This window comes from Bos indicus x Bos taurus, chromosome 24 (genome assembly GCF_003369695.1).
Source record: "Bos indicus x Bos taurus breed Angus x Brahman F1 hybrid chromosome 24, Bos_hybrid_MaternalHap_v2.0, whole genome shotgun sequence".
In the NCBI taxonomy this organism is placed as follows: Eukaryota; Metazoa; Chordata; class Mammalia; order Artiodactyla; family Bovidae; genus Bos; species Bos indicus x Bos taurus.
The window spans coordinates 25885995-25951790 of record NC_040099.1 but is presented as its reverse complement, the minus strand read 5'-3'; the positions used below and the strand labels follow the sequence as shown (position 1 = coordinate 25951790).

Genomic DNA, 65796 nt, shown 5'->3' with positions numbered 1-65796 from the left:
TATGTTTGTGAAAGTTGATGCCAGCCAGCAATTTTTTCATGAGAAAACTATACCTATTCTAAACCCAGACAAACAAAGGAGAAGAAAGAAATGAAAAAGAGAAAATGATTTTCAGAAATAACCAGATGTCGCTCTGCTCTTTTCCCCTTCAATTCTTAGATTTCCAATTTCGGCTTCTTCCCGATACATCTTTATGAGGACTTAACAGGCGTTCCTCAGCCACGTTATACACTTTTTTTATCAGCAGAAATGCCATGAGGAATAAACACACTCTCTACTGTGGTTACCTTAGAACACTTTAATTAATGTTATACCACACTGGTTTGACTGTATACTAAGAAGATGCTAAAATGTGCAAACAAATATTCTAGTGAACTCAAGAGTTTCTTTGTCTTTATTTTTAGAAGATATTTAAAATTGAAGAATGCAACTCAACAACAGGACTTCTTTAGGAGTGAGGGAAGAATCACTAGAATTAAGACATGAGAATTCCATTATTCTGTCTGTCTCCCTACTTAGGCCTGGTACCTTTTCACAATGTCCTGTGCTCAGAGTGTCAGTCCTTGAAGTTGGCTCTGTAGTGAACATGTGCGTGTGTATATGTGTGTGTGTGACTATATGTAATTTTGCTTTTACAATGTTGGCAGTAAGAAGAAGCCTACTAATTTCATTCACCATGATGACAGGCCCTAGCATTTTAATTATTTTTCATGTTGTGAGTAATTTATTATTCATTGGGTATCTTCCCTGTAAATCTTGTCCGCACTCTGTAGGATTTTTCTTTGGTGCCCAACAAAGGGTTTCATTGCAATAAGAATCAAGGTGTGTCTCTGCTGTTACCCAGAACCCAGGCAATGCCAGTCCTTCAGGCCAGCCCAGGAGTTCGGGGTGGGGAAATAGAGTCATTATAGAATATCTTCATCCCTTGGCCCAGAGAGCAGCAGAGTCATCACCAGGCCCTCCTCGAAGGGCATTTCAAAGCACATTTTCCAGAGCCGAATTCAGGACGAGGACCAGACTCAAATCAAATCTCACGGCCCGTGCAAGAGAGACCCAGAGGAATGGACTGGCTCCTTTTCAGGAACTTTTGCCTTTTGATCATTTTAATGGTAAGTAGAATCTAAAGGCCTGGAAAAGAAGTGCAGACCCTCGGCCTTGCCTCCTGTGTCAGCTGTTGGACTTTCTACCTGGGATTTGCTCCATTTTTAAACCTTTTCCTGCCAAGGGAGTTCTATGAGTCCAGCCTCTGGGACTTCAAAGGACTCTCCGTGCTGGACAAATGTCATAGAGAAGCAGGATGAGAATCTGGTTGAATTAGACCTAAATGACATCAGAGACAGACTCTAATTCAGATAAACTGCTGGAATATTTATATAATTTATAATCAGAAATGCAATTATTTTTCTATTTTCTTTTACTTAGACTTAAATCAGATCGATTGCTGTCAAAATTCTCAATGCAAATGGGTTCTAGGGAAGTAAAGTCGATCAACCCCATTTCTTTTAAACAGTTATTTCCCTGCGAGTTTCTTTCAATGTAGAGGAATGTTAACTATGTCAGGATTGCCCTACAGTTACTTATAAAATATTTAAGTCATAGGAATTTTTTCCTCAGAAGTGACTAAAGAAAAATGAATGCCATGAAGAGAAACCCTTTCTGGAATTATTAAGGCATTCCTACAGTCCAGGAAGGGAACAATTACATGATCTATTTCTTCAATGTAAACATGGCATTTTGGATATTATATTACTTTCCTCCAATCCTAATAATGCATAGCAAGTACTCTAGCCTTCAAAGAGATTGTTGCTGTTGTTGTTTAGTCGCTAAGTCATGTCTGACTCTTCTGCAACCCTATGGATTGTAGCCCACCAGGCTCCTCTGTCCATGGGATTTCCCAGGCAAGCATACTGCAGTTTGTTGCCATTTCCTTCTCCAGGGGATCTTCCCAACCCAGGGATCGAACCCAAATCTCCTGCATTGGCAGGTGTATTCTTTATCACTGAACCACTAGGGAGGCCCATTTGAAAGAGATTAGGCAGCTCTTAATGCCAGATCCTTAGAGAAACAAAGATCAGGTTAGTTAATTCACCAAACAACTGTCAATTCAACTAGAAAAGTCTATTTGAGAATAAAGTAAGATAAGTTAGATTAGACTAGACTTAAATCTATTAATGGTCAAGTGACAGAGCAATTCGGTCAAAACAGTTAAAAAATAAGTGGAAAGATAGAAGAGAATTGTTGGAAATTGTAGAGGTTTTTTTCCCAAGCAAATAAAGCCAAATACCTATAGTTGGCTGCACCTCAGTCTCCCAGGACTGTCAGCAGTGGTGCTGCAACGTAAGCTTGGTACATGACTTCCACCCTATTCTCAGGCAGTGGTGTTATATGAGACTCATGTGAATGTCAGCTCAAAAGGGCAGAAGGCAGCCATGCGGGGAAGATAAGGAATCGTGTACCGTTGGTCTGGCAGGCACTGTGCTTCTGCAGTTCATGTTTCTATGAACTTCAAAAGTGGTGCAGGAGCCTGACGCTGCCAAAGGGCACACACTCCAAGCTTGGAAGGGAACAGCAGTAGAACATTCCATTCTCTGAGCTTGGAAGACAGAGTACGAAATGACAATTTTTGAAAAATACGTGTAAACTGAAAAACTCCAAATAGAATTGCAATGCCCTGCTGTAATGATCACTGTTCATTTATTCCACTAAAGGAAGAGGGAACCTTCTGACTTTATCTTTAACAGAAATCAAGAATCATCAGTATGACCTCTTGTTACACTTCTGTGGGTTATCTGCATATTTTGACTCAGAAAAACCTTCTGTTTCTGTAAGAAAAGCTGATTGCATGTTATCAAGGTTTTAAAGGTGACTTTTGAGCACTAAAATTTGCCTCCTATTCCTCTATGCACAGCATGTTTTATGACAATATTATTATAATTAAATAATATTATCAATGTTATTTTATGACAATGATATTAATTATTAAGAGTTCATTTTTCTTCTCTTGATCTTGAAAGAATATTATATTCCAGATTCTCAGGATCTCTTTTTGGTAGTATTGATTTATTTTCCTTAGAAATTTTGGAGTTTTTGATACTAAATTTCTCCTGGCATGCCTGTGTGCTAAGTCACTTCAGTTATGTCCGACTCTTTGCAACCCTATGGACAGTAGCCCACCACACTCCTCTGTCCATGGGATTCTGCAGGCAAGAACACTGGAGTGGGTTTCCATGCCCTCCTCCAGGGGATCTTCCTGACCCAGGAATCAAACTCGCATCTTCTGTGGCTCCTGCACTACAGGTGGATTCTTTACTGTTGAGCCACCGGGGACACCCAAATTTCTCCCTACTCTCCACTAAAGTATTTGTGTTTTACATTTTTTAATAATGGTGATAGACTTAAAGACTTGCATTTCTAATAGATCCCTTAACGTTATCAATTAGTAATTTTTGGAATTGGGAAGTAGAAACTTCTAGCATGTTTCAACAGTGGAATAAATGCAAGAAATGTTTAAAGACAATCAATACAGTACTACAGATGCTGTGGGAAACAGGCATGCCTACTTGTCTTTTGGGCTTCCCAGTGGCTCAGTGGTAAGTAAAATGAAAGTGTTAGTTGCTCATTCATTTCCTACTCTTTGTAACCCCATGAATTGTGTTCAGATTCTTTACCATCTGAACCACCAGGGAAGCCCCAGTGGTAAAGAATACACTTGCAATGCAAGAGACTTGGGTTTGATCCCTGGGCCAGGAAGATTCCTTGGAGGAGGAAATGGTACCCCATTCCAGTATTCTTGCCTGGAAAATCCCATGGACAGAGGAGCCTGGCGGGTTACAGTCCATGGGGTCACAAAGAGCCGGACATGACTTAGTGACTAAACAACAAGAAATTATCTTTCATTTCCTGAACCTGAACTCTGACCTTTTTTCATGAACTAAATCAAAGGCTCTCTGGAGCATCACTGCAGCTTACACTAACGAGGGTGTGGCAGCCTCTCAGAGACGGTCCTCTGTGTCATCTATCTCTCAACCACAAGAAGTACTTTAAGCAAGATTTTGACTGACTTAACCTATAAAAGGTACCCCCAAACTCTACACTACAAGAGGGTGTTTCATTATACCACAGGAGTCCTTTGGCATTTTCTTTCTAAGGATGCTGCTCATCATGTACTTCTATAAAACAAACCAGGGTGGGAAGGTGCAGTCAACACTGAACTGAGACTCCGAAGCCCCAGGGTTGAGTCACAGCTTCCCCTCAAAGGGGCTGCGTGCCTTTGGCTAAGGCACCCAGCCTTGCAAGGCCTCACTGTGCCCCACATCTGGACACACAGTTAGACATGATGTCACCAAGTTTTTTCCAGTGCAGAAACTCTGCAAATTGTAACTGGCTCCTGAATATTATTTTCATAACTTTGGTTGTAGAATCTAAAGCTGTGTCATGCTATAAATTACATAAGTGTTGTTTTTTTTTAATTATATGTTTTATTGGACTTCTCTGTAGCTCAGATAGTAAAGAATCTGCCTGCAATGCAGGAGGCCTGGGTTCAATCCCTGGGTCAGGAAGACCCTCTGGACAAGGGAATGGCAACCCACTCCAGTATTCTTGCCTGGAGAATCCCATGGACAGAGGAGCCTGGTGGGTTACAGTCCCTGGGGTCACAGAGAGTCAGACACAACTGAGCGAGTAACACTACTACTACTATAGGTTTTATTAGGAAGGAATCACCTTAAGGCAGGGCAGTTATTAGCTGTGAGAGGATATATTTTATCAAGTTGATAAAATCATTAAAAACAGCCACATAGCTTTTATCAGATAAGAATTTTCATATACATATGGTGATCATTTGTGCTATATATAAGATGTAAACATTACAATAAAATATTCTGGTTCTTGGAAAGTAAATAAGGTTGGTGGCAAAGCATATAGATACTATCTCACTGTAAGCTGAAAACAAGCATCAAGATTTTAAAACATATTTAGAACTAACTTATCAATCTCTCACTTAAAACAATGGTATTCTGATATGTGGAACAGAATGTTGTTTTTATTTATATAATTGACAGGAAATTTTATAGAAGTATAGGCTAGAAGGGAAAAAATACCCTTATCTGATTTGGTTTTTTACTTGTATTAAACAGAATACCCTAGACGGCCTTAAATGACTGGTATCAGTGCTGCTTGTTATAGAGCATTAAAAAAGTCTTCATCACACCAAAGATTACATAGAAGTAAACCTCTTTATTATTTTTTGTTAATATAAATGGCTAAGAAATTATACATTTTAACCCCCCCCATGGGAAAAAATATATTTTTGCCTTCAAATACCTACAGACTTCATGATGAACTAAAAAAATAAATGTTCCATTCTATGATGTATCAGGGCTCCCCGGGTGGTTCAGTGGTAAAGAATCCGCCTGCAATGCAGGAAACGCAGGTTCTACCCCTGGGTTGGGAAGATTCCCTGTAGAAGGGAATGGTTACCCACTCCAGCATTCTTGCCTGGGAAATCCCATGAACAGAGGAGCCTAGCAGACTACAGTGCACAGGGTCGCAAAGAGTCGGATGTGACTGAGTGACTAAACAACAATATATATGTCTATTACCCCAGCATGACCTGCAATTTTAACAGCCTTCTAAATAATATCTCCCTGTACAGTTGTAGCATAAAAGTCCTGCTCTCAAAATATTTCATGGCTCTTGAGACTCTATGATGCTCTCCCTCTTTCAAAGATATTTCTCTTTTTTAGAGAACTTCTGGATCCTGAGTATACAGTTCTTATGACTCTTCTCTATATTTAAGCATCCAGGGAAGAATCCTTGTAAAGCAATAAACGGGCTGTTTGAGCTGCAGTGATGTTTCCTTTTCCTTCCCACTTGGGATAGAGGTTGGAATTCTTCACTCACAGAGAGCAGCTCTGATGACAGGGTTGTCAGAGGAGGGACTGGAGTAAAACCTTAAGATATTACCTGCCTGAGAAACGTTTGGCCTGCCTTTCTACACAGAAAATTATATGGCTTCCAAACGAAAATGCCACTACTTAATATACCTTCAATTACAAACAAAAGTGGTATAATTAGGCTTGAACTTGGCATCTCCCGCTGAGAACAGCAATTGCTTTCCTCAATTATTTTTACAAGTCTTATTCAGGGGAGAACTGCTTATTAATAAATTGGTCCTAGGTGTGCAAATGACTTCGAAAACTGACTTCAAAAAGATAATTTATGCAGGTGAAAAATAGCCTTGTTCTGTGGCTACTACTTGAAATACACTATGAAACAGAGTAATATGTATTTCAACACTGCAATCAGCACATGTAATGACTTAGCTTCTCCATATCATATATAAAATCATCATATTCCCTCTACTAGAAAGTATTTTAAAAGAAAACCAGACCCAGAAAAAACTCCAGCAATTTGCCAAAAATTAGACGGCTAGAGAATATTATATATCCTATTATTCTCCCTGGAATGTACACATCATAAAAGGTTGGAACTTGTACACAAAAGCTAGTGCCTATCACATAATATTTTGTCTATAAAAATGTGTGAATGAATGCCTGGGTTTGGTTTCTAATATATCTTTCTTACCAAGTCACTTTACCGTATTTCCCACCTATACGCAACAGGCAACTTCAATGGGGCTGTGAGTTTCAAAGTGAGTTTGAGGGTTAAAAATTGAGACAACCAAGGGGTTGGTCTCTGGTATTTGCTCTGTCACTGCCATCCCATTTCACCACCTTCCACTAGCAAAACATCTTACAGGTAACAAAGTTATTTCACACACATAACAAAAACCCTGAAAGATAAATACAGATATCCTCATTTTACAAATAAAATTGGGGGGCATAAATGATTCATAAATGTACCATAAGGGGTACAGTGGAATTTGAACCCAATATCACATGGCCCAAACTCAATCTACAGTTCCAAAATGGACCCCTTTCCTGAAATGAGCCAATGTTGTAACCTTCTTTTACAATGTGTATGATATTCCAGTATCTTTTCTCGTCTGTTTTCCTCCCTCTCTTAACCTGTGAGTTCTTTACCCCATCTGAGTCTTCATCATATTCTTGGAGATTAACATAGGCACATACATTTTAGTTTCCTTGGCACTTTTGAATTGTTAGAAAAGGTCCTATTCAGGTTACTAAAGTTAATACCATTTATTGTAAGGACCTCCAGAGAAAAAAAAGGAAGACAGGAAACTCATCAACTAGGGCACAGAGACTGGGAGTGGCATTTCTGGGTCATATGATAGTTCTATTTTTGGGTTTCTGAGAAAATTCCACATTATGTTCCACTGTGGCTGAACCAATTTACACTTCTATCAATACTGTACTAAGGTCCCCTTTCCTCCATATCCTCACCAACATTTGTTATTTGTGGTCTTTTTGATGATAGTCATTCTGACAGGTGTTACTTGATATCTCATTATGGTTTTAATTTGCATTTCTCATTTCATCATGATTAATGATACTGCACATCTTTTCAAGTACCTCTTGGCCATATGCATGTCCTTTGGATAAGTGTCTATTCAGGTCTTCTGCATTTTTCAATTGGGTTTTGGTTTTGATGTTGCCTTGTATGAGCTATTTACATACTTTGGATATTGACTCATCGGTCATATCATTTACAAATGTTTTCTCCCATTTAGTACTCGTCTTTTCATTTTGTTGATGGGTTCTTTGGCATCAAATAACTGCAGCTTTTGGATTCTACTGGCTACATTTAAAAAGTAGTGTAACAGTTTTATTTCAAAATATCAACATTTACAATACTCTTAAATTCCATCCTTTGCAGCTATTTAAACTCTTGATGAAATTTTTTAGATGTCTTAGGTTGTCTTCTACTGTATCCACCTTAGTTTCTGCCTACTTAAAAGTCTGCAAGGTTAATATTGGATGTGTGTGGTACGAAAATACCTGCTGGAGGATGGATCCAAAGCACTGATTCTTTTAGTTAAGTTAATTAAGTTAATTAATTATCTAATTAATTATTTATTTAATAAATTAAAACAAAAAATTAGGTTAAATTTTTCAGAAAATTTTGAAGAATTAGGGCCACATAAGCAAAAATATCTGAAGATTTCTATAAGACAGTATTAGGAATAGTTCAACACAAACATCAATATTCTCCCAGTCAGAAGAATAATTATGTGACAGCAAGGTTTAAGCAAAACCAGGGCAATTTGGCAAAATAATATCAGGTGATTCAAGAGAAGTTTTAGGCATTGAGTAAATGAATTGTTAAAAGATAAACTAAAACATATTAAAATTTTAGAATTTATTTGAACAAAAACTGATTGGAATCAGGTATAACCAAACTGTAAGCAGTTAGAAACACTCTGCCCACAGAGGCTGGGGGAAAGCTTTTGTAGAGAAAAAGCAAAAGCAAAGTTAGGAAATTATTGGTGCTGCAGTCTAAAGCTGGGGATTTCCCTGGTGGCTCAGTGAGTAAAGACCTGCAATGCAGGAGATGCAAGAGGCACAGGTTCGATCCCTGGGAAGATCCCCTGGTGGAGGGCGTGGCAACCCACTCCAGTAGTCTTGCCTGGAGAATCCCATGGGCAAAGGAGCCTGGGGGCTACACTCCATGGAGTTGCAAAGAGTTGGACACGACTGAAGCAACTGAGCACACACACAAGCACAACCTAAACCCTAGTGGACTATCTGTGCACAGCTATCCTTGGGGGCATTAACAGGCTTAGACTTTGGTTCACTTGCCTCAATACCAGAGCATCAGAGCCACCCCAGTTTAATAGCCTCCTGCTTAATTAATTTAACAAAAAGAGTCAGTAATTTGGGTCCATCCTCCAGCGGGTGTTTTCATACCACACACATCCAATATTAACCTGGCAGACTTTTAAGTAGGCAGAAACTTCGGGTTTTAGGGCTGAATACAGTGGGAAATTACTGCCACATCACTGACTGAGTTATGAGCAGAACCCCGCTAGGACGCACTCTCACTACCGTCCAGTTAAAATTAGGTTACTGGGTTGATTATAGCTCAGAGAGGAAGCAGGCTACTGAGGCTAGTATGATTCTCAGTCAAACCTAAGACAACATCAGGTAGGACGAGAGGAATAGGTGGAAGAGAATATCAAAGGAGAGAGAAAGAAGGAGGAGAAGCAGAGGAGAGAAGAGAGACAAGAGGGAATCTAAATCACAGAATCTATCAGTTCTCTGTTATCTTAGTATCCTGATGCCCTGAATGGAAGACATCTATTAAAGTGATACATAAGGCAACCTTCAAAATATACTATGTCTCTGTGTATTCACTGACATGGAATTTTACCCCAATAATCAATGCAAAAAACAAATTATTAAATGGCATGTTATAATATGATTTCTTTTTGTTTAAAAAAAATTACAACTTGTATATGTGTTAAAAAAAAAATCTTGAAAGAATTTCTCCAAATATTAACCATGGCGATTTCCAAGTAGTGGGATACTGTGTGATTTTTTTTTTACTTTCTTAGACCTTCCAGAATCACCTATCTTTCTAACAAAAAGAATGCCTAACTCCCAAAAGGCAATATTTAAAAAAAAAAAAAAAACTATTTATTCATTTATTTATTTGGCTATGTTGGGTCTGAATTGCGATACTTTGGATCTTCGTTGTGGCTCAGTGGCTTAGTTGCCCCGCAGCATGTGGGATCTTAGTTCCCTGACCAGGGATCGAACCTGCATCCTTTGCAATGGAAGGTGGATTCTTAACCACTGGACCACCAGGGAAGTCCCCAAAAGGCAATACTAATTATGAAATAAGACATCTTATGCAACCAATTAAAACCATCTTCTGTTCAATAATAAACTTTCTTCCCAGGTCTAGATACTTTACTATGTCTAATAAAAGTACACATGAGTGAGAAAGTAAGTTAAAAGGAAATACTGGGCCCTACTGCCAAATTTCTCATCAATATTTTACTCTCTCTGGACTCAGCTGTCATTCCAAATCCCCACCCTACACTGCCTCTTACACCCCCATTTCACACCTGCAAAATCTACTCTGCCCCACTCCACCAGTCCCAGGCTCTCTGGTCTCAGTTCCCTGACTCTCTGGAGTTCATAGTCGTGTCTGATCCCCTCCCTGCATCTCTGCTCTGTTCTTGACAACAATCCCCAAAGCCAGGACAGCCCTTGTATTCTTTGTCCACCCACTCCCAGACTGTCAAGTACTGCTAGAAAAGGCACAGAACAAATGCACAATGAGGGAATGATCATTTCAAGAATGCTAGGTGGGCCGACGGCTCCTCTCTGACTTGGGCTGTTGGGCTGGCTTCCTGTCACCTCCCCTCTGGCAGATTCCAGAGGTCTCTGACAGTCTCATGGAGCCCTCCCCACGCCTGCTCACTCCAACTGTTCAGAACTATGGAGTAGGTATGTGTGTAATTTTCCTCCAATTACATCTCCAAATGATTTTCTCTCTTCATTGTATTCTTTTGATCTTCTGTTTCAAAAGAAGAAACAGTCTTCCTCGTATCTGGTCTCTTTCACCCACAGCTCTGATTCAGCCATTCCTATTCTCTCAATCAAGGCTTCCCTGGTGGCTCAGTGGTAAACAGTCCAACTGCCAGAGCAGCAGACATGAGTTCTATCCCTGGGTTGGAAAGATCCTATGGAGAAGGGAATGGCAACTCACTCCAGTATTCTTGCCTCGGAAATCCCATGAACAGAGGAGCCTGGAAGGCTGCAGTCCATGGTGTCTCAAACAGCTGGACACAACTGAGTGACTACAGAACAACTAAATTTTCTCAATCACAGTCGTAACTACTCTTTGATTTCTTCCCTCTTCTCCTCCTCCATTTCCTTTCTCTTCCTATCACTCTTTCTCCACAATCCCATTTCCTCTCCCTGTAGACTATATATTTTATCATGGTGTCCCAAAATATGCCTTGATCTAGTTAAATCCCCACTGCATCTCACACTTTAAAAATCTCTGAACTTGAAAATGTAACCTATAATTGTTATTTCCATTTGTCTAAATAACTTATTTCTTGACTCCTGTAATTTGATTTATGCCCCTGGGAAAAGTTAGCAAAGCCTGACTACTTTAGATCCCCAATGTCCCCATCCCCATTTTCCTTGTCCTTGTTATGGCATGTAAACCACTAAAGATCCCCTCTTTGTCTAACTTGTCACTCCAGTCCACTCACTCTGCCTGCTCTTTGGCTACTTCTCCTTCACCTACTTACCCAACTTCTTTTCCTTTCTGAACTACACATCCTCTCCAACCCTCCACCGCAAGGACCATAACCCCTACCCCTTCTTAGCTTTCTCACACTAACAGAATCTGCTATACACCCACAGCCCTGATCCCTTGACCTCTCTTTTCTATTAGTCTCTGGGTGCCCTCTGTTTTCAGACGTCTTCCTTCTGACCTCTGCACAAGCAGTTCCCATTAGAATCCAATCCCTGCCTACTTCTTTTATCTTAAACTGTTTAAAGTCATAGCCTCATTTCCTTCAACTTTAAACAGCACTCCTGTTTGGATAAATTCTACTTGTACAGGTGGCATACTTGGTAAAGAATCTGCCTGCCAATTCAGGAGATTCAAGAGATGTGGGTTTGATCCCGGGGTTGGGAAGATTCCCTGGAGAAGGGAACAGCTACCCATTCCAGTACTTTTGCCTGGAGAATCCCACGGACAGAGGAATTTGGTGGGCTACAGTCCATGGGGCTGCAAAGAGTCGGACGCGACTGAGCACATACACATATATAGCTTTTATATCTATTCCAAGTTTCAGAAACCCATTGCAAACAAATAAAACAAACTTAGGTCACCATTTCCCTGCAGTGATAATCTGCTGAATTTTGTTTCTATAATAGTACCTCAATTCTCCAAGAAAGCCTCGCTCACGTCACCAGAATCACGTGACTCTTCCTCTCTCCTGCCCCACAGCCCACAAGCGTCCATCCTCTCCCCTTCCCAGTGCCACCTTAGCACTGATGTTCATTTTCTATGTCTTACCTAAGCAACTGCTATCTAAGGGTGTCAACTTCAAGTGCTTTCTCCTTGTAATCTCCTCTTTGTATCAATGACATGCTTTAAAAATCACGTTCTGGTCACTCCCAATCTCTTACCCAATAAAGTCTAGACTCTTGAGTCTGGAGTATAAAACTTCATGATCTGGCTCCAAGCTCACATCTAAGCCTTGTCACCCATCCCTCCTCATCATTTCCTCTAATTCCTCGAGTCCCTTGGACTGCAAGGAGATCCAACCAGTCCATCCTAAAGGAGATCAGTCCTGGGTGTACATTAGAAGGACTGATGTTGAAGCTGAAACTCCAATACTTTGGCCACCTGATGTGAAGAGCTGACTCATTTGAAAAGACCCTGATGCTGGGAAAGATTGAGGGCAGGAGGAGAAGGGGACGATAGAGGATGAGGGTCGGATGGCATCACTGACTCAATAGACATGGGTTTGGGTAGACTCCAGGAGTTGGTGATGGACAGGGAGGCCTGGCATGCTGCAGTTCATGGGGTCGCAAAGAGTCGGACATGACTGAGCTACTGCACTGAACTGACTGAATATTATTTACCATTTCCAGAACATCCTCTAAAACAGTGCCTTTACAACTGTACTTGTGTTTTCCTCTTGCGAAAGTGTTCTTCCCCATCAATTCCTCTTATCAAAGCAGGTTCATCCTGCAGACCCTTTCAATCGCCTCCTCTCCTATGAATCTTTCCCAGGATTCACCTTGATAACTTGAGTGGTCCACTCTGTCCTTTCACTGAGCCCATCATTATCTATGTTGAAGCATGTATCCTAACCTGCCTTGCTTTAAGTTAAAATTTTGTCTTCCCTAAAAGTTAAGCCTTTAGAGGGCAGAAGCCCGTATGTTGCATCACCCATGTTTATTCCATATTATTAACAAAATAGTATTTAACAAATGAGTTAATAAAAACACTGTCAATGCTTTTCTGGTACTGCTTCCTTTAAATTATGAAAATTTATGCTTATATTTTACCTTCTGTAACAGGTGGTGCTGGAAGTAAACAGTGAATTTGTTGTTGAGGTAATGTATAACAAAACTATTTTTCAATTTAAAAACAAAAGAAAACTGAATTTTGTAATGCATCATATATCAAAAATCAGAAACCATAATAGTTGAGATAAAAGATAAAAGAAAGAACTTCTTCCACATTGAAATAGCAATCGTAAAACCTATATTCCCCAATAGCCATGCATTTAGCCATGGTTTGTGACAGCTCAGTGTAGTAATTCCTATTTATCAAACTATATTATCTATACATTTTCCAACCTAAATCAAAGAAAAAGAAGCAAAACTACATATTAGAGTGGGAAGAGGATTTTTCGACAGTTACATCAGCAAGAGGACAACTGACAGTAAATTGATGAGTAAAAGGTACAAAAGTAAAAAATATGTAATCACAACTAAATAAAACAACAGAGAATCTGGTGCAGATTCTTAGAGCAGGACTCAGGATATAAAGCTACTGTCCTCCATCTCCAGCAGGACTTTATTTCAGTAGTTAAACTTCCATTATGATGATCTCAAACCTTTGAAAAAATAAAATTAGTTTTCAAATCTCTGTTGCAAACAGGGGAACATTTGTATCAAGTGGAAGTTGCATCAAAATGGGGGGAAAATGAAAAATTCTTTGATTCTTGAAAGGATAAATTCCATTCATTGAATTCTTTCCCCAAAGTGGGAATTAAATAAAGCTTTGATTAAAGCAAACACACTTATCCACATCTTTATAAATATATTAGGCGTTACTGCTAAAAATCTCCACACATAAGTACACATGTATACAAACATACAGGTAGTAATATTTCTAAATTCTTTTCTTCTTTATTTATTTTTAATTGAAGGATAATTGTTTTATGATATTGTGTTGGTTTCTGCCATACATCAACATGAACTGTTGGTACTATACATATGTCCCCTCCCTTTTGAGCCTCCCTTTGAGCCTCCCTTTTGAGGCTCAAAAATTCTTTAACTGTAAAATTCTTAAATATCCTCCGACAATAGCAACATAAGACTACAAAGAGAAAAACATATAGCAAGCAGAGATACAAACAGACAACTCTAAGAAGCCATCTAGACATCCATGGGATTACTGCAGGTACCATCAACTCAGCTAAAATATCCCTCTAATCCTGCACTAATCTATTTGGATGCTTAGCCAGGGCAGTGTCCTTATCAAGAGAGGAGAAAAAAAATCCCTTCCCACTCTTAGCTGAGCATACTCACCAGCACAAAGCTCTTTTCTCAGGGGATATACTCACATGGAACACTGCAGTTTTTACACTCCGGAGACCAGGAAACCTGGTCACAGCAGAGTGAAGGGTGAGGTGGGCAGGACTCCTAACCTGGTGAGGACAGGTTGAGGAAAGAAAAGCCACACCTGTTACCCATTAGAACATACTATACGCTCTATACACAGCTAAGAAAATTTGTTTCACTAGAATCCTATAGTTAGAAAGAGAGAATTCCAAGGGAAGTTGCTAAGTCAAGGTGACCAGGCTATGTCCATCCAGAGTTGTAAAATAGTTAATACTTTCTTTGTTTCTCAAATTCAATACTGTTGCTTCCTCTGGGTGCACCTTACAGTGTTGAATAAATGTCCTTACTGAGTAAAACTGCTCTAACACTGTGCAAAATGGGAATGTTTTTTGCTTAAGGTGAAGGAATTGGACGCGGAAAATGGCACCGCAAAATGGCAAACGGTCAGAAGACAGAAGCGGGAGTGGATCAAGTTTGCTGCAGCCTGTCGAGAAGGAGAAGATAACTCCAAGAGGAATCCGATTGCCAGAGTAAGTGATGAAACAAACAGGAGGAGGCTGTGCTGATAACAAAGGCTTCTGCAGGGCAGGAAAGGCCCCAGACATGTTGAGGACTTGCAGCCTCCAGGACACCATAGTGACTTAGGAAGATGGGTGATATGGAGTAATTTGTTTGCATTGTTGAGACATTGTTTTGAATATCACATTCTGGAAGCTGATAATACAGAGCAGAGGGTTCCTGAGTGATGCGGGGAGATCTGGATCTCCTGCACAACTGAGCTTTATTTGTTGGTTTGCATTCTGTGTACTCACATGTCTACATAATAGGAAGGGTATGCATGATGTATGCAGTAGTCTTATATTACAAAATCAAAGGTTTACAGTATTGATTAATTCCCTCCAAGAGAGTCAGGATAGTGAAAAAAGTTTCCATTGGATTCCTGTGTGAAGTCGCTTCCGTCGTGTCTGACACTGTGACCCTATGTGCTGGAGCCTGCCAGGCTCCTCTGTCCATGGGATTTCCCAGGCAAGAATACTGGAGTGGGTTGCCATTTCCTTCTCCAGAGGATCTTCCTGACCCACGGATTGAACCCACATCTCTTGAGTCTCCTGCATTGGCAGACGGGTTCTTTACTGCCAGCACCACCTGGGAAAGTTTACAGTATTGATTAATCCCTTCCAAGAGAGTCAGGACAGGGTCACAAATTTCCACTAGATTCCTACATTCAGAAATTAGAAGAGTCTTAAAAAGTACTCTAAACACTGGCAATCAGTAAGGAAGGAGAGTGAAGAAAAGAATATATAATAAATTGATTCGTGAAGGAGGGGACCCGCATTAACAGCCTCACTAGCTCTTTCTGGACATCTTGGCCCTGCCCTCATGCTGAAATCAACAGTACAGTGATCTACCAGAATTCTCTCCTTAAAGTATTACATATATGCATAGCTTAAATGTATATAGAAAGCTTTACATATATAATAAGCATCCCACTGATATTAAAGATGTAACCTCACCTCAAGAAAAGAGATTATTTTCTGTCAGAAGTTTTCAAATTCTTAGAAATTTTTGGAAAGCTTTAAATTGTTACTGTTTCCATTCAACTCACAGTTATAGCTTTCTGTTATCCCATTTGTATGGCATATTGTGTGCCAGTCGCTCAGTCGTGTCCGGCTCTTTGTGACCGCATGGACTGTAGTCACCCAGGCTCCTCTGTCCATGAGATTTCCCAGGCAAGAATACTGGAGTGGGTTGCCATTTCCTTTTCTTCTCTTTTTATTCACATTTGGGGGATTTCCTGGATTTTCATTTATATAAATAAGATCTTTGGATTAAGGGGAGCTAATCCAAGTTGTATTTTCAGCTGTCATTGTTTAAGTGTGGATATTTGGGCAACAAATCTTAGTATCTTACTGAGTGTTCACATCTTCAATATACAGGTGAGATTTCAAAATTGAAATATCTTTGTTTAAATTTATGAACAGCATATACAAAACTACTCAAAACCTATATGGCAAAATATTTGTCACAAAATCTGTTTGGCAAATTGGTGATACAGTAGGTTTCAAATGATAAAATTATTGCCAATACCACTAAACACTGTATTTCTCTTCCGGCTTTCCTAATTTATTGGTAATTTTGATTAAATCTCTAACTAAAGTCTAGACAGTGAAACACCTTTTTAAAGAACAGTAAAGATGGTGCTTTCTTCTCTCGAATTCTTTCTTCAGTAGCAAAGAGAACCAGAGAATTGAAGAATATTTTCATAATAACAAATGTAGTAGCATCAAGCACATAAGTGTCATATGCCAGGAACTGGGGTGAAGTGAGGTGGGGTGAGGTGACTATATGCCACCTCATACAATCACCATAGCAAACCTAGGGTATAGGTGGTATTAGCAAACCTAGGGTATAGGCCGGAGAAGGCAATGGCACCCCACTCCAGTACTCTTGCCTGGGAAATCCCATGGACAGAGGAGCCTGGTGGGCTGCGGTCCACGGGGTTGCACAGAGTCGGACACGACTGAGCGACTTCACTTTCACCTTTCACTTTCCTGCATTGGAGAAAGAAATGGCAACCCACTCCAGTGTTCTTGCCTGGAGAATCCCAGGGATGAGGGAGCCTGGTGGGCTGCTGTCTATGGGGTCGCACAGAATCGGACACGACTGAAGCGACTTAGCAGCAGCAGCAGCAGCAGGGTATAGGTGGTATTATTAATATCTCATTATCGGCTGGTGCTTGGCAAAGCTAAGTAAATTTTCCAAAGTTACACAGGTATAAGTCATGGCTCTGAAAGGTTGTTGTTGAATCACGCGAATACACCAGGATTCTTGGCCCCCGGAGGAGAAGAATTCAATCCGGGGCCAGAGACGAGGCTTGATCGCTCAGAGCTTTTGTGTAATAAAGTTTTATTGAAGTATAAAGGAGATAGAGAAAGCTTCTAACATAGGCATCAGAAGGGGGCAGAAAGAGTACCCCCCTGCTAGTCTTTAGCTGGATGTTATATAGTCACTAGCAGTCTGTTAATGAAAGAAAGGAATGTCTTAAAATTCAGAATGGCACCAGGCCCCTCACCCATAAGATGCATTTTGGGATAATCTTGGCACCAAATGGTTTATCCTGGGCCATAAAATGATTAACTTGAATCTTGAAGAAGGGCAGACCACCATACAAATAGTTTCATTTACATAGATTAGGGGAACAATATCCATAATGGTTTGTCAAGTAGGTTCTGGGCCAAGAGGCGGAACCGACTTGGAGACAGAGTTTGGGGTAAAGGCATAGTACGTTAGCATAGCTTAAGACGAACATTTTCATAAGAAAAAGGCATTGGTTATCTCTAGGCTGGAGAATAGCTAACTTCAGGCGAAACCGGGTGTCATTATGGCAACACAGTATTTTAAGAGAAACCTCCCTTTAAATTTGTATAGAGAAGGAAAAAATATTGCTAGTTTGTTTCCTCCTGCCGCTTAAGAGAGATAAAAATGTCTGACACTTGCAGGCTATTTCCTCTATTTGGAGACCCCTGGCCTTCCTGCCTGTTACCCTCTCAGCTCCAGGTTTTGGTTCAAAGCCCACCTGACTACAAAGCCCATTCCCTTCTCAGTCCACTAACTCCACAGATTATGACCTGCTCTAAATTAAACCACACTTCTGGCCATTTTCTTCATAGATTCGATCAGACTGTGAAGTGAACCAGAAGATTACATACCGCATCTCTGGGGCAGGAATCGATCGACCGCCCTATGGAGTGTTCACCATTAACCCTCGGACGGGGGAAATTAACATCACTTCAGTGGTGGACCGAGAGATAACACCACTTTTCTTGGTAAGTGTGCTCTGAATTACGCATATTTTTTTTCTTCAAAAAATATCGTCTCAAGACTAATGCTTACTTTTGATAAAACACAGTAAACTGAAATCAAATAAATGACTTGAATAGATGAAAAGAGTATGAAATATAAATTTACAGTTCAGGATTCTCTCATGTGTTACATTACGTATGTGATCAAAATATCTTGATAAAATTTAAATCACTAGATTGTAATACAGTCTGAATTTACTGGGGAAATTGTTGCTTTGCACACTACCTAATATATTTTCAGGCTCTTGCTTAACTTCCTTTGGTGAAAACAGTGTTTTGGTTTTTTTTCCCCCAACTTTCCACAGATTTATTGCCGAGCTCTGAATTCACGGGGTGAAGACTTAGAAAGGCCTCTTGAGCTTCGGGTCAAAGTTATGGACATAAATGATAACCCCCCAGTCTTTACACAAAATGTGTACACAGCCAGCATTGAAGAAAACAGCGACGCAAGTAAGCAGAGTGACACGCCTTCACTGTGTTACACCATCTATTTGTCTTGGTTAAAAGCTTTAGTAGATTGCAATACAGGCAATTTCAGTATCAGAAAAGCCAAATTTGTATTTGAAAATGGAAAGTAATTTTTAAAAATGGTATTAAACAATTTTTAAAGTTTTTTTTAAAAATACATTTGCAGAAATGTGAGACAATGCCAACCATGTCACTAAATTCCATTGTGATATAGTTCATTTTTTATTAAAAAAAATGTGACTTATGTAAACATAATGAGTTTATTGTTGTCACTTTAAATAAATCAATAAGTACATTTTAAATCAAAGATTATTGATTTTTTAAAAAGATTCCTATATTTTGCTAATTTGCCATCTTTTAAGGAGTATAAGTACTTTATAAATGGTAAAGGATTTTATAGAAGGAAACCACCATTATTTTTGTAATCAGCAGTGAAGTGGAAAGTCATGGTACTATATTCTCATGGAAAATTAGAACAAGAGAATTCAGGAGAAGGCAGACTACTCTTTCTTCCTATGCCTGATGATTTGCAGAATTGATTCTAACAGACTCCCAAACCTTCTTCGCCTCCGTCTTCATTTCTAGACACCCTGGTGGTAAAGTTAAGTGCCACAGACGCAGACGAAGACAATCATCTGAATTCTAAAATTGCCTATAAGATTGTGTCTCAGGAGCCGGCGGGCTCACCGATGTTCATCATGAACAGGTACACTGGAGAAGTGTGCACGACGTCCAACCTCCTCGACAGAGAGGTAAAGCCTGCTGTGAATGAACTTTTAAAAATAAGGAATTCAGTTTTGACGAGACAAAGATGAAATGATGCGTGTGTGCCCATGCCTTTTTCGTGTAAAGGAGAAGAGTAAAAAGAGTCCAGCCATTACTTTTCAATGAAAATGATGAAAAGAAAAAAATACTGTATTAAAAGATGACAGAAAATTATAAAAGAAAAATGGAATAATCAGAATGTGTTGGATTGTATTCCAAACAAGGTCAAAGTCTTAAAATTCTCTTTCATCTTAAGCAACACAGCATGTATAACCTCCTCGTGAGGGGCTCAGATCGGGATGGAGCTATGGATGGACTGTCTTCAGAGTGTGACTGCAGAATCAAGGTTTTAGACGTCAATGATAATTTCCCCACTTTGGAGAAAACTTCGGTAAGTTGTTACTCTTCTACTCCTTTTTTCCCCATAAGTGTCAATAATAGATCTCCTTTCCTGCTGGTTTGTGAACCTGGTTCTATGACATGTATGCTGCTGTGCTGTGCTATGTCATGTCCAACTCTTGGCAACCCCATAGACTGTAGCCCACCAGGCTCCTCTGTCCACTGGGGTTATGACATGTATAGATGTACTCAACTTTCTCGCTGTATAAACTTTGGAACTTCTTACATATAATCACATACAAGATCTGCTAGAGAAGGAATAGGCTACCCACTCCAGTATTCTTGGGGGCTTCCCTGGTGATAGCTGGTAAAGAATCTGCCTGCAATGCGAGAGACCTGGCTTTGATCCTTGGGTTGGGAAGATCCCCTGGAGAAGGTAATGGCTACTCACTCCAGTATTCTGGCCTGGAGAATTCCATGGACTGTATAGTCCATGGGATCGCAAAGAGTTGGACACGACTGAGCGACTTTCACTTTCACTGAATAGTAAATTTGCCTGTTTCACTATTCTGTGTAAATCTCTTCTTTGACAGCATATCTCCTCCATACTCTCTACTCACAGAATTGTAGAAATTTATGAACATAACTCTGGGAATCATGTAACAATGTTGATGTATTTTTCTATGCCTGATGATTTGCTGAATCAATTCCAGAAAAGTCCCAAACATTCCAACTTCCATATTCATAAAGAGCCACACAATTGAAAACAGTAGGGCTGAACCTGGCTCACTGCCTATTTTGGTTAAAATTAAAAAGTTTTATTAGGCCACAACTGTCCTGTGTTGTCCGTGGCTGCTTAGATCTTAACAACAGCAGAGATGAGTAACTGACACAAACTCCCTGGTCCACAAAGTCTAATATAATTACCATCTTGCCCTTTACATAAAAGGAAGAACTAACTTAAGAAAAATTTAAAATAAGCAAGAAAAATAAAACGAAGTTCCTGTTTGACCTTGATTGCACCTGCAGCACAAGAAAACCAGTTTTATTATCCTGTAATCATTTTATTCTTATATTGCTGATAGGACAGATGGCTGACACAAAAATCATTGGCATAATCTGTTGTTAGTATTTCAAATAAGAATTATGATAAGTCAATCTCTTTCCTTTTGAAAATTTATTGATTATAAAATTGATCTATGCCATTTCAGTACTCAGCGAGTATTGAAGAGAACTGTTTAAGTTCGGAACTGATCCGATTTCAAGCAATTGATCTCGACGAAGAAGGCACTGACAACTGGTTGGCAAAATATTTAATTCTCTCTGGAAATGATGGGAATTGGTTTGATATTCAAACAGACCCACAAACCAACGAAGGCATTTTGAAAGTCATCAAGGTACAGTATGGAATCTGCAATATTCACTTTCCAAGAAGGGTTAGAATACTCAGAGAGAGAATCTGTCTGCAACAAGTGGACCATAACCTTGCATACTTCTTGTGTGGACAAGTGTCCTGGGTTAGTGGTCTGTTCAGCAAGGCAGTGTTTATTACCAAGAGAAATAAGAAGTCTGTTTTGTTCTCACAATGCCCAACACCTAGTTGAGAAAATAAGGCAGGTACTTCCAAACTAGGTAATAATATGAGTTAAAAAAAAACACATAGTAGATGTTATGGTATTAGGCATAAACTGGAGTGGGCTGCCATGCCCTCCTCCAGAGGATCTTCCCAACCCAGGGATCGAACCCATGCCTCTTCCATCTCCTGCACTAGCAGGCGGGTTCTTTACCACTAACACCACCTGGGAAGCCCCAATTAATAGCCAGATGGGTGAAATATGAAATAAGTTCTAACAGATAAGATCTTTCTGAGCAAGAGGTGGCTGAAAGGGTTTCAGTCATGGAATCAGGCTTAAGACTTTATAACCGAGATTGTTAATGTGGGTAACAAAATGCACAAACACACAGGTGAGAAAGCATAAAGCATGTTCAGGCATGACGAGCAGTTCTGTGGGGCTGTTGCAGAGTATTCATGGAGAAAAGTGATGAGATGCAAGAACACATGTTCAGAACCTTGAGTACTGGACTGCAGGGTTTGACTTTTTTCTTATAGATTAATTTTTCTTGAACTACTTTATGCTTTATGGACAACAATAAAATCTAAAAATAGAAATAAAACTACAAACCAATAAGATTCAAATTAGCATTAATGCAATAAGGAAAATTAATTTTTCACAAACAAAATTACTACTAACAACATAAACAGAACTTATAGCTATGAAAACATATACTTGTAGACCTATGTACATATTTATTTGAGCACACAGTGTGAACTGTGATTATTCAGTTGTTACTACTTTTCTCTATTCCAGTTACTGTGACACTTTTTTCCAGACAGTAAATTAGGAAGCCATTTAGCCCTCATCTGATCCAAACATGTTGTTTATATATTGAATTTTTTTCTGTCCTTTTTGCAACTGTTTGGAGAAATTAAAGTATTACTACTTTACCACAAAATACAACCACTAGCACAGAAATCATGTAGAGTATTAATTTATGAGGCAGTCATCAAAAACATGGAAAACATCTGTATGTGCTTTTTAAATTGCCATTCAAATCAATATATGACATTTCAATTCCTTAAGAGAACACAAGGACTCCAAGAATATGCGATGAACTTCCTGTTTGAGAAACATGGCTTTGGGCCAAAGATCAGCAAACTATGACTCTCAGGCCAAATCTGACCTGCCACTTTTTTGCAAATAAAGTTTTACTGGAACACAGCCACATGCATTCATTTGTATATTTCCTATGGCTGTTTCCACACTCCATTGGCTGAACTGAATGCTCAAGACGGAAACTGTATCTGATCTCCAAAGCCTAAAATATTTACTATCTGCCCTTAACCAAAAAAATTCACCAGCCCTACTTATACACCAAGAAAAGCTTTGAGGTATATTTTAAAATAGCTGTAACATTATGAGCTCAACTCCAGAAAGATGAAAGAAAATAATTATTATATTGATCAAGTCTTGAAGTTAGGAACCTGATCTAAAGCAAAGGAAGTCAAAATACAAATTAACGAACAAATAGCCACTGCCAAATGTGACATGGATAGAAAGAGAGAGACAGGAGGTTGCCTATCACCTCATCAAATTCTGAATATTTAGTCACATTTCTTTCCAGGGATCAGAATTTGTTCTGCCTTGCATCTTAGTTAAAAATCAAGATCTAGACATGTCATGAAATTCTTACCTATTTTCTTACCACCTTTATCACTGTCTTCGTATATTATCTTACAATATATAACTTATTTTTTTTGCTTTTAATCTGCCTCCTAAACTACTAAAATAAGAGCAAAAAAAAAAAATCTTTGAGCATAAACAACTTGACCTAAATATCTTTCCATCCCTTGCACCTGGTCCCATGTCCAGAAGACAGCAGCAGCTCACCAAACTTTAAGAGTAATGACGATGCCACTTACTGAAACTGCTGCTCTCACCGAAACAGGAGTCACTGAGCTTGAATGCAGAGTTCATCATTTCTACAAAATCAGAAAAATGAGAAAGAAAACACGTTCATCACTCAGGCAGTGCACTATCTATGACATACATAATGTCTTCTGTGAAAGCTAAAACTTTTTTTAAAGATCTACTTACATTATTGCAAAATAGAAAAAAAAAAACTACTGGAAATTCAATTTCATGAAAAATTGGTCAAGGTAGTATTAGACATGGTGTAAACAAAGTATGTATATTTTTTCAGAATGATAACTTCCCAAGTTTCTTACAAAGAGCAAAAAACAATATGCTTTAAAACATCAAAATAATGTAGAAGGGCTAATGAAATTTAAAATCTTAATATGTGTGCCCTGATGCTGGGGAAAGATTGAAGACAGGAAGAGAAGGGGACGACAGAGGATGAGATGGTTGAATGGCATCACCAACTTAATGGGCATGAGTTTGAGCAAGCTCCGGGAGTTGGTGATAGACAGAGAAGCCTGGTGTGCTGCAGTCCGTAGGCTCACAGAGTCAGACACGACTGAGCAAATAAACTGAACTGAACTGAATATGTGTGCTAGCACACAGCCAAAAGAGCTATGTATGTAGAGGATATATGGGCAATTTTCCAAGATTTGGCATTTGGAACAAGGTCACTAATGTCCTCTGGGACTCTCTCCATATTCACTCAAGCTATCACTTAACCTCATAAGAACTGACCTCTAAGTCACAAGCTTTTGACTAAGATTTCTAGAACCCTTTTCTTAGTCTGAGGACATTATAAATAATTCAGTTCAACCCAAATTTGAGAAATGAAGGGTGCCAGGAATATGAATCAGACATAGTCCCAGTTTTCCAGGAACTATCCCACTTTATAGCCATCCCACTTATAAATCACTTATAAGGATTTTCTGAGCAGAAAATCCTAACAGATTCATCCTCATGGTTTTCCCTTTGTTCTAGAAACCTTGCTCCTTTCAGGGCTGTGGTATCCTTAGTTTAGCAAACCTTTTTCTCCTTTTCCCCGCCAGCTCTCAATATTGCCCATAATTAATTAACCCCATTTCTTGGGTATGGAATCCTGGCAGGCCTACCCTCCTTAGGATTGGCCCCCGTGGTGTAAATTAACAAGAGAAAGACCTCTAAGAAAGTGAAAAATCTCTTTGTCAATAATTTTTTTTTTGGTATTTATGATCACATATGTATGGATAGCAAAGAATATAAATAGATGGGGGAGTAAGCACACATTCACTTCAACATCAAAAAGAAAAGCAAAATACTATCCAATTGGAATTCTAACAAAAAATACTGGTTGTGTATTTTTATAATAACTCTAATCAAGATTTATTACACACTTGCTGACCCTCTTCCTACATGGGACACTGGTAAAGAATCCACCTGCCAATACAAAAGAGGCAAGAGATGTGGGTTTGATTCCTGGGTCAGGAAGATTCCCTGGAAGGAGAAATGGCCACCCGCTCCAGTATTCTTGTCTGGAAAATTCCATGGACAGACGAGCCTGCTGAGCTATAGCCCATGCGGTCCCAAAGAGTCAGACACGACTAAGCACGCGCACGCACTCTCTGGACACCAGTTATTGGGTTATATTATGTGTATAAAGGCTCTATGCATATTACCTCAATCATCACAACTCAGGGAAGAAAATATTATGATTCCTTTTTTTATAGAAAGTGAAACAAAACCAAAGAGGAAGACTAATTTGTCTAAGTTCACCTAGGCAGCAAATGACAAAGACAAGTTCCAACTAGATGTCTCTGATTCCAAACTCATTCTTAACTGCCACTTCTGTGCCCTACAGTGTAATCCGGGGCCAGTAAACCAAGTTTTAGGAAAGAACTCGCGTCTGAAGATTTTTCCCGCTGTTGATTTCTGTAAGATCTTTCCCGACTGTGTGTGCCCTGCTGCTCAGACACATCTGTACCAGAAAATGTCAATTCCTGGGCATTTCAGCAATTGAAATCCCAATCTCAAGGGTTTTAGCTGAATTTTAAGTGAGGCATGTTGAGCCAGCCCCAAGCAAGAACCCTAGTAAATTCCTGTGAATATTTCTATCTTATTACCTCCTGTGAACAATTTAACCAAAATCTAGAACATTCATGAGGTTATGGAATTTCCCTGAGAAGCAGAGATTTGTCTAAGATTCTTGCTGATGGTACTCATGTCTTAACTTGTGTTATTGGTAAATGTGTTGCAATTGATGTTTATCTTAGCTCCCAGAGTACTTCTAACAGCACCCAGTACTCCCTTTTCTACAACTGTTTTTACACAAATGGAGAAAATGGATCTCTTCCAATTGAAAATTCATTTTTGAGCCCACAATTCATTTCCGCTCTGTGCTGAATCATTGTTGGTGACTTTTCATGTCACCACATCAGTCATTCTTGATCAAAAGATTCTATTCATCTTTTATCCAAAGAACCCATCTCAAAGGTGACTTTTCTCATTTGAATGTGCCCTATGAAGGAGTCTTCTTGTTCACCAGACTCAGCACAATTAAATTATAGTTGAGGGCTCCAATAGTCTATGATTGCTATAGACTATAATAGTCACAAATTCTCCTTTAGAAGTTGTTTGTATCATTTTTCAAAATTATAGGTTCAATTACACCATATATACTGGCTTCTAGGTTCTCTGGTTATACTTCCAAGATATTCTCAGATAGGCATTCTACAAAAGAGACCTGGCTACTACTTATTCATTTAATAACTGTGAATATTTTTATTTCATTACTTTTTATTTTTCATAAGCACCTCATTTGGAAAGAAGGGTCATCTTTCATTTTAGGGTTTTATGTATGAAGTTCAAAACTCCAAAACTAGAGTCCAGCTTAAAGTCACAGGCCTAAATCATCCATGTGCCATGTACCTGATTATGCCAAAAGATAAAGGAAATAACATGTCTGATATATGTAAGTGAAAGTGAAAGTGTTAGTCGATCAATCTTTGTGACCGCATGAACTGTAGCCCACCAGGTCCTCTGTCCATGGGATTCTCCAGGCAAGAATACTGGAGTGGGTTGTCACGCCCTTCTCCAGGGGATCTTCTCCACCCAGGGATCAAACCAGGGTCTCCCGCACTGCAGGCACATTCTTTACCATATGAGACACCAGGGAAGCCCATGATATACATAATGTGGTAACAAAAAAATTCGATCGGTTCAAGAGCAGAATTGCATAGCTCCTGGCCTTTATTTTAGTGTATTGCTTTTTAAATTTTGACTTCTAATTCTATCAAGAAAGTCTTTTTGCTGTTTCAGTTTTGTTGTTTTTTTCTAACTTTCTATCATTTCAGACGCTGGATTATGAACAAGTGCCTAATATTCATCTTAGCATTGGAGTTAAAAACCAAGCTGAGTTTCACCACTCGGTTGCCTCTCAATTCCGAATGCACTCAACCCCTGTGAGAATTCAGGTTGTTAACGTGAGAGAAGGACCTGCATTTCAACCAAATTCTATGACGTTCAGTGTGCGAGAAGGACTGAAAGGAAATTCCTTATTGAATTTTGTGCTCGGCACATACACAGCTATAGATTTGGATACAGGAAACCCTGCAACAAACGTCAGGTACTGCACATATTTTGCTCGTGTTAAAGAGATAAAGCTCAGCTCTTCCTATATTAATTCACTAGAAGGTGCTACTTTTGAAGTTTTGCTTTGCTTTTTGTCTTCATTTTAGAAGATGACTGCAGTATTAACTTTATTTCAGAATTTTAATAGTGCTTTAGAGGCAGTAAGGGCTCCAACAGGTTAAAGGAGTAATTGCGTCCAATGAGCAATTGTAAGATCAAAGAGCCACCTACAGATACTCTGTGAGTCTCTCTGACCTTTTGTGCCCGGCTGTACTACCCCGGCCCCAGGATGATTAAGTTATATTATAAACAATAAGACATCATAAAAGATGAGTCACTTTTTTTCCTTAAAATCTGTGTTATCTAATGACTTTGGGGCTAATTTCAATCTTCTACTTGACCTAAAACAAAAAAGTAAAAAAAAAAAGAAGAGGCTGAAACATAGATGTCTCAGAAATTTGATGAATCTTAAGAGAATCAGAACTGAAAAAATAGAAAGGTAGGTATTAGGGTCACTAGATACACAGATTATATATGAGTTAGATCTATGTAAGATATCCTGGAAAATAACTATAGCGAAATATATAAGTATTCTCTTTATCTTTTCCTTCCAATATATTTGGAATGAACAAAATCTACTGACCTATAAATTACTTTTGACATAAAATTTTTTGATTACTTAATCAGCTAATAAATAGGTAGACAACAAAAACTGTGAAGTTTATCAGAGGAAAGAATGTGCCAGATAAGTGTCTTAGATGTTTGAATTTACGCCTGGTACAGAGAACAGATGTTCTACCAATAAGGTCAAAAGCTTTGAATCCATTATATGTAAAAAAAAAAAAATTCCATATACACAAGCAGACTAGATGATACCACAACCCCTAACAGGCCAAATGAGAGGCTCTGAAACCAATATGTATTAAAATCTAAGAAAAAAATATATCACATGTGAAAATGAAGAAAGCGCATTCTCACATTCTTTCGATAGACACTGCTATGATTTTATAAACAGCCCTGAAATAATTTCATACATTCTATTAACAATTATATTAACAGCCAGAAGAGTAAGAATTATGAGATTATAAAATTCTGTTGTGAATCTGTACATAAATATGTTCTATACTGGAATTTTATTCTCTATACATTTTATAAACTGACTCAATTGTCACTATAAAGCATGCAAATACCATATATAAGAGTAACACATTGTGCAGCTTAAAATGATTAACTTTTATATAAGCAAATGATGAATGTATTTATTTAAAAACAGGTATATCATAGGACATGACGCAGGCAACTGGTTAAAAATAGATTCAAGGACTGGAGAGATACAATTTTCTAGGGAATTTGATAAGAAGTCAAAATATATTACCAATGGGATATACACAGCAGAGATCCTGGCTATAGATGGTAAGAAAATTTATTGTCAATTCTTAATAAAATTATTACTAAAACATTCAATACAAGTAATATTCTAATGTTAATACTAGATTGACTCAAATCCAACATACATTTATTAGTGTCTTTAAGACTTATAGAGAGCTCTAAATACCTTAGATCAAGGACTGAGTTCAGTATCCTTATAATCATAATTTACATTTAAGTCATAATTTATTTCACCTATTTACAAAAAAGAATTGTATGTGATTTACAGTGTGAAGCATAAAAGTTAAAATATGTAAATAAAATTCAGTTTCTGCTTTTGACTTCATCTCTTGAGAGAATTGATCAGCTTGTAGAGGATGTTAGAAATGTTTACTTAAGTAAGTGCTACAAAGTGTGCTCAAAATTCACCTGCAGGTAAGGCAGCATCCCGAAGTATATAGTTATTTCAGAACCACTAAAACTGAGCTACAATAAGAGGCCTGTGTGAGTACTGTTGTCCAAAGAAAAATGCTGAAGACCAAGAAAGCACAAGGTTATTCCAAATATAAGATTCAAATTACATTTGTAAGTGCAGATGCACTGAAGTAACTTGTAATTGAGCAGTTCCTCACGTGGGAAAATCTATTAAGCATTCCTCTTGGTGAGCAGCAACAGGAATTTGTTTAGCAACAGTTAATGATTCTCCAGAGCAAAGGCTACTACTGCTATTTCCTAGCAGTAGCTAGGAAACCAGCCACTATGAAACAAAACAGCAGAAAAAGCTCAGTAACCAGGAAAGAAGGGAGAAGATAGATGTCTCAAGTACATACCTAATAGAAGATAGATATTGGAGGATTGCATTAAGTTTATACCCGAGATTTACAGTAGCCAAACAAAGAGAAAGATAAACAGTCAGTATAGGATTGAAAGAGAAACCATGGCAATACCCAAACAATTACATACATTCTAGTCTTCATCCCATGAGTGTCACTTTCAGCATCTGCGTGAGTTATGTAAATATTTATTATCAGTATTCTGAAAATGAATTCTAGCCAGGTTGATCACAGCCAATGGGTCATATGAGAAAATCCAATTCTAGTTCAAAAACTAGAATAAAACATTAGTCAAGTAAATAAAAACAAAACTACATGAAAATGTACCCACAGAAACCTAAAAACGAGGGCCATTGTTTATTCCCCTAAGCCGAGTATCTCCTTAAAAATCTGCTTAAAAATATTCCAGGTTCAATGCAGGATACTGGATGCTTGGGGCTAGTGCACTGGGACGACCCAGAGGGATGGTATGGGGAGGGAGGAGGGAGGAGGGTTCAGGATGGGGAACACATGTATACCTGTGGCGGATTCATTTTGATATTTGGCAAAACTAATACAATTATGTAAAGTTTAAAAATAAAATAAAATTAGAAAAAATAAAAAAATAAAAATATTCAGCACAAGCCTTCCAGAGAGCTGGAATACGTTTGCTCAAGGATGCTCGGCCACTAGGTAAAGAAGCAGAGCTCTGCCTAGAGCAGACACGACAAGGAGCAGATGCTGTCGACAGTGGCTTTAGCTGTGGTTTGCCACAGAAAGTGAAAGTCGCTCAGCCGCGTCTGACTCTTTACGACCCCATGGACTATACAGTCCATGGAATTCTTCTGGTCAGAATACTGGAGTGGGTAGCCTTTCCCTTCTCCAGGGGATCTTCCTAACCCAGGGATCGAACCCAGATACCCCGCATTGCAGGCGGAGTCTTTACCAGCTGAGCCACCAGGGAAGCCCACAGCCCAAGGCCATAAGAAAGTTCCAGAGGATGAGAGAACAACACAGCACATAATCTAATCTACGGGATAATCTAGTATCTCTCTAATGAACCTAAGTCTGGAATAGAAAGTCAACTCCCAAATCAGGTATAAGAACACACTGTACAAAACCATATACAGTATGAATAGGCTCCTGGTTTGTTATCATTTGAGTAACTAAATGACTCTTCCATTTAGGCATACAAAAGACATCTTTAAAAGACATTTATTAACTTCACAAAGAGTGACCTAGCAAAATACCTAGAGATGATAGTGTTCTGACTTACAAATGAAAATACTAAGACTCTCTGCAAGTAAAAAACAAAACAATTCTTTATTCAACATAAAGTATAAAAGTGGACTAAAAGCCCAGACTCCTATTTCTTTGTCCTCTGCTCCTTCTAATAATATACTAACCCAAAATTTGTTTCAAATGGGTTAGGAAGAAAGCAAATATATTTATATTTGTTTTCAAAAGTACCATTTCAGAGAGAAACAGTGTCTATTTAATGGATGGATTTAAACAGTGAAACAGAAAAAAAAAAAAAAATACTCAAAACAATTATTTAACTTCAATTGCAGTTATTTCCACAAACACCGGACTCAATAAGTACCCAGAATGAAAGGCTCTAAACTGGACTACAGGGGTCTCATTTGGGGAGATACGGTGGACTAGAAAGCAGTAAGCCTTCTCTGAGAAAGGATGCTGAATTTTGCATTCTGAGATATGTAGCTGAATGAAACAGGAATGAAAAAACATTTTAGGAAGAGTGACTAGAAGGCACAAGTGTTTGGTTTAGGAAAGAACAAGTTCCAAGAACTAAAAAGAAGCCACTGGGTCCGGAAGGTGCTGAGCAAAAGCAAGAGCAGCTTCAGGAGATTTAAGCAGGCAGGATCCTATCACGCACCAGCTCAGGAGTCAGGTCATGCTGTTCCTCTATGCTGTGGCGTCATCATGGGATGCGAGAAAGAATTTTCTCCCCAACACCATTTACCCCAACACCCTATATGTCTTGCTGTTTCAGATGGCTCTCTAAAAACGGCCACGGGAACCATATGTATTGAAGTTCCTGATGTCAACGATTACTGCCCAGTCATTGTTGCTGAGAGAGAAACCATCTGCATTGCCTCTCCCTCCATCCTTATCTCTGCTGCAGGCGTTAACAGTCACCCTTATGGGTCTCCCTTCACCTTCTGTGTTGTTAATGAACCCCCAGGGACAGCGGACATTTGGGATATCACATCAGTAAATGGTAAGTAGGATGCAAATTTGCTTATACTCTAAGGCCAAAAGCAAAAACAATTACCAAATAATTAGTCAAGTCACATAATAATACTTTCCAACTCTATGTCCACCAAAAGTGTAAAGAGTCCATAATAGTATGCGTGTTTATGGTAACTGTTGCTACTTTAAAATAAAGCCCTCACGTTGATAAAAATTGAGATATAATTTCAGGCATCTTAACAATTTACATACCTTGGGTTCTTTTTCCTGAGATGTTAGATGTATAATAGAAAACGAAATGTTTTGAGAGAATTTCATTCTGGACATGTGCCTACTAAGTCACTTCAGTCCTGTCCAGCTCTTTGCGACCCTATGGACTGTAGAGACTGTAGCCCGCCAGGCTCCCCTTTCCATGGGATTCTCCGGCAAGAATACTGGAGAGGGTTGCCATTTCCTCCTCCAGGGGTTCTTCCCAACCCAGGGATCAAACCCATGTCTCTTACATCTCCTGCATTGGCCAGCGGCTTCTTTACCACCTGGTAAAGTGCCACTTGGGAAGCCCCCATTCTGGCCACAATAGCTCCCTCGTCAGACATTCATTTGGAGAAACAGGAGAGACGTTGTAGGTAGGGTGGTAAGATGGTGGTCAGAGTTCAAGGTAAGAGGAAAAATCCACCTTTCTGAAGCCACCAAGCTTTTCCATTCATCCTAAAATGATGCCAGAAAAAAAAAAAAATGCCACCATTGACTTGGAGGAAATCGGGTAACCTGTTTTCACCATAAAACCTTTTAGCCCTTTCACACAAAACCACCTTAATATTTTTAAAAGCTAAGCAATTGCATTAAAATCAATATAACTCTGAATTCATTGTTCACTACAAAACTCAATATGTTATTCTTAAATAATTGCTAACTACTTTTTCCTCATTCATATCCTAGATTTTATGAGGAAAAACAAGAAAAAATATTCAGCATGAGATATTTCTATCACAGATTTACCAGTAAAAAATACAGTCTTATTGGAAAGATTATTCTTAGGGTCCTATTTACATGCTGGTCTTGAAGAAAAGAAAAAATCCCACTTAACAACAGGCTGGGGCCATGCCTTATTTGACTCTTACTTTGAGCTCAGGTTACATTTTGGTAGACATAGCCAGGTTATTACATAGCTAATTGAAAGCAATAACCCGTAATAATAATAATTAACAATAATAATAATTGAGTGTTAAGGATTCATCAATTACTATTCATGATTTAGGAGTAAATCATTTCTAAGGCCTCCTCAGGTTGATAAATTTCAACCTATGTGTTAAGCAATGGTTTCTATAAAAATCAATAGATAATCACAGCACAAAGAATTAGTAAAATAATAGTTTTTGGAATAATTTTAAATGTTAAGACAGTGATTTTGAATAAGAGATGAACAACAGTCTTCATGAGGGTATTTGGAAGCTGTCATCCCAAAGAGAAAACTTCTAATTATTTCCTTTCAGCTCAATATTCTTCATTCATTGGACAAATATCCACTGAGTGCATACTATATGCCAAGTATTGTTGCTCTGGAAATAAGCATCATAAGTGTTAATTTTTAAAAACTGACAATGTATTCTATGACTAAAGGAGCATGAAAAAAAGTCAGATCCTAAGTTTATCATGGGTATTAGAAAGTTACTCACCAAAACATTTTTTAAATTTTTCCTGTATATTCAAGTACAGTCACTTGACAATTTGTGTTACTTTCAGATATACAACAAAGTGATTCAGTTACACATACAAATATACCCATTCTTTTCCAAATTCTTTTTCCATATGGATTTTTACAGAGTATTGAGTAAAGTTCCCTCTACTATATAGTAGAACCTTATTTTTTATCTATTTTATATATTGTGGTATCTATCTGTTAATCCCCAATTCCTAATTTATCCCTCCCCCATTTCCCCTTTGGTAATCAAAAGCTTGTTTTCTATGTTTGTGCTATTTCTGTTTTGTGAATAAATTCATCTGTATCATCTTTTTATATTTCACATATAAGCTATATCATATGATACTCTTCTTTCTCTGACTTCACTTAGTATTATAATCTCTAGGTCTGTTCATGTTGCTGCAATATGACTTCATTCTTTTCTATGACTGTGTAATATTCCATTGTATATATGTACCCCATCTTTAATTTATTTTCTCTCTTGCCTTTTAGCTACCTCTGCAATCCTGAAAGCTGAGCAGACTTTATATTCCGCATACTACGAAATCCCGATCCTAGTAAAGGACAGTTTTAACAGAGCATGCGAATTGCCGCAGATCATAGAGTTAAGGGCCTGTGACTGTGACATCAACCACGTGTGCTTGTACTCGGGTATCACAGACGTCAGCACCGGGGATGGGAGCTCTGTCACCAGTGTGTCTGTCACTGACGACCAAACTGAGGCTTCAAATGTTGGTATGGGATCAACAGGGATTGGCATGATCACGATGGGCGTCTTACTGCTGCTTCGTAAGTACTGGATTAAATCCCTCTTTTCAGCAGTTCTTCAAAATAAGAATGTAATCAGGTTCACTGGAATGGCCATTTCTTTTTGGTACCTATGGCAATGTTTGTGGAAATCTGGAAATAAGCAATGGGATTGATATGGGTATGTTACTTGTTCAATAACGGTAAGTAAGAATATTCACTGGAAGGACAAATGCTGAAGCTGAAACTCCAATACTCTGGCCACCTGACGTGAAGAGCCAACTCATTGGAAAAGACCCTGATACTGGGAAAGACTGAGGGTAGAAGGAGAAGGGGACGACAGAGAATAAGATGGTTGGATGGCATCACCAACTCAGTGGACATGAGTTTGAGCAAACTCTGGGATATAGTGAAGGACAGGGAAGCCTCATGTGCTGCAGTCCATGGGGTCCCAAAGAGTTGGACATGACTGAGTGACTGAACAACAACAACAACAAAAAAAGTCCAGGGTTAGTGAGGGTCAAAAAGATGGGAAATATGCAAGTCCCTAAGTACAGTATTTTTGCTGTTGTTCAGTCGCTCAGTCGTGTCTGCTTTATAGCAGAGCTAAAGTAATCCCATCATGACAATTTCAGCAGAGTCCTTTAAGAGCAGAAAAGCAGAAGTAATTAAGTCTAAATAGGAAAGTTGGGGAAGTCCTGATGGAGAAAGTGACTTTGAGCTGAAGATCTTCTTAGAAGGAGCATGGTGTGTGGGGAAATCCAGAAAAGCAGTCTAGGACAGAGGAAAAGCACAGACATAAACACACATGTAAAATGTGCACACATGTACACAGGGGACTAGGAAACATAAAACTGGATTTGAATCCTGGATCTGCCAACAACCAGTTTGGAGTCTTAGATTAGCAGGAAGAAAGAACCTTATTTGCCTAATCTGTCATTAAAGTTTACCTGATCTTAAGTGACTAGTGGATTTGTATTTATAAACACGGATACATATCCTCAATCCTTAATGTTACTCGATCAGTCATGTCCGACTCTTTGCAACCCCATGGACTGTAGCCTACCAGGCTCCTCTGTCCATGGGATTTCCCAGGCAAGAATACTGGAGTGAGTTGCTATTTCCTTCTCCCGGGGATCTTCCCGACCCAGGAATGGAACTTGGGTCTCCCATGCTGCAGGGATATTCTTTACCATCTGAGCCACCAGGGAAGCCCCACTCAATACTTCAGGGGAAATTAATGCATTACATTTGTATTTTTCCCTCTAGTTCTGAATATCATGCCACATTTTCCCAAAAGTGATGCATTTGATGACTTCCTAAATTGAGCAATATGTGTTAACTCTTCCTTTCCACTTTCCTGGGCAGTGGCACCGCTCTTGCTGCTCTTGTGCTGCTGCTGCAAACGAAAACAGCCAGAAGGGCTGGGGACGAGTTTTGCTCCTGTGCCTGAGGGGGGAGAAGGAGTGGTGCAATCCTGGAGAATAGAAGGGGCCCATCCCGAGGACAGGGTGAGTGGATTCGTCAGGTTCCACAGAAGCTCAGTGTTTCAGAGGGATTCAACATGTCCTGATAATTATACACTGCACAAAGTTGAAAATACATCACTTTTGAAATGTTTAACATAAGCACTTCCCTGGTTCAGTGGCTTAAACCCTGTGCTCCCAATGCAGGGGGCCCAGGTTCGATCCCTGGTCAGGGGTCTAGATCCCACATGACACAACTAAAGGTCTCACGTGCTACAGCTAAGACCAGTGCAGCCAAAATAAGTAATTAAATATGTATTTCAAAATGTTTAACATAAAACATTTCTTTAAAATCTTTTTTTTCTTTTCAGGATGTGTCCAACATATGTGTACCAATGACAGCCTCTAATACCCAGGACCGTATGGATTCCTCTGGTCAGTGGATGTCAAAATCTGTTTTCCTTTTTAAAATTTGCAAATTGTTCAGCCAGACAAATCTCATGTATAAGTACCTTACCAAAAATCAGCATATCTGTCATTTTCCTTGGAGGACAGTGTAAGTGGAGAGAAAGTTACATATTTGAAGTGGTGACTTTATTTTTCTGTCTTAAACTACTGGCAGTGAAGAATGATGTAGCAATTCAAAGGGCAAAGTCTGGAACCAGAATGCTCAAGTTTGATTCCCAGCTCTGCCACTTACTAGTAATTAAGTCCTTGAGTAAGACACTTCACCTCTCTGGGCCTCAATTTCCTTCTTTGAAACTGAATTTATGATAGTACCTACTTCAAAGTGTTCCTATAAGGAGTAAATGATCATATATATGTATATATACATATTATATATTATATATATAGTATACATACTATATATTATAGGTATATTATACATATTATATATTATATGTATAGTATGTACATTATATATGTATGTGTGGTATATAATATGGATCATATATGTTACATATATCATATACAAATGTATGTATATGTGCTGTGTGTATATATGTATATCACAAAATATACATTAGAATAGTGCCTTGCACAGTAAGTGCTACCATTATTTGTAAAACAAGCAGTTTAAAAAAAAGAAAGAAAGAAAAAAACGAAGCAGCAAATATGTTCTCCTAAGAATACACTGAAGGGGATGACAGAGGATGAGAGGTTGGATGGCATCATGGACTCGATGGACTTGAGTTTGCGCAAGCTCTGGGAGTTGGTGATGGACAGGGAAGCCTGGCATGCTGCAGTCCATGGGGTCATAAAGAGTTGGACACGACTGAGCGACTGAGCTGAAATGAGGAACTTTTCTTAAATTCATACATGCATTCGCCTCACCACTCTTACCCTCTCCTAATTTACCAAGTCCCAGAAATACCCTAAAATACTGGGAAAATACCCAGCATTGGGCAATAACTGAACAAAGTAGAGAGGCTGCCCAGTTCTAGAGCGGGCTTGTGATTTCTCAGTGATGATTTCTGAGTGTCCCAAGCCAGACTCTGACTGCAAAGAGTCTAAGGTGACTGAACACTCCTATGGAAGCCCATTCCCCATCCAGCACCAGGGTGAATGAGGACTGTGAGCTTCCGTTTCTGCAAACGCGTGGCTGGCCTTGCTCTGGAGGGCTCATGAGTGACTGCAAGTCTTCTCAGCCAGGCCTGGGGAGCTTGCCAGAGGCAGCCCGAGAAGGAACTGGTGCAGGCAAAACGGAGGCCCTGCTCCTCTGGCCTCTTCTGCACCTTCAAGTCTGTCAACCGAAAGGTGGCAAAGCCACGCCTGATACCTGGCTCCCTTTGTACTGTTTAGTTTTATTTTTATCAGCAAGCCTGAAGATAATAGATATAGTTGGAATTGCTCCTATACTAGCATTCCAGAGCCTTCCCTTTGCTGGGGGGAAGGGGTGGTGGTGTTGCTGACAGTGTCTACGGGGGTTAAACAATGCAGACGACTCCAGCACCATTGAACCCCTTCTCCTTTCAGAAATCTACACTAACACCTACGCAGGCGGAGGAACGGTTGAAGGGGGTGTCTCGGGAGTGGAACTCAATACCGGTCTGGGGGCGGCCGTTGGCCTGGCAGCGGGAGGAGCAGCGGGCACCGCGGGGAGGAGGAGCTCGGCGGTGGGCATCCAGCGGGACTATGGGGACACCAGCCTGAACCTGGCTTTCCTGGACAGCTATTTCTCTGAGGTAACTTCCCTGCACACAGCTCCACAAAATAGTCTTGGGACTGAATAATAATAATAACAATGGTGGTAGAGTCTTCTGAAATATATTCGAGGACTCTTAACTCTACCCCAATCCGGAATAAAAAAATATTTCTCTGAGGTAATTCCCCTGCACACAGTTCAACAATATTATCATTCACTCTTGAGACTGCAAAATAATAACAATGGCAGTAGATTCTTTTCTGAGATATATTCAGTTACTTTTAACTCTATCCCAATCTTGAATAAAAAATATTTCACTTTTCTGCTGATGGACATCTAGGTTGCTTCCATGTCTTGGCTATTATAAACAGTGCTGCGATGAACATTGGGGTACACGTGTCTCTTTCCCTTCTGGTTTCCTCAGTGTGTATGCCCAGCAGTGGGGTTGCTGGATCATAAGGCAGTTCTATTTCCAGTTTTTTAAGGAATCTCCACACTGTTCTCCATAGTGGCTGTACTAGTTTGCATTCCCACCAACAGTGTAAGAGGGTTCCCTTTTCTCCACACCCTCTCCAGCATTTATTATTTGTAGACTTTTGGATCGCAGCCATTCTGACTGGTGTGAAATGGTACCTCATAGTGGTTTTGATTTGCATTTCTCTGATAATGAGTGATGTTGAGCATCTTTTCATGTGTTTGTTAGCCATCTGTATGTCTTTTTTGGAGAAATGTCTATTTAGTTCTTTGGCCCATTTTTTGATTGGGTCGTTTATTTTTCTGGAGTTGAGCTGTAGGAGTTGCTTGTATATTTTTGAGATTAGTTGTTTGTCGGTTGCTTCATTTGCTATTATTTTCTCCCATTCTGAAGGCTGTCTTTTCACCTTGCTAATAGTTTCCTTTGATGTGCAGAAGCTTTTAAGGTTAATTAGGTCCCATTTGTTTATTTTTGTTTTTATTTCCAATATTCTGGGAGGTGGGTCATAGAGGATCCTGCTGTGATGTATGTCGGAGAGTGTTTTGCCTATGTTCTCCTCTAGGAGTTTTATAGTTTCTGGTCTTACGTTTAGATCTTTAATCCATTTTGAGTTTATTTTTGTGTATGGTGTTAGAAAGTGGTCCAGTTTCATTCTTTTGATGAATGGATAAGAAAGCTGTGGTACATATACACAATGGAGTATTACTCAGCCATTAAAAAGAATACATTTGAATCAGTTCTAATGAGGTGGATGAAACTGGAGCCTATTATACAGAGTGAAGTAAGCCAGAAGGAAAAACATAAATACAGTATTCTAACGCATATATATGGAATTTAGAAAGATGGTAACAATAACCCTGTGTACGAGACAGCAAAAGAGACACTGATGTATAGAACAGTCTTATGGACTCTGTGGGAGAGGGAGAGGGTGGGAAGATTTGGGAGAATGACATTGTAACATGTAAAATATCATGTAAGAAACGAGTTGCCAGTCCAGGTTCGATCCACGATACTGGATGCTTGGGGCTAGTGCACTGGGACGACCCAGAGGGATGGTATGGGGAGGGAGGAGGGAGGAGGGTTCAGGATGGGGAACACATGTATACCTGTGGTGGATTCATTTTGATATTTGGCAAAACTAATACAATTATGTAAAGTTTAAAAATAAAATAAAATTTAAAAAATGAAAAAAAAAAAATAAAAAAAAAAAAAAAAAAATATTTCACTTTTCCTTAAAATACAAAAAGCCAACTTACTGAAACACGTCATATCCAGTGGGCATAATACCTCTGACGACTGTGAAAAAGGCTAGTATCCCATCATATTCCATGTCCCTTCTGCTATTTTCCTGTATTCTGTTTCTTTCTGGTGTTCCCAGTGTTTCCCACAGCAAAGAGCAAAGAGAATCCCGATCAAGAAGAGCTGTGTGTTCATGTCTGTTCTTCACGGTGGACTTTCAGCCCTGCAGATACCTCCAACAGAAAGGAGAAAAAATAAACCAAAAGCCAAATTAGGGAAGAAAGAGAGCACAAACTGAGGAATAGGGCATCACCAAGATTTGATGACAGATTAGGGCCTGGAACCCGGGTCTCTCATCTCTACTCAGGGCCCCAGGCACTGTGTCCCTCACTAGGGCAGAGGATCATGGGTCTATGAGCATGCCAGGAGGAAAGACACAAGGCCCTGGGATGGCCTAACAGGGCAGCGCAAAGGATAAACAGAGGATTTATCTAAACCATCTTGTAATTCCTATCTAGTACCTTTATTTCTCTTATTTAGCAGTCCATTTTATCTCATATTCTAATTAGCCCATTTTACTCCTTATGTGGCAACACGTGAGTTTCACCACCGCTCTTAACAAAAAATGCTAAAGATGTTGTAAGTTGTATCTTAAAATTGGTGGTTACCAACACCACTATAGACAGGGCATGAATAGTGTCAGTATTTAAATGAGTCATCCACACCACTCAAGTACATTTGGGAAATGGGCACAAGACTAAGTATGGCTAAGACTCCACACTCCCACTGTGGGAGGCCCTGGGTTTGATCCCTGGTCAGGGAACTATATCCACCATACCACAACTAAAGATCCTGTGTGCTGCAACTAAGAACTGGCACAGCCAAATAAATAAATAAATAGAGTTTTTTTTTTTTTTTTTTTAAGAAAAAGTAGGGATGTAGACTCTGGTACAGACTATAGGGAAAGCAGCATGATGCAGTGGAGAAAAGATAGGTGGATTTGACATTGTGTTGGACAGCTATTTAAGTCTTGGGCATGACATTAACCTTCCCTGGGCCTGACATTAACCTTCCCTGGGCCTGTGGTTACCTTATTTATTAAAGAAAGAAAGGGTCAGATTGTATCAGGGGATTTTGGATGGTGTTGGGCAGGCCCTGTGGGATTTCATGGAAACCACCAAGGGCTATAGCAGTTGAGGCAAATAGGGAAGGGAACCACCAGGTGCTCCCTCCCCACACCTTCAAACAAAGAAGTTCTCATTTCATCACTTCTACATGTTGAGGTCACACCTAGGATTTCATTTAAAGGGTCTGTCATTTAAAAAAAAATTAAAAATCACAGTAGATAAACTCCCTCCTGATAACGTAACTCCAAAAACACCCCAGCTGTCTTCACCTAGGCCACATAAAAGAAGCCTCTGAAACATAGAGCTATGTACACCTCTATGGATGTTTTTATTCCAAGTTGATCAAATATCTCTCCTTAAATAAATAATGTTTTGCACATAACTAAATGTTATTATCTTAGACCACCTCAGAAACAAAAGACTATGCACACTGATCTCCTTTCAGAGTTCCAATTATTTAGAAATACGGCAATCAATCAGGGTATCTCTCAGTTCATTCCATTAAATCATCTTAAATCAGATGTCTCTAAGGCATTGCTGTTGCTCTTCTTTAATTATTTTATAGAGAAAAGAAACGTCTAATTGTCTGTTTTTCTTCCAATTTTAGAAAGCATATGCTTATGCAGGCGAAGATGAAGGCCGCCCTGCAAACGATTGTTTGCTCATTTATGACCACGAAGGAGTAGGGTCTCCTGTGGGCTCCATTGGTTGTTGCAGTTGGATTGTGGATGATTTAGATGAAAGCCACATGGAAACTTTAGATCCAAAATTTAAGACTCTTGCTGAAATCTGCTTAAACACGGAAATTGACCCATTTCCTTCTCAGCAGTCCTGTATCCCCATCAGCACTGACCTCCCCTTACTTGGACCGAACTACTTTGTTAATGAATCTTCAGGAATGACTCTCTCAGAGGCTGAATTCAAAGAAGAAATGGCAATACCTGAACCCATGATGCACGGGGATATTGTAGTGACCGAGACTTACACTACTGCTGATCCATGCATGCAACCCACTACGATTGTCTTTGATCCTCAGCTTGCACCCAATGTTGTAGTAACGGAAACAGTAATGGCACCTGTCTACGAGGTTCAAGGGAATATTTGTGTCCCTGCTGAGTTAGCCAACACACACAATGTAATCTATGCTGAGAGAGTGGTGTCTAGTCCTGGTAGGCCTGACGTGAGCAGTAGTAGCATGAGTGATGGTTGTAGGGGACCTGTCATGAGTGGTGGTATTTTGGTAGGACCAGAAATTCAACTGACACAAATGATGAGTCCAGACATTCGCATAAGCCAAACTATTGGTTCCACATCCCCAGTGACATCTCGACACAGAGTAACACGGTACAGTAACATACATTACTCCCAACAGTAAGTGTTTTATGGTCAATACTCTCTATGGAGACCATGCACCTTGTAACCACCAACATATCCATCAAAGATGCGCAGTGTACCACATTTAACATTTTAAGTCAACAAATGTTCAAAAATTCTAAATTCAGTGAGATTCTTTGATTATATCTTTTGGGGGGTAACTATGGCAAGCACTTTAGATAAGCCTTTGAATTTTTTTTTCTGATTTTAAATTATGTGCCAAAAAAACTTAAAGAAAATGTGTTACATTCTTTGATACTGTCTAATAAATAGCACATAATTCATACAGTGAATCTTAAGGACTTCGGCCTGTAAAACTGGTCATATAAACCAAGATGCTCTTGTTCTTGAAGGTTGCATAGAAACGCCTTGTCTGCATTCAATAGCCATGTTAACTTTCCAATACATATTTCTATTTAAAATGTTAAAGTGGAAAAAATGAATTAAATGTACACTTTTGAAGTGAAATTGAAAAAGAAGATGGAGAATCTGTTAATAGAGATCTAAAGTCACTTGTCTCATCAAATGGTTTCTCAAGATATGCAATGATTAGGGCATGCTTAATATAATACAGGGAAAGAGCTTCTTAGCTGAATGTGTCACTAAAAATGGTCCATCAAAAGGAATTATATACATATATAGATATGCATATATTCATATCAATATGGATGAATTCTTATTGCACTTTACTGATTTATATCATCTAACTGTAAATTAATTTAGACTAGCAGAAATATAATTATGACAACATGACAACAGAAACAGTTTCCAGGAGAAGTACTGGAGATTTTACTCCTTAGAGAATTTTTTTTCCCTGCTTTTTTTAATTATGTCAGAAAACCATATGAAATGTGGTTTAATCATTTTCACTGACCTGAGTCATAGACTATTCCTTTGGCAACCAGATAACCTCTAAAAGCACCTCTGTAGTTATGCATACATTCAACAACATTTACTTGGAAGCTTCTCTGTGTTGAGTGCTGGTCTTGACTCTGAATGTTAGTTGAATACAACTGGCAAGATTCCTGTCTTCAAAAAGCTTCTAATTCATTTCTAGACTTAAAACTCTGGGGATATGGCTTTGAGTTCCTACCAAAAATAATTAACAAAATATTTAATTCCATTACCATGTTGTGTTTCTCTTTTTAATGCTACTAGTAATGTGGAATAAATAAAATGGAAACCCATGCACAGATTGCTTATTCTTAGTAGGCATCAAGCTGTCCTGAGAAAAAAAAAATTCTAGCAAGATAGTTTTATTTAATTCTGTAAAATATGTAAACTATATAGTAGTAAGTATAATGATGTGACTAGTAAGATAATATGAATGGAATAAATTTATTTTCAGGGCTTATTTTCTTCTGGAAGGAAATAACTGTAGTGCTTCTTGCTTAATATTTTTATGAGTAAAAGTGTTGAAGAATTTGGGGCCTCTCACAATCTCTTGTCCAGTTCTTTCATTTTATAGAAAAATTTTCTGTGATCTATCCCACTATCAATATGCAAAGATTTAATGGTGCTTCAAAAAGAGAAACCCCATTTCTGGTGGATGCATTCCTCCATACTATCCATGGAAATGAGATCAGAACCATTTCATTTTTTCTCTCAACATTATCAGTGGAGAGGAAATTCTCCATCATTCTAGGTATCAATCGTATGTGACTCAAGCCTCTGAATTGGCATATGTTAAAAACATCATCTCAAACAAAATAAAGGGCATAAAGCAAGATTTCTCCTGCTTAAGAGGGTACTGATTTAGCTAGGAGATAAAGATTAAGTAACATTTATGTTAACATTTGAAAATGAACCCAGGAGTCCAGGAAATGGGATTTAATAAACAAATATAATAGAATGTCGTTTGAGTTCTATCTCCTGCCCCATAGAGTGAATAAATGGATTCTCTTAGAAAAGTCTTATCAGGTGAAGGGAAAAGAAGATGTTGACAAGACAGAATTTATAAACTTCTTTCAGAAAAGCATTCTTTTAAAATATTCCCTCTTTTGGATTAGATACTTCTGATTGCAATATATTACTGAATATAATAATGTTTTATATATATGTCTTCAATAAAAAATATGTGGTAAGAAAATATATATTTTATTTTCTCTTTGGTGCATGCAGTATTCCACACACAAATACACATTTGGAAAACTATTTCCCATTTTGTTACTAGGTGATTATCATCTTTATCATTATGTGCACAATACAGGAACATGAATCCACTTATAAACCGAAATGCAGAATAATGTATTTATCAGTGGTAGAATTTCTCAATAGAATCATTATTTTATGAGTAAATGGCTCATTATAAACTAACAAATCAATTGAATAAGCTCCAGAATTGTTCTAGACATTGTATAAATTATAAAACACCATCTCTTCCCACTGTATTTAAATTTAGCAAAATTGGGCTGGCTTCCCTGGTGGTACACGGGTTCCACCTCTGGTCCAGGAAGATTCCCAAGCTGTGGAGCAACTAAAGCCCGTGGCCACAACTAGAGCCCGTGTGCTGCAATTACTGAAGCTTGCACCTAGAGCGTGTGCTCTGCAACAAGAAAAGCCACCACAACGAGAAGCCCTCTCACCGCCGTAAGGAGGAACCCCCGCTCGCCACAACTAGAGAAAGCCCGTGCATGCCAACAAAGACTCAGCACAACGAACAAATAAGTAAAGATTCAACCTCTAAAGTCATTTTAAAAGTTATTAGTATTATTTCTGTACCAGAGGTATCAATTTCTGTTGAAACAAGAAAAGGATAATTAATTTCAATTATTTTTTAAAGGCTCCTTGAAGATGGTGACACCTGAGGTAAGCCAAGTAGAATTCTATCTGACAGTGGTTCTGAAAGTACCAACGTCAGAAATACAGAATATATTCAGAAAGCACTAACAGTAAAACATAATTTAAAATGTCTGAAGCAAAATATGAATTATCACATAGCCATTTTATATAATGCTTGCCATATTAATTACTTGAAATTATATTTTATTGAATTCTCTTTTTTCTTTTTTAAAATTAATTAATTTATTTTAATTGGAGGCTAATTACTTTACAATATTGTGGTGGTTTTTGCCATACATTTACATGAATCAGCCACGGGTGTACATGTTATGTGAGCTTAAGTAAATAGCAGAGTTAAAATTCAACCGCAGAACAGCCTAACCTCAAAGACTTTATTATTATTACTCATCAAATTCTTCCAACTTAATTCTAGAAGGACATATGGGAGACAGATGGCAGAGGATCTTGAACCCCATTAGGGTTTTGGATTTAACTTTGTAGAAAGTGGCTCAGATAATTAAGAATCTGCCTGCAATGCAGAAGACCTGGGTTCAATACCTGGCTCAGGAAGAGCCCCTGGAGAAGGAAATGGCAACCCACTTCAGTATTCCTGCCTGGAGAATTCCATGGACCAAGGAGTCTGGCGGGCTACAGTCCATGGGTCACAAAGAGTCAGACATGACTAAACAACCAACACTTTCACTTTTCATAGAAAATGAGGGTCCCAGTGAAAAATTTTGTGCCAACGAGTGACTAGGTCCTATTTCATGAGATGACACTGAGGCAGGCCTCAGAAATCTCATGATACATGCTGTGCTGTTGATCATGTGACACAGAGATACCCCCGTGGCCAGATCACTAAGGCAGAGAGCCCAGTATGGTGTCAGGATCTTCCGAAAAGCCAGTGTTCCAAGCTGAGCTTGCTGGCCCCAAAGCCTGGAGATGGTCTGTACACTGCTGAAGTGGGCAAGTCCATGGTGCACTGTCTAAAATAACACCAGTCAATCATTCTCTATGTTAATTGAAGGCTGTATTCATCCCATGGCCCTGACCTATTTCATTACTTCAGGTGAGGCAGATGGATAATTTCAGTTTCTAGAGTAGGGCATGCTTTCTCATAGCTGTCACTCTGCCCTACCCTGGCTCCTTAACTGGAAACCCTCTTCCTTCCCTTCATCTGCTCAGCTTCTTCATTCTCGTCTCTCAACACCCACTTCGAGCATTGTCACTTTCTAGGAGCATTTCTTGGTATCTCTTCCTTTTGACCCAACCTACTTGCTCAGCTACTTCTCTACTCCCTTCAGCAACTAAGATACTATATTTTTCCTATGCCTGCCAGTCTGTGAGCCCCCTGAGAATAAGGACAATTTTATCATTTCTGTTGGAGAAGGAACTGGCAACCCACTGCTGTATTCTTGCCTGGAGAATCCCATGGACAGAAGAGCCTGGAGGGTTAGAATCCATGGGATCACAAAGAGTTGGACATAATTGAGTGACTAGCACACACATCATTTCTGTATCTCCAGCATCAGCAGAATGTCTAGTCTAGCACAGGCACACATTACTTTTGGAAGCAAAGAATACAGTCAAATTCTCTCAAGCACCTAAAAGGAAGTGCCTATATTTAATCATAATATATTTCTCAAAAGTGAAAGTTGCTCAGTCGTGTCTGACTCTTTGTGACCCTGTGGACTATACAGTCCATGGAATTCTCCAGGCCAGAATACTGGAGTGGGTAGCATTTCCCTTCTCCAGGGATCTTCCCCATCCAGGGATTGAACCCAGGTCACCTGCATTGAGGGCAGATTCTTTACCAGCTGAGCCACAGGGGAAGTCCAAGAATACTGGAGTGGATCTTCCCGACCCAGGAATCAAACCAGGGTCTCCTGCATTGCAGGTGGATTCTTTACCAACTGAGCTATCAGGGAAGCCCGTATTTCTCAAAACAACCATGAAAACCAAATAAATGAACCCTAAACATTATACTGACTAAACATGTTATATGAAAAAATCCCATTCCCAGAAAGCCAATACTCCTGTTCAGCAGTGTTACCTCTAGACAACAGCCCTTTGAATGACCTTGAAAGGTTTGTGTAAATGCCACCCTTAGCAGGAAGACACAAATACAAACTCATGAAGACAATTACATTTTGGGAGAAATTCACCATTTTACAAGAAGAGTAATAAAGTCATTGAAAGCAATCTCATGTGCTTTTTGAAAGAAGTTATGAGACAGATGAATAACATATTAATAAATTCTAAAATGTTACAGAGAAGATGTATCTGGGAAATGTGGTTCCTTGAAGACCTTAAAAGTGAGTGATGGTGAAGCAAACCTGAAAGCTAGCCATAAGGTATCCAAAACAACTGGTTTTAAAGCAATGACAGCAGATTTGTTTTTTCTAGAGTATAAAGGTATTCTAATTTAGCATCATGATTCTGTGATTGGATTCTGAATTTTTCTATTATAGTACTCTTCTATAATTTGATTTTCCCACATTATCATGAACACCATTCTTTCAAAATTCTGCAAAATATTCATAAATTTGTACACACACTTCTAACCATTCCCTGAATCCCAAGGAACTAGGCTGATTCCAATTTTTGCTGTTAACAAAGCCTCAGTGGACATTTATATATACACATACATACACATGTACATAATCACAGGAGCACATACATATGTTGATATATTTTTATAAGACAGACTCTCAAAAGGAGGCTGCCATATCAAAGATACATGCAAATAATTTTTTAGTTTTCCTAAATTTCCCTCTCAACAAAGTGTATCAATTTACACTCCCACCAACAGTTCTTAATAGGACTTCTTAACCACAAACTTAATAATCATTAATCAGCTATTTAATCAGTTTTTAAATTTTTAATAATCTAGTAAGAATTATGATTACCTGATGTATACCCATAATCTGCACACATGCTGACAATCAATAAATATGAGTTGATTGAATCATAGAATGAGCCATTATATTATAAATCACCATATATGCTTAGATATATTTCTAGTCTCTCCTTTATTACACTGAAATGCAGTACTTGGATGCAATCTCAAAAACGACAGAATGATCTCTATTTGTTTCCAAGGCAAACCATTCAATATCACAGTAATCCAAGTCTATGCCCCAACCAGTAACGCTGAAGAAGCTGAAGTTGAACGGTTCTATGAAGACCTACAAGACCTTTTAGAACTAACACTCAAAAAAGATGTCCTTTTCATTATAGGGGACTGGAATGCAAAAGTAGGAAGTCAAGAAACACCTGGAGTAACAGACAAATTTGGCCTTGGAATACGGAATGAAGCAGGGCAAAGACTAATAGAGTTTTGCCAAGAAAATGCACTGGTCATAACAAACACCCTCTTCCAACAACACAAGAGAAGACTCTATACATGGACATCACCAGATGGTCAACACCGAAATCAGATTGATTATATTCTTTGCAGCCAAAGATGGAGAAGCTCTATACAGTCAGCAAAAACAAGACCAGGAGCTGACTGTGGCTCAGATCATGAACTCCTTATTGCCAAATTCAGACTGAAATTGAAGAAAGTAGGGAAAACCACTAGACCATTCAGGTATGACCTAAATCAAATCCCTTATGATTATACAGTGGAAGTGAGAAATAGATTTAAGGGCCTAGATCTAATAGATAGAGTGCCTGATGAACTATGGAATGAGGTTCGTGACATTGTACAGGAGACAGGGATCAAGACCATCCCCATGGAAAAGAAATGCAAAAAAGCAAAATGGCTGTCTGGGGAGGCCTTACAAATAGCTGTGAAAAGAAGAGAAGTGAAAAGCAAAGGAGAAAAGGAAAGATATAAACATCTGAATGCAGAGTTCCAAAGAACAGCAAGAAGAGATAAGAAAGCCTTCAGCGATCAATGCAAAGAAATAGAGGAAAACAACAGAATGGGAAAGACTAGAGATCTCTTCAAGAAATCAGAGATACCAAAGGAACATTTCATGCAAAGATGGGCTCGATAAAGGACAGAAATGGTATGAACCAGCAGAAGCAGAAAATACTAAAAAGAAATGGCAAAAATACACAGAAGAACTGTACAAAAAAGATCTTCACGACCCAGATAATCACGATGGTGTGATCATTGACCTAGAGCCAGACATCCTGGAATGTGAAGTCAAGTGGGCCTTAGAAAGCATCACTACGAACAAAGCTAGTGGAGGTGATGGAATTCCAGTTGAGCTATTCCAAACCCTGAAAGATGATGCTGTTAAAATGCTGCACTCAATATGCCAGCAAATTTGGAAAACTCAGCAGTGGCCACAGGACTGGAAAAGGTCAGTTTTCATTCCAATCTCAAAGAAAGGCAATGCCAAAGAATGCTCAAACTACCGCACAATTGCACTCATCTCACACGCTAGTGAAGTAATGCTCAAAATTCTCCAAGCCAGGCTTCAGCAATATGTGAACCATGAACTTCCTGATGTTCAAGCTGGTTTTAGAAAAGGCAGAGGAACCAGAGATCAAATTGCCAACATCCACTGGATCATGGAAAAAGCAAGAGAGTTCCAGAAAAACATCTATTTCTGCTTTATTGACTATGCCAAAGCCTTTGACTGTGTGGATCACAATAAACTGTGGAAAATTCTTCAAGAGATGGGAATACCAGACCACCTGATCTACCTCTTGAGAAATTTGTATGCAGATCAGGAAGCAACAGTTAGAACTGGACATGGAACAACAGACTGGTTCCAAATAGGAAAAGGAGTACATCAAGGCTGTATATTGTCACCCTGCTTATTTAACTTCTATGCAGAGTACATCATGAGAAACGCTGGACTGGAAGAAACACAAGCTGGAGTCAAGATTGCCAGGAGAAATATCAATCACCTCAGATATGCAGATGACATCACCCTTATGGCAGAAAGTGAAGAGGAACTCAAAAGCCTCTTGATGAAGGTGAAAGTGGAGAGTGAAAAAGTTGGCTTAAAGCTCAACATTCAGAAAACTAAGATCATGGCATCCGGTCCCATCACTTCATGGGAAATAGATGGGGAAACAGTGGAAACAGTGTCAGACTTTATTTTTGGGGGCTCCAAAATCACTGCAGATGGTGACTGCAGCCATGAAATTAAAAGACGCTTACTCCTTGGAAGGAAAGTTATGACCAACCTAGATAGCATATTCAAAAGCAGAGACATTACTTTGCCAACAAAGGTTTGTCTAGTCAAGGCTATGATTTTTCCTGTGGTCATATATGGATGTGAGAGTTGGACTGTGAAGAAGGCTGAGCACCGAAGAATTGATGCTTTTGAACTGTGGTGTTGAAGAAGACTCTTGAGAGTCCCTTGGACTGCAAGGAGATCCAACCAGTCCATTCTGAAGGAGATCAGCCCTGGGATTTCTTTGGAAGGAATGATGCTAAAGCTGAAACTCCAGTACTTTGGCCACCTCATACGAAGAGTTGACTCATTGGAAAAGATTCTGATGCTGGGAGGGATTGGGGGCAAGAGGAGAAGGGGACAACAGAGGATGAGATGGCTGGATGGCATCACTGACTCGATGGACGTGAGTCTGAGTGAACTCCAGGAGTTGGTGATGGACAGGGAGGCCTGGCGTGCTGCGATTCATGGGGTTGAAAAGAGTGGGACACGACTGAGGGACTGATCTGATCTGATCTGATTAGTCAAGTATGCTGATAATCCTATCGTTACAGGTGTATGACATTGTTTTTAATAGGCTTATGATATCTGGTAGGTGTAGTCTGCATCCATTACTTTTTTTTAAATTATCTTGACACTTCTGATGCACTGAGTTTTGAAAAAAACAATAAACTTAATGGAATTTTGATTGAAAATAAAATTAAATTGAATTTATAGATGAATAACTTTGAGGCTTTCAAAATTAGCATTAATCTAATGCTTTGCCTTTTCCGGTGTGATATTTTACATAGGATGACTATTTCAGAAAAAATGTAAACCTTCTGGAAATTTGAGACTGTTAATAAGATTAGCTTTCATTATAGCCATTGATTGATTGACAGTTTTATTTTCTTTCAAAACCATTTCTTCGACTTCTTGTGTGTAAGTTCAGTAACCAAAAAAAGAAAAGAAAAAAAAATTATACAGTACAGGGTAAAATAAAGTTCCCAATAGTAAGATTAAAGTTCTTTACTTGTCATCATAATATATTTCAGAAAACAACTATGAAAACCAAACAAACAGACCCTAAACAATACATTACTAAACATATTACATGGAAATTCCCAGAAAGCTAACACTTATTATCACTAAATATGGTAAATTTTCTTGAATGTCACCATGTGTCCATGTATAAATGATTGTTGCAATATTTTAAACATGGACTAAATATTAAATACAGACAATGAAAATTAATTTGCTCTTTAAATTCTATTTCTGCTTATTTGAAATACAAGTAAGAGCAAAAACACAGAATTTATATGAAGAAAGAATTATTGGTGGAGATCTGCCAGTACTTTTATGGATTGTTGAGAAAGTGAATAAGCAAGAGATTTCATCTTAACATTTTCAAAAAAATAATAAAATTAAATGCAGAAATAATCAAGGAAAAGGCAATAAAAACCAGTCCAATAATGATACAAATAAATTCTTCTTTGCAGATACAGGTGGTGGTTGGTACTGACTGTGGGCATGGGGGGTGCCAGGTGCTGCTAACACAGCGTGCGTGTCCACTAGCTCACGGGCAGGCTGAATCGTGCACAGGTACAGCAAAGGGTACCAGCACACTGCGTGGAGAAAGTGAGTTGAATTAAGTGGGAAAAAATGAAAGCTGAGGACTACCTGTATTTACTAGTGTTGATATAAAGGATCAACCTTATGTACTGAAAATGTTTTTTTTTTCTTAAAAAGAAGACCACACTCTGGCTGGAAATGCTCGAGCTGAGTTTCCCTGTGATTAATAAGATGACTGAGTTAAAGGTAAGAGACATGCTGAATGTGTGTTTAATAGAGGCAGTGAGTGTGTGTGGTGAGTGATGATGAGGTGTTAGTACAAAAGTCACAGTGTTTACATGTGATCAGCATAAACACTGGTTGACTGGGAAGTCTTCCTTAAGTATTTAACAAGGAGGTACTGACAGGGTGGAAACTTTGGTACCAGTGAGGCATAACCACCAGGTGTGGGAAATCCGAAACCTTTACAACTCGTAGATAAGAGCTGTACAGAAAGAAGAGTGAAAGAACAAGTATTTATTATTATTATGCACCAAGCATCATGGTAGTTACTTTTCAAAAATCTTCTCATTTAATCTACTCTATGATCTTCCTTTTCAAGACGAGGAAAAGTGAGAAAAAGAAAAATGATATGGGAGTCACTGTGATCTATTTCCAATGCTCATTCATCCATTTATTAAAAATGTCTTTTTGTTAGTTGCTCAGTCATGTTCGACTCTTTGCGACCCCCATGGACTGTAGTCCGCCAGGCTCCTCTATCCACGGGATTTGCCAGGCAAGAATAGTGAAGTGGGTTGCCATTTCTTTCTCCAGAGGATCTTCCCGATCTCGGGACTGAACCCAGGTCTCCTGCATTGCAGGCAGATTCTTTACCATCTGAGCCACCAGGGAAGCCCTACTCAATCCTTTAGAGGAAATTAATGCTGTGTTACTTTTGTATTTATCCCTTTAGTTCTAACTATAACCCGGGTCTTCTACATTGCAGGCAGATTCTTTACCAGCTGAGCCACCAGGGCCTATGGGCTCAGTGCTAGGAATAAAGAGGTTGAATTAGGGTCTTTGCCATTAAGGCCCTCACAGTCAGATGCAGGAAGTAGTAAGAGTTAAAATACAGTATGATATGGGACTTCCTTGGCCATCCAGTGATTAAGACTGACTTCCAATGCAAGGGGTGCAGTTTCAATTCTTGTTGAGGAGCTGAAGATCCCACATGCCTCATGGGCAAAAGACCACAACGTAAAACAGAAGCAATATAGTAAAAAATTCAATAAAGACTTTAAAAATGGTCCACATCCAAAAAAAAAAATTTAAAGAAAAAAAAATAAAACAGTATGACAAATGTTTCATAAGGGGTATGAATGTGAGGATTAAGGAGAAAGAGAAGGGTCGCCCAGCTGAATAGTCGAGAAGGGCTTCTCCTAAGAAATGACCTTTGGGCTGAGTGTAGCAAGACCACAGGAAATAGCCAAGTAAAGAAACAGGAATGGCATTCCAGGTCAACGGAACAGACTAGGGGAGAGACACGGGGTGGGGTGGGGGTGGGGAACATGAAGAAAGAGATGTGCTCTTTCTGAAAACTGAAAGTAGCTTATTAAGGCTGGGGAAGATGCTTATATAAATGAGAAGTCAGAGGCCTAAATACGTATGACAGCCTAAGGAATTTTAATTTTAATCCAAAAGTCAGAGTGAAGTGAAAGTTGCTCAGTTGAGTCTGACTCTTTGCGACCCATTGACTGTAGCCTGCCAGGCTCCTCTCTCCATGGGATTCTCCAGGCAAGAATACTGGAGTGGGTTGCCATTGCCTTATCCAGGGAACCTTCCCCTCCCAGAAATCGAACCCATGTCTCCTGCATTGCAGGCAGACTCTAACGTCTGAGCCACCCAGGGCTTTTTCAAGTCAAAGAAAACCATTCTCTAAAGAAAGTTAAAGAGAAACTTTTTCTAAAGAAAGTTAAAAAGAACCACTAAAATATTTAAAGAACAGTGACGGTGGAATCACTTGTGAAGTTTGCACTGGAGTAGACAGGAGGAGGATGAGGCTGTTGGCGAGGGGATAGAGGAAGTTCTTTCAATGAAACAAGGCAGTGAGGGCCTGCTTTGAGGTTCCTCTACACATCCTGGTCCTGGGGCTAACTGAGTAATTCGAAATTCTACTTGAATTTGTGCATTTCACATCATCAGCCAGTGGTGGCAACCAGTTATGCCAGCTCTCTCCCAAAGATGGCACTATAAGCTAAAGACATCGAGCCCGTCAAGGCCCTGGAAATGGGGCAGCTCTCCCTGGAGGACCATCAAAGAAGAGCAGAACATGGACACAAGACTAAACCTTTCACCTTGAGAATAACATGTTTTCTATATTTACAAGGAATAGAAATGAAATCAAAGCAAAGTCAGCGTTAGGAGTTTAAGCCTTTTTTTTTTTTTGCTATTAGTGCACCATTGATTACTTTCCTTACTCTTGTTGTTCAGTAAGTCATGTCTATCTCTTTGCAATCCCATGGACTGCAGCACCCCAGGCTTCCCTGTCCTTCACTGTCTCCTGGAGTTTGCTCAAACTCATGTCCTTTGAGTCGTTGATGCCATCCAACCATCTCATCCTCTGTTGCCCCCTTCTCCTGCTGTCTATAAATAATGTGTTAGCCCTGGTCTATGTACGTATAACCCTACAACCAAAATAATGGGTTACAATTTTCTAAGAAAGTACCAAATTATCATCTAACAATTTAAACCCTGAAAAAGTCTCTTCCCCAAAGTCATAAGAAAATCTGAACCGCAATGCATACCGGCACGCCCAGGTATCACCTGTGGGCGGACTGACAGAACTAGGTTAGCCATCCATCAGAAAGGATCCTCAGATTTAAGTATGTGCTTTTGAGAGAAAAAAAATATCCCCAATAAAAACAATACAGACATGACCTGACATGATGATAATAAATCCCATCCCAGGATGGCCCTTTTTATTTACCTTTGTTCTTAATTTCAAAAAATCTGAGATTTTTACACTACTCAGAATGCATTAAACCCTGACTAATCTTTCACAATTGGTAGATTTCAATCACAGTCTAGCCTATTCCCTGTTACTTTCCATTTCCACTGTTTCAAACCAATGTTTTCCCTCTCACCCTGCCTCCCTCAACTTAGAGCATTTGCATCCTCTGCCTCACCTGCACTGAGATACTGAGAGAAGATACTGTGATCAGTAACATTGAAAACTTAAGACAAAACGTTCAACTTTTGAAGAGAGAGAATGGAAGACCTGGATCCATGAGCAAACCTGGCCTCCACAGTCATTGCTTTCCCAACAGTTACAGGCTGAAGTGCAAACCCCAGACAAGTGTCACAAGCTAACAAGATTCATTAGCTGTTTCTGATGGCTGTTACCTATTCACACAGAGCATAATCTTCATATTCATACAGAGCAGAATCAAGATGCTTCCAATCAACTACTCAAATCCAGCAGTACTTTTGGATTAAACCACACAGCAAGCGCTAAAACAGTTAACTGGAATCTTAACACTTTCCCACCCCTTGAAGTTTCATAAAATTTATCAGTGAAAAACAACTGATTATCTATAGAAAAGGGAAAAAAAAAAAAGAAGGTTAAATCCTTTACCATATTCTGGTAATCAACTAGTTTAGGGAGTTAATGCCTTCCTCTCTCAGTCTTCAGATTTTCTAACCGGAGGCTCTGAGGAGTCATGTTTACTGCTAAGAAGAAGCAAGCACGAGAATCAGAGAGAGAGCAAGAACTAGAGGGAACAGGGCACATACCCTCCACTGACTCCGGCCTCTCCCAGTCTCTCTCTCCAAGTCAATAGTTCCTTTCTGCCTGCACCACAGGCTTCCTCAGACAGGAGGATCCAGGTCAGGAGGGCATCAGACTCCCCCTGAATTCCTCCCTCCATGCTTCTCCCTCCTCTAGAGAGAGAAGAAGGGAGGCAAGCAAAGACCACAGAAAATCCCACTGCCTTAGCAATTATGGTTTCTCGGGAATCAAAAGGGATGTCCTTTCTCTGAAGATAAGGGTGTGTTCAGCTCACTGCATGTTTTGGCAAAGTACTTGACAAGACAGAAAAGTATGTAGCTTAACAGGAAAAGAAGGGCTGAGAAATGGTACCTGAAATTGGAGCCACTAAGCTCCATGACAGACTGATTAGCAGGGATAACTTAGAAAATATCCATCACGTTGTCAGCTGGAAAATCTGGGCAAAATGAACATTGCTTTATATTGAGTTTTGAAATCTGGAATAACTGGTGATTCTTAGGATTGAGTACAATAATTAACAGTGACCATAACCTCCTGGATTTCCAAGATGGGTTCATATTTATCACCAGTTATTTTAGTCTTAACTTAAAATCATATATCTCTTGCCCCCTTATGGACTCATTCTTGTTAGACTAAACTGAGTTTTAGAAAATACAGTCACTCTTGTAAGCATTGATTAAATATCTGTCAATTTCACATGACCAATTAGTCATGTAAAAACTTTCACAGCATGAATTGAATTAGCTCAATGCTTTCCATGCCTATGGATACACTTTGATCCAAGACTCCACCATTATCTCATTAATCTTGGTTTCTCAAGGCTTAGTTTAAATTGTGTCTGGTACATTAGACCCTTAATAAATATAAATATATTCCATATATGTGGAATGTATACTCATTGACTGAATTATCCTTATTCAGTCAATTCTTAACATTGTCATCAAAATTGTCCCTTCTAGTAGCTGTAGGTTATGGGAGGATCTATGTTTCTAAAAGGAAAATCATGAAGAGATATTATTAAACTTCTACATTCCAAGATTTGCAGCTCTCACAACAGGTCTGAGAATTCTATTCATATTTGGATTCAGTTCTTGGACAAGTCATTTAAATTTTTCAACATACTTTGCTTATTTGTAAAGTTAGAGAATTGGATTAAACCAGTGTTTTTTTATACAGCTTCCCAGGTGGCACTAATGGTAAAGGATCCGCCTGCCAGTGCAGGAGACACAAGAGACTCAAGTTCAATCCCTGGATGGAGAAGATCCCCTGGAGGATGAAATGGCACCCACTCCAGTATTCCTGCCTGGAAAATTCCATGGACAAAAGAGCCTGGTGGGCTACAGTCCATGGGGTCTCAAAGAGTCAGACATGACTGAGCACTGACACACACGGTGTTTTTACAACTGTGGGTCACACTCCCCCAATAAGGAGTCACAACGTCAATTTAGCATGCCTGTCTAGACAAATATTTTTAAAGAATTAGATAGAACATAAAAGAAAAAGAAATAGGAGAGTATCTCACACAGAGTCAGAGTACACACTTATATATCTATGTATCGGTTGTTGACATAACTCTATTTTTGACCATAGTTAAAACAAGTTTGAATACCACTAGACTAGATCATCTTAAGCTTCTTTAGTTTCAAATGTTTGGATTTGAGGAATAGATTTAAGGAGAAACAGGAAGGGCTTTAGTGGTAGGAATGGGGGAGTAAGACTGACACAGGACAGCGCCTCTCGGAGCAGAGCAAAAGTTGTGCCCGTGAGAGAGGCTTCAGTCCCTTCAATATTATTCACATCATCTGAAGATAAGCAGTAGGTAAATCTTTTTACAGAATACCTCTTCCTGGAGAGTACTGGGAAAGTAAAGGCATCAAATCCCTGGAGGACTAGAGTTCGTAAAATGACTCAGCGATCCTCAGTGACCAAAAGCTAAGGAAAGGGGTGTGCGTGCTGTCACTTAGTCATCTCTGACTCTGCGACCCCGTGGACTGTAGCCCATGAGTCTCCTGCATCTCCTGCATTGGCAGGCGGATTCTTTACCATTGAGCCACCTGGGAAGCCGGAGGAAAGATCATGGATATTCAAAGCTATTGTTTTTCCAGTAGTCATGTACGAATTTAAGAGTTGGTCCATAAAGAAGGTTGAGCACAGAAGAATTGATGCTTTTGAATTATGGCACTGGAGAAGACTCTTGAGAGTCCCTTGAACTGCAAGGAGGTCAAACCAGTAAATCCCAAAGAAAATCAGTCCTGAATATTCATTAGAAGGACTGTTGCTGAAGCTGAAGTTCCAATACTTTGTCCACCTGATGTGAAGAGCTGACTCACTGGAAAAGACCCTGATGCTGGGAAAAATCTAAGGCAAGAGAAGGGGGCGGTAGAGGATGAGACGGTTAGATAGCATCACCAACTCAATGGACATGAGTTTGAGCAAAGTTCAGGAGATAGTAGATGACAGAGGAACTGGTGTGTTGCAGTCCATGGGTAAACAAAGTCAGACACAACAAGGGAAAGACAGTTTCTAACATGGAAAAAAGAAAGGCTGCATGTAGGTTATAGGCGTATCCTATCTTCATTTATTTAAATTGAACCTAGCAAACCCTACTCTATCTTTGCTTTGATCTTCTGCTTTTGGTGTATGATATAGCTTGCCATTTGTAGATGATGAAACATGTGCTCATAACTCCTGCCCAGTGAGGTCTTGTCAACCTAACCTGGATATAGGATTGGTGCCCGGTCTTCACCACTGAGGAACCATGCAGTGACAGGCGAGTCCCTTACCTCCCCGGGCTTCACAGGCTTCACCTCCAAAATGTGAGTTTCCTGGACAACACATGTTTCTGGGTATGAAATTGCCCAGATCGCATCTGCTCTAATATAACAAGACAATCCCTGTAGATACTAAGTCCTTCCCTAAAAGGAGAGTGACCTGAGGCACTCTAGGCAGTTTGTTCAAGAAGAAACCAGTTTCAGAGAATCCCCTTTGTGAGTAAAGCCCCAGGTATGTAATTTCCAGGGTGTTTTATGGTCAACTGAGAAAATTAGGAATGAAGGCTCTTGGAGAGCAATGAACTGTTGTTCCCCGAGGGATAAGTTTCCTGAAAGAAACTTCAGAATTCCTTGAGATTTTGTGTTACCCCTCCCCTTTCTGCGTGCTCCCCTTCTTAGTGGACTGAAGCGGGGTGGTCAGACTCAGTGCATCCACTCCCACACGATCACTCCCCACTCCACACACACAGAAGCTTGCTTTTCCTCAAGTTCTAGCAGAATGGGTTTTAATTAAGTCCAAATAAATACTGAGCAATTTTATGAATTGGATCCTCTTTTAAGAGTGAAAAAAAAAATTGGGAGAGGGGGCATTTAACTTTTAGAGTGAAAATACAGAACATAAAATTTCCTCTGATAAACAGAGGAACACAAATTTCAGATCTACACTTTGCCCAGAGGTAGTATGGAAAGGGAAAATTAATAAAAGGAAAAGAAAGAATGGGTTGGGATGGGGCACTGCTGAAGGAGCAGGAAGTAGAAGGATGAGAGGGAGGGAGAGGGAATAGTAACTAGGAATGGAAAGAGCAAGCTACATCCAGACAGGCAAACTGGAAGGGGGATGTGCCTTGAAAGGCAGTCAGGAGCGGATGCTGGGTTCCCTAGCCCCAAAGAGCCTGCCACACTCTGGAACCTCTCTCTCTCTCACACACACACACACACACACACACACACCTCCCACTCCTCCACCCCGACTTCTCCACCCCCTCATCCCCGGTCCAGTCACGGTGAGATCTCTGACCTCCTCGCCAGGAAGCCAACACAAGACGGAGAAGAGATAATCCTTGTTCTAGGATAGACAGTCATTTCCTGGTTTGGAGCTTGTTAAACTGACTAGTTGCCTGTTCTTGTTCCTAATTTGTACTCCATTTCCATTTTTGTTGTTTTTCTCATAGTAGTAAAAAATGCCAACCTCTTTGACTTTTTATTATGACTTTGTCTCCCTTAGACCTGACTGTGAGCATAACAAGAACTTTTTCAGACACTGAAAGGTGCCCACAGTCTGACCTGGAATCTCTGACCCTGATCTCAGACTTTCTCCCCAGGATTCCAGGATCTGTTCTTTCAGTGTAACACTCAGAGGCATGATTCCTAATGCACATTTTGCTCACACTTTCAATTCAACAAGCACTTATTATCTGGCATGGACAGGTGAGGCATGGGGGCTACAAAGAGGTACCAGACATAGCTCCACCCTTGGGAATGCTACAGACTAGTAAGAGGGATCAACATGTAAGCAAACATTTCAGGATAATCTTTAAGAAATTCCTACCCATGTGCTTTCCCATTGGCTCAGGGGTAAAGAACCCACTCACCAATGCAGGAGACATGGGTTTGATCCCTAGGTCAGGCCGAGAGGAGAGATCCCCTGGAGAAGGAAATGGCAACCCAATCCAGTATTCCTGCCTGGAGAATCCCATGGAAAGAAGAGCCTGTCAGGCTACAGTCCATGGGGTCTCAAAAGACTCAGATACAACCGAGCAACTAAACAACAACCCATGTGTGGGAATGCAGACCCAGAGCACAGGCTAGTTTGGGAGATAGAAGATGGCATCTGGAGAAGATGAATCCTCAACTATTAATATATTATATATATGCATGTGTGTGTGTGTATATATATATATATATATATATATATACATACATACTACTCTTTGTCCATTCACCTTTTAATATTTATTTATTTGGCCATGCCTGGTCTTAGTTGCAGCATGTGGGATCTAGTTCCCTGACCACAGATCGAGCCTAGGCCCCTGCACTGGGAGCAGAGTCTCAGCCACTGGACCACCAGGTAGGTCCCTAGTCATTCATCTTTAATGGACACTTAGTTTGCTTCCCTATGTTGGCAAGTGTAAATAACGCTGCTATGTAGCTTTTTGAATCAGTGTTTCTGTTTTTGTTTTCAGATAAATACCCAGCAGTGGAATTGCTGGGTCATATGGTAGCTCTATTTATTTTATTTTATTTTATTTTATTTTATTTTTAAACTTTACAAATTTTATTAGTTTTGCCAAATATCAAAATGAATCCGCCACAGGTATACATGTGTTCCCCATCCTGAACCCTCCTCCCTATTTTTAGTTTTTTGAGAAACTCCCATACTGTTTTTCACAGTGACTGTACCGAATTATGTTCCTATAAACAGTGTATGAGGGTTCCCTTTTCTCCACATCCTCTGTAACATTTGTTGTGTTCTTTATGAACCAGCCATTCTGACAGGTGCGAGGTGATAGTTCATTGTAGTTTTGATTAGCATTTCCCTGATGACTAGTGAAAATGAGTATCTTTTCACGTACCTGTTGGCCACCGGCATGTCCTCTTTGGAAAAATGTCTATTTATGTCTTCTGTCCATTTTTCAATTGAGTTGTTTCCTGTGATGTTCAGTTGTATGAACTGTTATATATTTTGGATATTAACCCCTTAGCAAGTATTTTCTCCCATTCAGTGGGTTGTCTTTTTGTTTTGTTGAGGGTTTCCTTTGCTATGCAGAACTTTTTAAGTCTAATGAGGTCTCATTTGTTTATTTTTATTTCATTTCCTTTGCACTAGGAGATAGACCCCCAAAAATATTGCTATGATTTGTGTCCCAGGGTTTTCTGTCTATCTTTTCTTCCAGGATCTTTATAGTTTCTGGTCTTTCACTTAGGTCTTTAATCCATTTTGAATTTAGTTTTTTATATGGGGTGAGAAAATGTTCTAATTTCATTCTTTTACATTATCACTGTCCAGTTTTCCCACAATATTCTTGTTAATCACTCTTAATTGGCTGGTGGGGACATGTATTTTTCTTCCATACAGACTTTACGTTTTTTTTTAATCTTTCTCCACCTCCATCTTTCACATAGACTATGGATCAAGTCTGAGAACTGCATTGAGAATTTATCTCTGAGGAATTGACATAGTAATTCATTTCATCCTGGAACACATTAATATCTTTCTATTTTCTTAGGTCTTATTTTATGCCCTTCATTAATAGTCTTCTAATCATTCTTAAGAAAGTTACTTGCAAATATTTTACAGTTTTTCAGAGTCTGAATGGATTCTTATTTCACTTTCTAGGTCCTTTTTTACTACTAGGGTAAAAAAAAAGTTACTAACTTATTATATAAAAATCCATGTTAAAATTTCTAAGATAAGCGTTACATGCAAATGTGTGATAATAAATTTGAAGATGCTAGAAGATACGGATGAAATGCTAAAAGATATGGGTAATTTCCTTAAAAAATATAAACCATTGAAAGGTGGCCCCCAAAATAGAAAACTTCTACAGACCAACTGACCATAGTGAAACTTGGAGTAACTGGAGATAAATTTCCTAAGCTCAAAATACTTGCTTAAGATGCAGGCTGACCAATCCAAATTAGTATACACTACATCACTTCAAAGTCTAAAGGAATAAAAAGGTGTTCTGAAAATTTGTCAAATATGACTTCATGCAGAGAACTAAAGATTGATATTGTCACCATGTTGCACAAGTTAATCAACGTGTACAAACATCCATAAAATTGGCCGTGTGTCTAAGGCTTCAAAAATGAAGCCCAAACTGACTCATGAGCATGCTGTAAGAACAAGGGAGAGTAGAGGTGGAGTTTTCTTGACTTTAATCTCTCTTGAGGTGTAGCCTTCCAGAAAACCAAATAGGCTCCACCTGTGCCAACACTGGGTCAAAAACCATAAAATTATACCATAAATACTGTGCTTTGAGAAAAGCTCAGCTTAAGTGAGTCCACAGGAATCTTCAGAAGTTTCAGTAAAGGAAAGTAAACTGAAATGATGTTCAAAAAAGTTAACATGAAACAATAGAGAAAAAAATTCCATAAGCTAAGCAACATTTTCCTGTAGACATAGATTTACTACCTATTCAGGTACATAATGGATTCTGATCCTCTTCTTAATGTCAGCGAATAGAATAATGGTGTTTATTCAAAGGAAGGCCAATTAGACATGTCCCAAACTGCAGAAGAAACATGCTTATATGTTTGAACAGGAAGTTCAGTGCCTTCCTAAGTCTTATGTGACTGTAAAACTGATCTGCACAATACGAGAATTATCAGGCCCCTGAAAAACACAAGCAACAAAATACACTTGCAATTTTTTTCCTCTCATTAATCTTTTCAGGAGGTTTTGTCACTCCTAGTCAGGACCCCAATGCTTAAAATGCATGGGATGATCAGTTGTGCAAGTTTTACAGGTTTGCCAAACTTCCTTGCAACTTACTAATCATAAAAGTATCAGTGTATGATGCCTCACTAGGTAAAATGTCAGCAACCCATGAGTCTTTGTAGAGATTAAACACATCTGTCTTTGACCCAGAAGAATGAAGTGTGATAGACTGCTCATTTTTCGGAAATATCCTTCCTTACTTCATTAGCGCTAGTAGTTCTTAACTACAGTCGTTGCTAAAATCCTTGGAGATCATTTTCTCAAATGTCCCATGCTGTTTTCAGAGCCCATCTGAGGCAGAGCAGGGAGCAAGCAGCTGCTGCAGCAAATGACACAGTGTACCCATTCCACCAGCAGCCACGCCTCGTGACGTGTGGTTTGAGAAGCTGGTGGAACATTCCACATGATATTGCTTCCCACGGGTTGGGTGGGGGGTTAAGCTTTATTTATTTATTTATTTGACTGTGCCAGGTCTTAGTTGCAGCATGTGGGATCTAGTTCCCTGACCAGGGATCGAACCCCGGGCCCCCTGCATTGGGAGCATGGAGCCTCAGCCACTGGACCACCAGGGAAGTCCCTGGGTTGAGCTTTAAATTCTAAAAATTATTTTTCCTTCCTTAGAAATTACCAGTAATGATACTGGTACAATTTGACTCCTAGAAAAACATAAGTCATGGCTCTCACAATACTTAAAAATATTTGAGAACTTCTGTGAAATGTGCTTTTTATCATCAAAAGGAATATTAAAAATATACAAATACAGGGATCTAACAATAACTAGGGAGTACAGGAAATTAATACTTGACTTTGCATATTTCATTGTCCTATCTCTTCAAATCATATCATTTTATTCCCTGAGATGGTGAAAAATCATATCATTCTGTCACCTCCCCTGAAAAGATCAGGATGAGGTTAGATTGAGGAGGGATATCAGATTCTCTGGATCAAACCAAGATCCAGAACTTACTTAGTTTTGGCTCCAGCTTCTTAGATTGCTATACTCAGAATCTTAACTTCATTTATTATAATCCAATAAATTATTATTTGCATTTATAGGAACCACATTTAAATCTCTTGAAAGTAGAAGTGAGAGTATAGCCACTCAGTTGTGTCCGACCTGTTGTGACCCTATGGAGACCCTCAGTCTCCTCTGTCCATGGAATCCTCCAGATGAGAATACTGGAGTGGGTAGCCATTCCCTTCTCCAGAGGACCTCCCCCACCCAGGGGCACAACTGGGGTCTTCTGTACTGCAGGCAGATTCTTTACCACTGAGCCATCAGGGAAGCCCCCTTTAAATCTCTTACCATAGGTAATTCTTTTCTACTTCTTTTATGAGAAAACAGTACTCATATAAAAATATATATTTTAGCTCTACTAAGAGACAGTTTAGCTCTACTAGGAGATTTAAAGCTAAAATCTCCTAGTAGAACTAAAATATATATTTTATATGAGTACTATGTTCTCATAAAAGAAGTAGAAAAGGATTACCTATAATAAATGTTATGCCTCAGGGGGATGGGGAAGAGAAGAGACAATTTCTTACACTATCAGCGGGAACGTAAATTGATAGAGCCTTCTGGGATGATGAGCCATTAAAAATCTGAAGTATATGTGCCTTTTGATCCAGCAGACATACTTGCACACAATTTTTAAAGATACATTCATTTATTCACCCCGCAAAGTGCTGGGAATATGCTGTTAAATGAAACAGACATGTTCCCTCCTGATAGAGCACACAGACAAGTGGAGGAAGATCATATAAGTGTTCCAACTAAGAGATAACAATGACACATGGTACTAAGCCCCGTGTGTGTGGGCATTCGTGCACTCAGTCCCTTGTCATGTTTGACTCTTTTGACCCCATGGTCTGTAGCCTGCCAGGCTCCTCTGTCCAAGAAATTTTCAAGGCAAGAATACTGGAGTGAGTTGACATTTCCTACTCTAGGTAATCTTCCCTACCCACAGATCAAACTGGCATCTCTTGTGTCTTCTATATTGGCAGGCAGATTCTTTACTACTGAGCCAACCTGGAAAGCCCCATTACGCCCTATACAGGCAGCAAATTGGGATGATGGATGAAATAATGGGGATGAGCAGGCCCATGCTATGGAAGACGAAGAAAGGACCCCTCTGAGAAAGCCTCAGAAGCCACCATCTGATGAATGAGAAGTAGCCAGTCATGCAGGAGAGAAACTGAGTGATGACCTAGGACAGGAAAAGAGTGATGATTTTAGAAGAATAAAAGAAGGTGCATGGGAGTTTGCGATGTGACTGGAGAGGAACACAAGGAATGGACCAGGCAGTTCCCTGGAAGCCACGACAGGCAGTTTTGATTCTGTTCCAAGTACACTGCAAGCTGCGATCCTTCTAAAAATAGCAGTCAGATTGCTGACTGAGAGGCAGATTGGGTGAGAGGCGAGAAAGAAACAGGAACTGAGTCCTAGGCCCCTTGCCTAAGCTACCTTGAGAGATTCCAGGAATCTGGCAAGTGTGGGAGCCCAGAGAAGGAGGGAACTAGATGGATTCAAAATAGGTCTTATAAGTAGATTCCACCTTATGGCTTCCATGATAGCTCAGTTGGTAAAGACTCTGCCTGCAATGCAGGAGACACCGGTTCAAGTCCTGGATCAGGAAGATCCCCTGGAGATGGGATAGGCTGCCCACTCCAGTATTCTTGGGCTTCCCTTGTGGCTCAGCTGGTAGTGAATTCCCCTGCAATGTGGGAGACCTGGGTTCAATTTCTGGGTTGGGAAGATCCCCTGGAAAAGGGAAAGGCTACCCACTTCAGTATTTCGGCCTAGAGAATTTCATGGACTATATAGATGTTCAAGCTGGTTTTAAAAAAGGCAGAGGAACCAGAGATCAAATTGCCAACATCCGCTGGATCATGGAAAAAGCAAGAGAGTTCCAGAAAAATATCTATTTCTGCTTTATTGACTATGTCAAAGCCTTTGACTGTGTGGATCACAATCAACTGTGGAAAATTCTTCAAGAGATGGGAATACCAGACCACCTATCTGCCTCTTGAGAAATTTGTATGCAGGTCAGGAAGCAACAGTTAGAACTGGACATGGAACAACAGACTGGTTCCAAATAGGAAAAGGAGTACGTCAAGGCTATATATTGTCACCCTGTTTATTTAACTTATATGCAGAGTGCATCATGAGAAATGCTGGACTGGAAGAAACACAAGCTGGAATCAAGATTGCCGGGAGAAATATCAATAACCTCAGATATGCAGATGACACCACCCTTATGGCAGAAAGTGAAGAGGAACTCAAAAGCCTCTTGATGAAGGTGAAAGTGGAGAGTGAAAAAGTTGGCTTAAAGCTCAACATTCAGAAAACGAAGATCATGGCATCCGGTCCCATCACTTCATGGGAAATAGATGGGGAAACAGTGGAAACAGTGTCAGACTTTATTTTTCTGGGCTCCAAAATCACTACAGATGGTGACTGCAGCCATGAAATTAAAAGACGCTTACTCCTTGGAAGGAAAGTTATGACCAACCTAGATAGCATATTCAAAAGCAGAGACATTACTTTGCCAACAAAGGTCCGTCTAGTCAAGGCTATGGTTTTTCCTGTGGTCATGTATGGATTGGACTGTGAAGAAGGCTGAGCACTGAAGAATTGATGCTTTTGAACTGTGGTGTTGGAGAAGACTCTTGAGAGTCCCTTGGACTGCAAGGAGATCCAACCAGTCCATTCTGAAGGAGATCAGCCTGGGATTTCTTTGGAAGGAATGATGCTAAAGCTGAAACTCCAGTACTTTGGCCACCTCATGCGAAGAGTTGACTCATTGGAAAAGACTCTGATGCTGGGAGGGATTGGGGGCAGGAGGAGAAGGGGACGACAGAGGATGAGATGGCTGGATGGCATCACTGACTCGATGGACATGA

General features: G+C 39.4%; 1 protein-coding gene across 1 annotated transcript; it reads left to right on the top strand.

Moving 5' to 3' along the window:
- Window positions 1-9857: 9857 nt before the first annotated feature.
- DSG4 (desmoglein 4) lies at window positions 9858-41652 on the top strand. Its single transcript, XM_027525958.1, has 16 exons — window positions 9858-9869; window positions 12981-13016; window positions 14651-14782; window positions 17924-18079; window positions 18421-18565; window positions 19169-19335; window positions 19605-19739; window positions 20899-21084; window positions 26496-26767; window positions 28046-28185; window positions 30967-31194; window positions 33361-33657; window positions 34984-35126; window positions 35453-35516; window positions 37059-37267; window positions 40676-41652. Exons 1-16 carry the CDS (start codon window positions 9858-9860, stop codon window positions 41441-41443), a joined length of 3090 nt encoding a protein of 1029 aa, XP_027381759.1. The 3' UTR covers window positions 41444-41652.
- Window positions 41653-65796: the final 24144 nt, after the last annotated feature.

What these genes read in the sequence shown, in the direction of transcription:
- DSG4 (XM_027525958.1), top strand. An exon ending in AGATAACACCACTTTTCTTG is followed by an intron (nt 18,080 to 18,420) that starts GTAAGTGTGCTC and finishes AACTTTCCACAG; the next exon opens with ATTTATTGCCGAGCTCTGAA. An exon ending in GCATTTTGAAAGTCATCAAG is followed by an intron (nt 21,085 to 26,495) that starts GTACAGTATGGA and finishes CTATCATTTCAG; the next exon opens with ACGCTGGATTATGAACAAGT.